Source organism: Carex rostrata, chromosome 12 (assembly GCF_964058835.1).
Source record: "Carex rostrata chromosome 12, lpCarRost1.2, whole genome shotgun sequence".
In the NCBI taxonomy this organism is placed as follows: Eukaryota; Viridiplantae; Streptophyta; class Magnoliopsida; order Poales; family Cyperaceae; genus Carex; species Carex rostrata.
The window spans coordinates 2345006-2404942 of NC_135929.1; the positions used below are offsets into that span (position 1 = coordinate 2345006).

General features: G+C 32.3%; 7 protein-coding genes across 14 annotated transcripts; 6 read left to right on the forward strand and 1 right to left on the reverse strand.

The window, feature by feature from the left end:
* The first annotated feature begins 9743 nt into the window (after positions 1–9743).
* LOC144562597 (calcineurin B-like protein 9) lies at positions 9744–14070 on the forward strand. Of its 5 annotated transcripts, none has more exons than XM_078311790.1 (9): positions 9747–9867; positions 9951–10158; positions 10538–10620; positions 12117–12176; positions 12319–12427; positions 12509–12561; positions 12705–12785; positions 12878–12990; positions 13449–14070. In XM_078311790.1, exons 1-9 carry the CDS (start codon positions 9841–9843, stop codon positions 13501–13503), a joined length of 789 nt encoding a protein of 262 aa, XP_078167916.1. In that variant the 5' UTR covers positions 9747–9840; the 3' UTR covers positions 13504–14070. The 5 variants fall into 5 exon arrangements, with proteins under 5 accessions (XP_078167920.1, XP_078167918.1, XP_078167916.1 ...); XM_078311791.1 differs by having other exon boundaries at positions 9817–9867; positions 9966–10158; XM_078311794.1 differs by lacking the exon at positions 12705–12785 and having other exon boundaries at positions 9744–9867.
* Positions 14071–15520: 1450 nt separating this feature from the next.
* On the forward strand, positions 15521–19778 carry LOC144562599 (calcineurin B-like protein 9). 3 transcript variants are annotated; one of them, XM_078311795.1, is made up of 9 exons: positions 15521–15677; positions 15760–15967; positions 16347–16429; positions 17913–17972; positions 18116–18224; positions 18306–18358; positions 18502–18582; positions 18675–18787; positions 19235–19778. In XM_078311795.1, the coding sequence occupies exons 1-9, from the start codon at positions 15651–15653 to the stop codon at positions 19287–19289; spliced, it is 789 nt and encodes a 262-aa protein (XP_078167921.1). In that variant the 5' UTR covers positions 15521–15650; the 3' UTR covers positions 19290–19778. The 3 variants fall into 3 exon arrangements, with proteins under 3 accessions (XP_078167921.1, XP_078167923.1, XP_078167922.1); XM_078311796.1 differs by having other exon boundaries at positions 15621–15677; positions 15772–15967; XM_078311797.1 differs by lacking the exon at positions 17913–17972.
* A 1081-nt stretch (positions 19779–20859) lies between these two features.
* LOC144562607 (uncharacterized) lies at positions 20860–24794 on the forward strand. The gene is made up of 2 exons (XM_078311809.1): positions 20860–21078; positions 24169–24794. Exons 1-2 carry the CDS (start codon positions 20934–20936, stop codon positions 24453–24455), a joined length of 432 nt encoding a protein of 143 aa, XP_078167935.1. The 5' UTR covers positions 20860–20933; the 3' UTR covers positions 24456–24794.
* A 1134-nt stretch (positions 24795–25928) lies between these two features.
* On the forward strand, positions 25929–27247 carry LOC144563722 (GATA transcription factor 15-like). Its single transcript, XM_078313214.1, has 3 exons — positions 25929–26176; positions 26269–26445; positions 26723–27247. The coding sequence occupies exons 1-3, from the start codon at positions 26066–26068 to the stop codon at positions 27020–27022; spliced, it is 588 nt and encodes a 195-aa protein (XP_078169340.1). The 5' UTR covers positions 25929–26065; the 3' UTR covers positions 27023–27247.
* A 2483-nt stretch (positions 27248–29730) lies between these two features.
* Positions 29731–32985, forward strand: LOC144562602 (uncharacterized). 2 transcript variants are annotated; one of them, XM_078311802.1, is made up of 11 exons: positions 29731–29895; positions 29991–30050; positions 30150–30201; positions 30293–30366; positions 30458–30588; positions 30682–30748; positions 30903–30971; positions 31053–31168; positions 31270–31938; positions 32034–32156; positions 32774–32985. In XM_078311802.1, the coding sequence occupies exons 1-11, from the start codon at positions 29871–29873 to the stop codon at positions 32831–32833; spliced, it is 1446 nt and encodes a 481-aa protein (XP_078167928.1). In that variant the 5' UTR covers positions 29731–29870; the 3' UTR covers positions 32834–32985. The 2 variants fall into 2 exon arrangements, with proteins under 2 accessions (XP_078167928.1, XP_078167927.1); XM_078311801.1 differs by having other exon boundaries at positions 29732–29895; positions 30903–31168.
* A 6004-nt stretch (positions 32986–38989) lies between these two features.
* On the reverse strand, positions 38990–41694 carry LOC144562606 (uncharacterized). Its single transcript, XM_078311808.1, has 8 exons — positions 41565–41694; positions 41164–41282; positions 40625–40707; positions 40406–40527; positions 40159–40323; positions 39772–39859; positions 39414–39588; positions 38990–39189 (listed from the first exon to the last, which is right to left on the reverse strand). The coding sequence occupies exons 1-7, from the start codon at positions 41575–41577 to the stop codon at positions 39414–39416; spliced, it is 765 nt and encodes a 254-aa protein (XP_078167934.1). The 5' UTR covers positions 41578–41694; the 3' UTR covers positions 38990–39189.
* Positions 41695–48135: 6441 nt separating this feature from the next.
* LOC144562601 (beta-galactosidase 2-like) lies at positions 48136–53059 on the forward strand. The gene is made up of 18 exons (XM_078311800.1): positions 48136–48484; positions 48581–48676; positions 48759–48871; positions 49005–49071; positions 49175–49267; positions 49517–49660; positions 49771–49859; positions 49948–50053; positions 50164–50251; positions 50338–50459; positions 50555–50716; positions 50999–51168; positions 51272–51381; positions 51501–51610; positions 51692–51802; positions 51900–52207; positions 52453–52735; positions 52945–53059. The coding sequence occupies exons 1-18, from the start codon at positions 48263–48265 to the stop codon at positions 53053–53055; spliced, it is 2505 nt and encodes an 834-aa protein (XP_078167926.1). The 5' UTR covers positions 48136–48262; the 3' UTR covers positions 53056–53059.
* Positions 53060–59937: the final 6878 nt, after the last annotated feature.

Genomic DNA, 59937 nt, shown 5'->3' on the forward strand with positions numbered 1-59937 from the left:
ATGAAGAGAGATGGAGGCATGATGGAGACACAAAAACATGGAGGCATTTGAACCCTCCTCTTTATAATTAACCAATGGATTTTAGTGAATGTTCCAAGGAGGGGCTAGAACCTAGAGACCCCATTACACCGTAGCTATTATTATCTGGAATGATTATGTACTCCACGTGGACTTAATCCAATAATATGGGTCCAATAACAAACAAAAAAAATCTGTTCCTATGGGTACTATTTCAATTTTTTTTTTCTTTAAATGGGAAATAGAATAGTATGAGGAACATACATTATTGCGCATGTACGGATGTACCAATGATTTTTTTTTTCTTTTTTTAAAATCTAACTGTGAAGATAAATCAAATTCTCAGTTTTAGGATATTTTTCTTAGCCAACTGTGTTATCTCTTCTTTCTCGTATTAATAATTTTCAAGAAGAATTTTGGAGATTAAAACTGCACAAATCTCATCGCGATAGAAAATCATGCTAAAACTTTTCAGCGCAGCAACAAATTTGAAGTCTTGCGCATGAGTTTCTTTAGTTTTATTTCCATCTCATTGTTTAAATGGGTAGCATTCTGAATGTTTAATTAATAAGATTTTTAAAACTTTAACCTCTTTTAATTTTTTTTTCCTGCGTGAAATGAAATGGTCTGAACATATTTTCATAAAAAATAGACCAATAAAAAAATTAATTATTCAATAATATTTATGAATGATATTAAAATATTTTGGACTGGGGACATATTATAAGAGAGAAAATATGTACAAAATTCATTATTTTATAGAAAATAAGTTGGACTTTTAATTCATAAGTACGTTGATTTTGTGTGGTATTTTAAAATGAATTTCCATTTTTTTTTCATCATGCCTTTTCTGTTATATATCTCATTATCTGAATGTTGGTTATTTATGTACATATAACATAATATTTATTACCAGGTATAAAATTTTCACTCATTAAAATTTTAAGGTATTTTATTACGAAGTTTTGATTGTTCTTTATGTAATGATTAATTACGAGGTCTTAAGTTTTAATTTTTTTAAAAACTTATTGTGCATATAATAATAATATGAAAATCAAATAAATTACGGAATTAATTTCTTAATGATAATGTGTGTCTTTTTCTTACATCACAAGAAAGAATTAAATCGATACACAATTTTATTTTGTTTTGATTGTTTGTTCAGAAATCAACAAAATTCTTGCTAAAACTGGCATTCCAACTCGCCAATTAAGATCACCTAATAATCATAAATTAAATTTTGATTGAATTGTTTCCATAGATGCTCAAATTAATCTTTAACCTCCTAGATTTACGACTTAATATTAGTAGTTATTTTTTGCTGAAATTTTTATAAATGCCCAAAAAAAATAACAAATTACGAAATCTACTCCAGTTTTGATTGAATTTCAAAATCTACCTAATCCGGTTACCAAATAACCGGATTTTGCTTCTTTCTTTCTTTTCTTTTTTTTTTGGAAAACATAATTTTTTTTATATTTTTTTGTATTAAAATATTATAAATGTTGAATATATTTCTTTGAAAATAGATGAAATACAATATAATTTGATTTATTAGAAAGACTGCAACAAATAACCCGGATCAATATTTTTCAGGTCGAGTTTTTCGCGGCTGTAAGAAAAATTAATATATTTCCTTATGTGCTATAGGAAAATAAATAAAAATGCTTAGATTCTGAGTTATTGATCCGATTCAAAAGTCACTTCTAGGTAATTCAGAAAATATTGTGATCCTTCTAGGACATTTAATTTATAAAAAGTTGTATCTATTTTGAGAATTTTTTTTGAATAACAATCATTAAATAACTTAAATTTTTTGTTTTTTTTCAAAAATAGATACAACTTTTCATAAATTAAATGTACTAGAAGGATCACAATATTTTCTAGATTACCTAGAAGTGACTTTTGAACCGGGATCAGTAACTCAGAATCTAAGCATTTTTATTTTTTTTCCAATAACACATAAAGAAATATATTAATTTTTCTTACAGCCGCGAAAAAACCCGACCTGAAAAATATTGATCCAGGCTATTTGTTGCAGTTTTTCTAATAAATCAAATTATATTGTATTTCATCTATTTTCAAAGAAATATATTCAACATTTCTAATATTTCAATACAAAAAATAATTTTTTTAAAAAAATTTCTGTTTTATAAAAAAAAAAAGGCAAAATCTCCAACTTACGGTAATCCAATAACCGGACCTATAACCAGTTATTCAATAACCGGACCATTTCTCGAAGTCCGGTCACCCAGTCAGCGGAAAAAAGGGCCAAATCCGGTTATTTGGTAACCGGATTGGGTAGATTTCGAAATTCAATCGAAACTGGGGTAGATTTCGTAATTTGTTATTTTTTTTGGGCATTTATAAAAATTTCGGTATTTTTTGAATCAACTACTAAGAATTGATTGCATCTACCAATAAGATTCATTAATTACGATTCACATCCAGTTTTGGATTTAATAAAGATACTAAATATAGATAATTGGTTAGAATATCAAGTATTGTGATTCAAATTAGATACAATGAATGGTTGTAATTTATATATTATTGTTGACAGTTAGTTATAATCGTCAAATTTGCATATTTAGGAAAGTTTTTGGTAAAACAAATGAAGTAATTATTGCATCTATATGTGGCGACTACGTGTGGCGAGTACATATCTAAATAAATTTAGACTTCTACACATAAAAAAATATCAAAAAGATGCATAGAATAAAAAAACATGCCATATTTGATTGAAGGGCTGAAATTCAATATGAAATTCCATCGTTTAATCACAACCTTTGGCGGATCAGGACATCTACGTGCTTAATATAAGAGTAGAGATAAAATTTTCTAGAGGTCGCTGCTAATGTTAAACTGCTAGCAGGAGCGGAACTTGAAATTTTAGATAGGGGTGGCTGAAAAATAAAATATTAATATATATATATAATGTGGGGAGGTGGAATTTGAATGCGAGATGTCGTACAACCCAATGAGCAACTTTACTCACTAGATTATAAGTCAACATATATTAATTTATGAGAAAGTCTAAGCTATATAAAAACATTAAAAATATATATATATATATATATAATTAAAAAAAAATAGAATCATGGAATGGTTTAACCACATTTCAAATGCACTAAGATCTGCCTGCTAGTGCTTAATGCTTATCAAACCGACATTTTTATTAATATCCAACATTAATTATAAATTATCAATTATGCCCATGAAATCTAGTCTTTATTAAAAATGCCCAAACCAACCTCCTAGTTCCCGGTTTGGGAATTTTATTTCAAATCTAGTGGCCGGTTTGGAAATTTTTTATTTTGACACTATAAATATGATATTTATCTGATAACCTATCAAAAGTAAGAAAAAAACTACCTTTAAATGAGTCAAAATTATTCTAAGTTCAAAATAATGCATGTATTATTAATATATTATAATGCAATAAGTACATCAATTTAATATATTATGTTTCTAATTAACTTATAATATAACAAAGTCTGCAAGTATTACAAATAGGAAACTCTCTTGAACTTTTCAATGTTTTCATTCAACTTTGTTTGTTCCAATAAATAATAATAATAAACAATTCATTTTTCATAATTTTCTTTGCTGTGACCCAAAAAAAAATCCTTAAAATATTTATACAGATTTTTTCCAGGTAAGATGCATTGAATTTAAATAATGTACTATTTGACATCCCCTTACAATTAACATATTAATTCTAGAATCGATTATCCACATGCACCTCTATTTAGGTATACTTAATTAAATTAACTTATTTAATTCTGATTTTTTTATATATATCCAAAACTTCAATCAAATTACAAAAAATAACCGAAGCACCGTTGAAATTCAATTTTTACCCAATCCGGTTATCCAATAACCGGAATTTATAGAAATGTCCGGTTAACCACTCCCCGGACTCAAAATGCACAAATCCGGTTAATGGTTAACCGGATTTGTGCATTTTGCCTTCTTTTTTTTTTTCTTTTTTTTTTTTGAAAACAGAAATTTTTTATTTTTTGTATTAAAATATTACAAATATTGAATATATTTCTTTGAAAACAGATATAATACAATATAATTTGATTTATTAGAAAGACTGCAACAAATAACCCGGATCAATATTTTTCAGACCCGATTTTTCGCGGCTGTAAGAAAAATTAATATATTTCTTTATGTATTATTGGAAAAAAATAAAAATAATTAGATTCCGAGTTATTGATCCCGGTTCAAAAGTCACTTCTAGGTAATCCAGAAAATATTGTGACCTTTCTAGTACATTTAATTAATAAAAAGTTGTATCTATTTTGATAATTCTTTTTGAAAAACAATAATTAAATAAATTAAAGTTTTTGATTTTTTTCAAAAATAGATACAACTTTTTATTAATTAAATGTACTAGAAAGGTCACAATATTTTCTGAATTACTTAGAAGTGACTTTTGAACCGGGATCAATAACTCGGAATCTAATTATTTTTATTTTTTTCCAATAACACATAAAGAAATATATTAATTTTTCTTACAGCCGCGAAAAATCGGATCTGAAAAATATTGATCCGGGTTATTTGTTGCAGTCTTTCTAATAAATCAAATTATATTGTATTATATCTGTTTTCAAAGAAATATATTCAATATTTCTAATATTTTAATACAAAAAATAAAAAATAAAAATTTCTGTTTTCAAAAAAAAAAAAAAAAAAAAAAATGCAAAATGCACAAATCCGGTTAACCATTAACCGGATTTGTGCATTTTGAGTCCGGGGAGTGGTTAACCGGACATTTCTATAAAATCTGGTTATTGGATAACCGGATTGGGTAAAAATCGAATTTCAACGGTGCATCGGTTATTTTTTGTAATTTGATTGAAGTTTTGGATATATATAAAAAAATCGGTATTTAATTGCATATATTTTCTTCTGGATTTCACATCTTGTCTCTTTGCGATAAAAATAAGAAACTAAATAAATTATATCTATTTCTTTTAAGGTACATTGAATTCAAAATAGACTATATCAAATGCAGTAATTAAATAGACAGCATTAAATTCCCAAATCAAATATTTCCAACATAGACTATTGACCAAAGAGATTCTTCCAAATTCATTACATGATTACATCAGCAAAATACCCTTTTGTAGTTATCAAAGCATACTAGGAATCTAATAAAAGAAAATTACTAATACAAAATAAGCATTTAATTATGTGTTCAATCCTACTTTTTTTTTTTTAATGACAATTTGCCGACCGGTGGATCCGAGGAAGGTTGGTTGTCCTATTTTTTTCATTACATCAGATAGGGACTTCTTTACTCTTAAATTCTTTCCGGAATTTGATTGCTTCAACAAAACTTCATTTACATCCACGTTATCTCAAAATGGCGTGTCGCAGGGGCCCAATAAGTTTGTCTGCTGGTATACTCACATGTAGCGGGTCACTGAGAGTTGGAGTTTGCTGTAGAAAAAGAAAAAAGAAAAAAGAAAAAAGAAAAAAGAAAAAAGAAAAAAGAAAAAAGGAAAATTTGGAAGTTCATTTCTAGTTTGTTCCAACTCAATTGGACGAAATGGAATGTACTAATTTTAAGACCGATAGAAATAATCAATTTTACAAGACCTCAGCACACATTCGGATGTCAAAAACTGTTACAGAAAACCCATATTAACCTGTGATCTAGAAAAAACCTCTCATCAGCTGTCGTTCTCGGCAATACTTCGTCTCTGGAAATTTTTTATCTATATAAATGATTAAAGATGAGGGTTCAAATATCTCCATCATGCCTCCATCTCTCTCCATTATGTTCAAAGTTCAAACAGTTGATTCGAACCGCTTAATCTAACCTCCATACTAAAATATGTTTGGAGACCAAATTTTATATTTTTAGGAATTTTTTTACTATTTTTTTAGATAGGTACAAAAATACTGTTTTTAGATGGTTCAGATTTATTGATTTTGTACCTATCTAAAAAATAGTAAAAAAATTCCTAAAAATATAAAATTTGGTCTCCAAACATATTTTAGTATGGAGGTTAGGTTGAGCAGTTCGGATCGACTGTTTGAACTTTGAAAATGATAGAGAGATGGAGGCATGATGGAGGCACAAAAACATGGAGGCATTTGAACCCTCCTCATTATTAAATTCGTATGTAAAAAAACAGAAAAAATATTTGAATTGTAACAAATCTAGAAAGATCTGATTTAATGAGTCCGATTCAAATATATAGATCGGACTCAATGGTCCAGATTCATGAGTATATTTTATTTTAATAAAAAGATAGACGTTGAAGGAAAAATTCGAAATGTTGAAGTCACAAAAAATCAGATAAAAGATGGGTCGTTCTTAAACTCTTAATGATGAAGATCCAAATTTTTTTAAAAAAAATAAATAGAAGAATTGACCTCTACCGAATTTAAAAATAAATGAGTCAGATCCACTTAGTATCAGATTAAATGTGGCAAACAAATTTTTTCTTTTTCACCGTTAAAATTAGAGGTGCTATTGGGTCGGGTCGGGTCCGGGTACTATTATATTTGGACCCGGACCCTAAAAGTGTTTGGGTCCAAATTTCGATCCATATACTTATTTGTTTCAAATCGGGTCGGGTCCAGATCCGGATACCTATCTACCCGTAGATATTTCGGGTCCAGTCTTTCGGTTCCGGGTAGATAGATACCCGTAACTTGTTTGTGTATTATCGGGTCCGGTTCGGATACGGGGCGGTTCCGGATCCAGAGCGGGTATAGGTCACAACTCCAAAGTATTTGAGAAATTATTTACATTTAAATATAATTATAATTTCTTAAACATCTCATATAATAAATCATTACAATATAAATTAAAAACTACTGCAAAATAAAAATTATACTATTAATCATGTTTATAAATAATAAAATATATCATGCTATATAGCAAAATAAAAATAATAACTCTAAATTATTAGTTGGTTGTTGGTTGTTGGTTGTTTGGAGTACTCATGGTGTAACAAAAAATATTGAATTCAGTTTTTTGTTAATAGCTTTTGAGTTCAGGAGGATGGAGGAGATATAATTTTTAGAAAGTAAAATATTAAAGATGATGATTTCCTTTTCTATAATTCAAAAAAATCTATGAATTGAATGTAATAAAAGAAAAAAAGGTATAAAATAAGCTGGTTATGGAAGAATAAATTTGACAATCATGTGTCATGTGTCACATGTGTATAATATAGAACAAAAATTAAAGAGCGTAATTAAATGGCTAGTTAATGATGTAATTAAAGGGTAGTGTAAAACAGTAGTATAAATTTGGTTAAGTTTTATCAAATTATAGCTCAGGTGAAATATATTATCTAACACAAAAACTTGATGCAGAGTTATTAATATATATTTTATCGGGTATTTATACGGGTATCGGGTCGGGTCCGGTTATGGATCGGATAATTAAATGATACCCATATCCTACCCATTACAATATCGGTTCCGGTTCAGATCTGGGTCGGATATTAAATTATTAATTTTGTACCCATACCCATAATTTAATCGGTTATATTTTTTAAACCATACCCTATCCAAATTAATCGGATCCGGGTCGGATCCGGTTCGGTTCCGGATCGGATCCGGTTCGGTTCCGGATCGGATCCGGGTAATCGGGTAAAAGTAGCATCTCTAGTTAAAAATATATATATATATAAAGAGAGAGAGAGGCTAATATCAAAACGTTTGCACCACGCCTCCCGTGTAACCAAGTAATTTTCCAATTTTTAAAGTTCAAATGATCGATCCGAACCGTTAGATGTGTTCTCCATATTAAAATGTGCTTGGAGACAAAATTTTACATTTTTTGAAATTTTTTTACTATTTATTAAGCCACTTTGAAAATCGCTGATCCAACGGTGGCTTAACCAAATAGTAAAATCAGAAACAACCGTTGGATTAGTGATTTTCAAAGTGGTTTAATAAATAGTAAAAAAATTCCAAAATATATAAAATTTGGTCTCCAAGCACATTTTAATATGGAGAACACATCTAACGGTTCGGATCGATCATTTGGACTTTAAAAATCAAAAAATGACTTGATTGAACGGGAGGCGTGGTGCAAACGTTTTGATATTAGCCCCCCTCTCTCTCTATGTATATATTTATAAATGTAAACTATTAAAACCGATTTATATATTTGAATCGGATTCATTAATATTATTTATTACAATAAGAAATTTAGATAAAAAATTTTCCTCGTCTCTCAACAGCTGTCGTTCTCGGCAATGCCTCCACTAAACGACAAAGGATAGTACTGCAAACAAACAAAATGCTTTTGCAATACTACCCCACGGGCCCACGTAGTTTCATTTGTTATCCGCGCAATAATTAACTTTTTTAAGGACTTCTCATTTTATTGTATTGAATAATTGTAACTTGTAAGTAGGAGTGCCAAAAAAAAAATCGTAGTTCGAGATTCAATTTGAGTTTGATTTGAGTTTAATTTGATTCAAAATTAGTTTGTTCTAAAACAAATCAAATTAGTTCGATTCAAATATTAGTCAAATCAAACTCAAACTTGATATAATTCATTCGAAATTGATTCGCAAAATATTTAGGTTCCAATCTTAAAAAATACAACTAATGGATTCAACAATTAATCTTTAATAATGCAGGAACCAAACTTATATAACAGCTCAAAATTGTTAATATAATAATATATTTTAATAGAAAATGTTTCAGCAGCGTAACAAATTTAACAATGGAATAAGTTTCATTTGATTAGGTCCATGCCGTGATTTTAATCAATCTATTAGCGTAAAAGGTAATTAAATCTTAAACTGGCCCATAATCTATTAGTGTGAATTCGGGAAAGGTAAAAGGAAATCGTGTGAATTTTGTTCTGCGAGAATAAAACTAATGCATAAACTACCGGTATAACTAGGGCTGCCAAAAAAATTTGTAGTTTGTAATTTGATTGACTTCGATTCAAAAAATTTGTAATTTTTATAAGTTTTACTAAATGTATCATAAAAGTTAAGTGTACAACACAGCCACATGTATCACATAAAAGTTAATTGCAGAACTGCGTACATAGTTATCGCATAAAAGTTAATTGTTACAACCTCCTCTTTTTCGGATATTGAACTCAACTATTAGAAATTTAGAACAAAACTCTCTCAAATTAATTTTTACTTTATTTAATATTTTGAAATTAATCAATAGAGTTAAAAGAGTAGTATTTCTCAATATTTCTTTGGAATCGATATCTCAACTACTACAAAGATTAAGTTGTACGCTTGCAATCGACTGTTTTTTGAGTATTAAATTTAAAAATTTAAAGAGTATAAAAGTCAACTCAAAACCCTATTCACGAAGATATTAAAATTTACATTCTTCATATGCTTGGTTCTCTAATCTATCCTATCTAGGAGACTAGGAAGCACGAATAATTAAATGATCGTGAATTTTATATTTTCTAATGGCATTCGCAACCAAACAGTTATAAAACTAGAAGCAAAGCAAAGGACGGGAAGACGGAAGCATATCCTCTGCGGAGTTGTATGGAGCTTTTAATCTTGTCCGTTGGTTTTGAATCGAGCGGGTAAAAAAAAAGTAAGGCAAATTTTGAGAATTTTTTCAATTCGCACAAGATCTAATCTGGTCCGCTCGATTCAAAACGAACAGATCAGATTTTAATCTGTGCACAGCTCCGCAGAGGATACGATTCTCGGGCAGACGGGGGATGGAACTTGGAAGGGGAAAGCGAGTTCGGGTCGAACTCGGCGGCGAACAAAAACCCGTATCCAGAATTCCAGATATAAGAGAGCACGGAGCGCGGAGAGAGAGGGAACCGAGGTTTGAAATAAAAACATGGACCAGGGCTCCTCCAGTCGCATCGTAAGTTCTCTCTCGAATTGCCCGCCTAATCTACTAATAACCCAATCAAGATATAAATCCTTTTCCACTTCTTTCTGATTTAGATTCGATATGAGGAGAGATCGGAATCGAGCTCTCTCTCCGCTGGAGAAAGGCTCTGTGCGTGTTTTTTACCATGCATACTAATATTGGAGGCCATTGTTTTCGCCGTGGCTGAATGCTTCGACCACCACCCGTCGCCTCTCGTCGGAGGGTCCAGTGGCAAGATGTCGTACCGCGATTTTGTGCGCCTCTCAGATGAATCTGGCTGCTGTAGTTTTTATATACTTTATTTTAGACATTATTATTTCTGCATGTGTTTTGGTCTGGAATTTAAATCAGTATAATGAGAACCAGGGCATATAACCTATTAATTATAACTGTTTTTAATTGGAAAATGATAAAATGAAGAGAAGATCGGAAATGCGAGGTCTAGAATCAACCAACTCTACAACCGTTACCTCTGTCTTGTGGTTTGTTTCTAATAGGATCTGCATGTTTTGGCCCAATTTATTTTTAGTGAAAGTTTGAATCACGAAATGAAAATCAGTCAGTTCTATTATTCTCTCCAATTTTTCCCTATAACTCAAAGATTCACACTGGTATTGATTGTTGCCAACTCATTTCATTTCTGGGGTTGCCCTTTGAGAAGTTTCGGTAAATGAGGTGGAGGCATTGTATGAGCTATACAAGAGGATTAGCTGTTCCATAATTGATGACGGGCTTATTCACAAGGTACCCAAGATTTCCTTTCTTATTTGTTAATAAGCTTTATCTTTTCTATTTCTACCATGAGTATGGTCAAAATATACCATGTTTTGTGTTGCAATCATGTTCCACATTCTTATCTCCATTTTGAAAGTCCAAACAGTCCGAACCGCTCAACATGATCTTCATATTAAAATGTGCTTGGAGAACGAATTTTATATTTTTTTTGAATTCTTTTACTATTTTTTTAGATAGGAACAAAATCATTGTCTTCAGATTCTGGACCAGCCAAAACAATGATTTTGTACCTATCTAAACAAATAGTAAAAAAATTTCAAAAAATATAAAATTTGGTCTCCAAGCACACTTTAATATGGAGATCATGTTGAGCGGTTTGGATCAATTGTTCGGACTTCGAAAACAGAGATAAGGATGTGGAGCATGATTGGAGCACAAAACCAAGGGTGCATTTTAACCCTACTCTTCTTCAATTTTTGTATAATTATGCAGTGGTGTAGATTTTTTAGCTTTTTTCAATTGTGACTTACAAACAATTATGGGGTTCATTCTTCATATTGAGTGCATATCTTGGAAAGATAGTACTAAGTAGTAAGAAGTATATGACTTAGTTGACCATAAGGTAGAACATATTAATGTTAAATAATAATTAGTAAATCATTTTAGGGTGCTTGTATAAATCATGGGCAAGCAAGGTTTGATGTAAAGATACAGGAAGGTACAGAGGGATTTATGGAAAGTACATTAATTTGTTGCACTTCAATTTAAAGCACAGTGATATTTAATATTTACAAGCATTCTGTTACAAAAAAAAATGGTTAAGATAATGGAGATTGTTTCTTCGAAGCTACTCTTAAAAAAATCATGTTCCTAGCCTGTTGCGCCAATAAAGTAAATAATATTTTGGTTTTAAGATGGATCTAGATTTGATCAATGTGCATAATGAAGTCAACCTAGATGTCAATTCCTCTGTATCAATAAACTATGACCAATAATTGTTTTGCTTGGTTGTTTGTTGTATTAGGTTTTGATGGATTTGTTTTAGACCAATCATCCTTATCAACATCAAAAACATTAGCATAATACAATAATAGTAATAATGGTACTCTGCAGCAGGTGCAGTAATAATACTATATTAATAGTAGTAATAATAGTAATAACAATAGTAATAATAGTAACAACAATAATTGTAATAGTAATAGCAATATTAATAGTTAATTGTAATTAATAATATTTTTTTGAGGAAAGATTGTAAGTAATAATATTACTCATAGTCCCAATTAGTTAACAATAATACTATAATAGCAATAATCTATTATAATTATCAGAACAGCAACAACAATGATAATTATTGTTGTTAATGTTGTTGTCATTGTTGTTGTTGTTCTTGGTAGTTAATACATTGTTCTGGTTAATATTACGATTTCCATCATTATAATCAGTGAGCATCTTGTTGTTGTTATTGTTATTGGTGTTATTCTAATAAAATCATTATTTTTTGCTAGGAAGAGCTTCAAAAGGCATTGTTTCTGACACCTAGTGGAGAGAACCTTTTTCTTGACAGAGTATGTAAAAGTTGCACTGTTTTTGTGCTCTAAGAAAATTGTTGATTACATGTTAAAGCATTGACTCTAACGTATTCATGGAATTTCTCTTCTAAATTATGTCTAGTTTTGCTATTTTAATTCAAACCTGTCACTTATGCAGGTGTTTGATCTTTTCGATGAGAAGAGAAATGGGGTCATAGAGTTTGACGATTTTATCCATGCACTCACTGTGTTCCATCCTTTTGCACCATTGGATGATAAAATCAACTGTAAGCAAAATGTCCTTGACTCCAAATTTGAATTCAGAATTATAGAGGAGCTAACCATTGATGTACTATTTTCTTTCACAGTTGCATTTAGACTATATGATTTGAGGCAGACCGGGTTCATTGAACGCGAGGAGGTCAGTTCTTATTATTTGTTATACTTACTATTGTAGTTGCATGAGGTTTAGACCATTAGATCAGTGGTTTGAGAATTGGTCCATAATATATCCGCTTTATTTTATTTTCAATTTTCCTTTTGCAATGTGTTTTATATTGTAAGGTTGAGCAAATGGTGGTTGCTATCCTGTCCGAATCAGACATGAGACTGACTGACGACCTTGTAGGCGCTATAATAGACAAGGCAAGCATTATGAATTTATGCACCACTTATATTCTTCTATTGTAATGATATTTTGTTTGAAATGATGGAACTTCTTTTTGAACTTTATACAGACATTTGAAGATGCTGATGCTGATAGAGATGGCAAAATAAACAGAGAAGATTGGAAGGAGTTTGTGTTTCGGCACCCAACTCTATTAAAAAATATGACTTTACCATACCTCAGGTATGATTTTATTCTTTTTCCTAAGGGCGTGCTCCAATTGAAGGTACGCGGAGGGAAGGGAGGAGGAAAACACTGTGCGGAGGGGAAGAGATTGCCAGACCGTATCTGACCGACGGTCCTCCCCTGCTCCAGAAAGAGAGAATTGAAGAGGTAGCGGAGGGTAGGTGGTACTATGCGGAGGGGAAGAGAGGAGACTGCTGTGCTTTCTTTTGGCCAGATCTGTACCCCCGATTTGGGTTGTAAAAAACACTGTTCGGAGGGTAGGTTACCTCCGTCTCCCCTTCCTTCCCTTCCCTTTAATGAGGTGTTACCCTCCGCGTTCTGGAGCACAGCCTAATTCTCATGTTACTTTACCTTTTTTGTATTAGTATTTCTGGTACGATGCAACTGATACCGAAAAAAACTTGTTTGTGTTCCAACAATAAAAAAGAATCTGACATATTGCCGTGACATTGCAGGAACATTACAACTGCATTTCCTAGCTTTGTTTTTAACACAGTGGTCGAAGACTGAAAGTACTGGAGAGCTGAAGTACAAGTCGGTGCTTTAAAACAGTTCACCTCTTTATGTATTAAACAGATAGATCAATGGTCAGCGGTGAAGTGGGTACTGGGACTTTGTTTCGCCCACATAGAGCTTCATTTGTGTTGAAGGGGAGAACAAAGCATTGTTATTCAAAGAACAGAAAATCTGATAATCAGGCACTGAGTTCTTTCCATGATCTCCGACAAAAGGCAACTAGTGCTGGTGTTGCAGAAATCTCTAGCTTTTTTTCCTCGTCTCTCATCAGCTGTCGTTCTCGGCAATGCCTCCACTAAACGACAAAAGATAGTACTGCAAACAAACAAAATGCTTTTGCAATACTACCCCACGGGCCCACGTAGTTTCATTTGTTATCCGCGCAATAATTAACTTTTTTAAGGACGACTCATTTTATTGTATTGAATAATTGTAACTTGTAAGTAGGAGTGGCAAAAAAAAATTAAAAAAAATTGTAGTTCGAGATTCAATTTGAATTTAATTTGAGTTTAATTCTATTCAAAATTAGTTCGTTTTAAAACAAATTAAATCAGTTCGATTCGAATATTAGTCAAATCAAACTCAAACTTGATATAATTCATTCGAAATTAATTCGCGAAATATTTAGGTTCGAATCTTAAATAATACAACTAATAAATTCAACAATTCATCTTTAATAATGCAGGAATCAAACTTATATAATAGCTCAAAATTGTTAATATAATGATATCTTTTAATAGAAAATGTTTCAGCAGCGTAACAAATTTAACAATGGAATAAGTTTCATTTGATTAGGTCCATGCCGTGATTTTAATCAATCTATTAGCGTAAAAGGTAATTAAATCTTAAACTGGCTCATAATCTATTAGTGTGAATTCGTGAAAGGTAAAAGGAAATCGTGTGAATTTTGTTCTGCGAGAATAAAACTAATGCATAAACTACCGGTATAACTAGGGCTGCCAAAAAAATTTGTAGTTTGTAATTCGATTGACTTCGATTCAAAAAAATTGCAGTTAGCAATTAATTCGATTCGAAATTAGTTCAATTCGAAACAAATTAAACCAATTCGATTCGAATCTTATTCAAACTCAAACTCAAACTTAGATAAGTTCAATTCGGTTTAATTCGTTTACAGCCCTACTTGTAAGTGCATCCAATTCTCATAGTCGTATATAAGATATGTTTGTTATTAATTTTGAGACAATTTAGAATTTAATTTGTCATTCCTCATAAAATTATTAACACTACATTTTTATAAGTTCTACTAAATGTATCATAAAAGTTAAGTGTACAACACAGCCACATGTATCACATAAAAGTTAATTGCAGAGCTACGTACATAGTTATCGCATAAAAGTTAATTGTTACAGCCTCTTCTTTTTTGAATATTGAACTCAATTATTAGAAATTTAGAACAAAACTCTTTCAAATCAACTTTTACTTTCTTTAATATTCTGAAATTAATCAATAGAGTTAAAAGAGTAGTATTTCTCAATATTTCTTTGGGATCGATACCTCAAGTACTACAAAGATTAAGTTGTGCGCTTGCAATCAACTGTTCTTTGAGTATTAAATTTAAAAATTTAAAAATTTTAAATTAAAAAATTTAAAGAGTATAAAAGTCAACTCAAAACCTATTCACGAAGATATTAAAATTTACATTCTTCATATTTTTAGTTCTCTAATCTATCCTATCTAGGAGACTAGGAAGCACGAATAATTAAATGATCGTGAATTTTATATTTTCTAATGGCATTCGCAACCAAACAGTTATAAAACTAGAAGCAAAGCAAAGGACGGGAAGACGGAAGCGTATACTATGTGGAGCTGTGTGGAGCTTTCAATCTGGTCCGTTCGTTTTGAATCGAGCGGACAATAAAAAAGTAAGGCAAATTTTGAGAATTTTTTTAATTCGGATAAGATCTAATCTGGTTCGATCGATTCAAAACGAACAGATCAGATTAAAATATGTGCACAGCTCCGCAGAGGATACGATTCTCGGGCAGACGGGGGATGGAACTTGGAAGGGGAAAGCGAGTTCGGGTCGAACTCGGCGGCGAACAAAAACCCGTATCCAGAATTCCAGATATAAGAGAGAACGGAGCGCGGAGAGAGAGGGGACCGAGGTTTGAAATAAAAAAATGGACCAGGGCTCCTCCGGTCGCATCGTAAGTTCTCTCTCGAATTGCCCGCCTAATCTACTAATAACCCAATCAAGATATAAATCCTTCTCCACTTTTTCTGATTTAGATTCGATATGAGCAGAGATCGGAATCGAGCTCTCTCTCCGCTGGAGAAAGGCTCTGTGCGGTTTTTTTACCATGCATACTAATATTGGAGGCGATTGTTTTCGCCGTGGCTGAATGCTTCGACCACCGCCCGTGGCCTCTCGTCGGAGGGTCCAGTGGCAAGATGTCGTACCGCGATTTTGTGCGCCTCTCAGATGAATCTAGCTGCTGTAGTTTTTATATACTTTATTTTAGACATTATTATTTCTGCATGTGTTTTGGTCTGGAATTTAAATCAGTATAATGAGAACCAGGGCATATAACCTATTAATTAGAACCGTTTTTAATTGGAAAATGATAAAATGAAGAGAAGATCGGAAATGTGAGGTCTAGATTCAACCAACTCTACAACCGTTACCTCTGTCTTGTGGTTTGTTTCTAATCGGATCTGCATGTTTTGGCCCAATTTATTTTTAGTGAAAGTTTGAATCACGAAATGAAAATCAGTCAGTTCTATTATTCTCTCCAATTTTTCCCTATAACTCAAAGATTCACACTGGTATTGATTGTTGCCAACTCATTTCATTTCTGGGGTTGCCCTTTGAGAAGTTTCAGTAAATGAGGTGGAGGCATTGTATGAGCTATACAAGAAGATTAGCTGTTCCATAATTGATGACGGGTTTATTCACAAGGTACACAAGATTTCCTTTCTTATTTGTTAATAAGCTTTATCTTTTCTATTTCTACCATGAGTATGGTCAAAATACACCATGTTTTGTGTTGCAATCATGTTCCACATTCTTATCTCCATTTTGAAAGTCCAAACAGTCAATCCGACCCGCCCAACATGATCTTCATATTAAAATGTGCTTGGAGAACGAATTTTATATTTTTTTGAATTCTTTTACTATTTTTTTAGATAGGAACAAAATCATTGTCTTCAGATTCTGGACCAGCCAAAACAGTGATTTTGTACCTATCTAAACAAATAGTAAAAAAATTTCAAAAAATATAAAATTTGGTCTCCAAGCACACTTTAATATGGAGATCATGTTGAGCGGTTTGGATCAATTGTTCGGACTTCGAAAACAGTGATAAGGATGTGGAGCATGATTGGAGGACAAAACCAAGGGTGCATTTTAACCCTACTCTTCTTCAATTTTTGTATAATTATGCAGTGGTATAGATTTTTTTAGCTTTTTTCAATTGTGACTTACAAACAATTATGGGGTTCATTCTTCATATTGAGTGCATATCTTGGAAAGATAGTACTAAGTAGTAAGAAGTATACGACTTAGTTGACCATAAGGTAGAATATATTAATGTTAAATAATAATTAGTAAATCATTTTAGGGTGCTTGTATAAATCACGGGCAAGCAAGGTTTGATGTAAAGATACAGGAAGGAACAGAGGGATTTATGGAAAGTACATTAATTTGTTGCACTTCAATTTAAAGCACAGTGATATTTAATATTTACAAGCATTCTGTTACAAAAAAAAAATGGTTAAGATAATGGAGATTATTTCTTCGAAGCTACTCTTAAAAAAAATCATGTTCCTAGCCTGTTGTGCCAATAAAGTAATAATATTTTGGTTTTAAGATGGATCTAGACTTGATCAATGTGCATAATGAAGTCAAACCTAGATGTCAATTCCTCTGCATCAATAAACTATGTGACCAATAATTGTTTTGCTTGGTTGTTTGTTGTATTAGGTTTTGATGCATTTGTTTTAGACCAATCATCCTTATCAACATCAAAAACATTGGCATCATACAATAATAGTAATAATGGTACTCTGCAGCAGGTGCAGTAATAATACTATATTAATAGTAGTAATAATAGTAATAACAATAATTGTAATAGTAATAGCAATATTAATAGTTAATTGTAATTAATAATATTTTTTTGAGGAAAGATTGTAAATAATAATATTACTCATAGTCCCAATTAGTTAACAATAATACTATAATAGCAATAATCTATTATAATTATCAGAACAACAGCAACAATGATAATTATTGTTGTTAATGTTTTTGTCATTGTTGTTGTTGTTCTTGGTAGTTAATACATTGTTCTGGTTAATATTACAATTTCCATCATTATAATCAGTGAGCATCTTGGTGTTGTTATTGTTATTGGTGTTATTCTAATAAAATCATTATTTTTTGCTAGGAAGAGCTTCAAAAGGCATTGTTTCTGACACCTAGTGGAGAAAACCTTTTTCTTGACAGAGTATGTAAAAGTTGCACTGTTTTTGTGCTCTTAAGAAAATTGTTGATTACATGTTAAAGCATTGACTCTAACGTATTCATGGAATTTCTCTTCTAAATTATGTATAGTTTTGCTATTTTAATTCAAACCTGTCACTTATGCAGGTGTTTGATCTTTTCGATGAGAAGAGAAATGGGGTCATAGAGTTTGACGAATTTATCCATGCACTCACTGTGTTCCATCCTTTGGCACCATTGGATGATAAAATCAACTGTAAGCACAATGTCCTTGACTCCAAATTTGAATTCAGAATTATAGAGGAGCTAACCATTGATGTACTATTTTCTTTCACAGTTGCATTTAGACTATATGATTTGAGGCAGACTGGGTTCATTGAACGCGAGGAGGTCGGTTCTTATTGTTTGTTATACTTTCTATTGTAGTTGCATGAGGTTTAGACCATTAGATCAGTGGTTTGAGAATTGGTCCATAATATATCCGCTTTATTTTATTTTCAATTTTCCTTTTGCAATGTGTTTTATGTTGTAAGGTTGAGCAAATGGTGGTTGCTATCCTGTCCGAATCAGACATGAAACTGACTGACGACCTTGTAGGCGCTATAATAGACAAGGCAAGCATTATGAATTTATGCACCATTTATATTCTACTATTATAATGATATTTTGTTTGAAATGATGGAACTTCTTTTTGAACTTTATACAGACATTTGAAGATGCTGATGCTGATAGAGATGGCAAAATAAACAGAGAAGATTGGAAGGAGTTTGTGTTTCGGCACCCAACTCTATTAAAAAATATGACTTTACCATACCTCAGGTATGATTTTATTCTTTTTCCTAAGGGCGTGCTCCAATTGAAGGTACGCGGAGGGAAGGGAGGAGGAAAGCACTGTGCGGAGGGGAAGAGATTGCCAGACCGTATCTGACTGACGATCCTCCCCTGCTCCAGAAAGAGAGAATTGAAGAGGTAGCAGAGGGCAGGCGGTATATCCGGAGGGGAAGAGAGGAGACTGCTGTGCTTTCTTTTGGCCAGATCTGTACCCCGATTTGGGGTGTAAAAAACACTGTTCGGAGACCTCCGTCTCCCTTCCTTCCCTTCCCTTTAATGAGGTGTTACCCTCCGCGTTCTGGAGCACAGCCTAATTCTCATGTTACTTTACCTTTTTTGTATCAGTATTTCTGGTACGATGCAACTGGTACCGAAAAAAACTTGTTTGTGTTCCAACAATAAAAAAGAATCTGACATATTGCCGTGACATTGCAGGGACATTACAACTGTATTTCCTAGCTTTGTTTTTAACACAGTGGTCGAAGACTGAAAGTAGTGGAGAGCTGAAGTACAAGTCGGTGCTTTAAAACAGTTCACCTCTTTATCTATTAAACAGATAGATCAATGGTCAGCGGTGAAGTGGGTACTGGGACTTTGTTTTGCCCACATAGAGCTTCATTTGTGTTGAAGGGGAGAACAAAGCATTGTTATTCAGAGAACAGAAAAATCTGACAATCAGGCACTGAGTTCTTTCCATGATCTCCGACAAAAGGCAACTAGTGCTGGTGTTGCAGAAATCTCTAGCTTTTTTTCCTTTATATTTATTTGACTACTGACGGGATCCAGAGAAACAGCGGAAGTCTACTTTGTCCAATTAGTATTTTTATTTTTATTTTTGTGGAGGCCTATTCAAAATGTACATAGTTGGGGCCCATTTTTCTATTAATTTATCATTCCGAATTTAGTTTGTATTTTTTAATGTAAATATATCATGCCATGATTGTCATCTGATTATAGACCGGGCTTAATTTGTTTTTCTTTTTAAATTTCCCTTCTTTTAGAGAATAATTTTCTATGTTTATGGTTTCATTACTGCAATGAACAGATAGCTTAGAGATCTATTTGCAAAAATAATTTCAAGTAATTGAATCTCATTGTTATTGATATCTCTATATGAGTGCATTTGGTCTGGATCGCCAATATATTGTTTCTATTTAAGTGCTGCATATATTTCTGGAACCAATGGCCTCAGGTACAATAGAGGTACTCAAATGTAAGAGCAATCTTTGAACTTCTGGATCGAATCAACAGATCGAACATAGGTAGTCTACTGACATTAATATTTGTGGTTTGCTTACTACTTGAACTTGTTGAAGAGGTGGAAGAACACCTGAAGAATTCACTCATAGATGAAGCATTAAGCATGCTGCTTTTGGGATAAGTAATTACTCGCAATCAAGGCAATGTGAACTATGTCAATGTTTAAATGAGTTATTTTCAACCGTGGTATACCGTTCAAGTCGAGAATGTAATTTCATGCATTATCCACTAGGAACGTGCATTGCCACTTTGCCACTTTGCCACTTTGCCACGACAGTTTTCTTCAATAGTTGCTCTACCTGTTTGGTTGGCTGAGTTCAATATAAATATTATAATTTTTTAATAAATTTTGTATTACTTATAACTTTAGATAATGTTGATAATTAATAGAAATATCAAATATAATTTGTTAAAAAAAAAACGTAATGTGGAATAGTTTTTGTTATAGTTATCTATTTGCAATATTTTTTATTTTTTTTTAGCTTTTTCGCAATGATCGATAATCACTGTTTAGAATCTTAGCTTAGCTGTGATTGAACAGAATAGAATAAAACTTTAATTCGGTTTAAACCTAATTGGACACCCCAGTCGATCTGGTACATTTCCATACTAAAATAAAGAAACAAATTTCTGTCCAAGCCATGGTTCTCAGGCTGGGTTCTATTGTTACAGATTTCCTGATACATTTATGTGAAAAACCGAATACCTTGCCCCGTAACTTACACCAGATAGAGAACTCACGGGACCGCCTGTCAGTGACTTGTTACAAAATGGTAACAGAAAACATGTAACAGAGGATTTGGTTAGATTCCTAAAATGTAAACCCCCTTCTCAGGAAGTAAACAAAACACTCCCCGCTCTCCTCTCCCAAAAAATGGCCTCTCAACCCACCGTCGCGCCTCCGACTCCAACTCCGCAGCCGCCACCTCCACCTCCACCTCAACCTCCGTCATCGGCCAAACAAGGGTTCCTCCGCCGGATCTTTCCTCTTCTTATCCTCACCAATTTGGCTGTCGGAGGTGCTCACCTTTTTTTTTTTTTTCAATTTGAATTTCTTTTTAGTTATGTACCGTCCCGTGATCTTTCTGAGATTTATAATTGAAATGCTCTAGATTTTTTTTTTAATCCTCTTTATGTTTGTTTGCGTCTCTATTTTATCGGATCAAAGCTTACCACAGAAGTACAGCATAACCCTGCAAAACCTCAAAGTGTAATATGTACCCCAAAGAAAGGTTGGTTTAGGCACTTTTAGGGGAACTTGTTTCTCTTTAGTGTTGCAATATATTGATACGGATTCTTTTTTTCATTTTTCTAGGTTAGTGCGATGTTTTGAGGTTTTAAGGGTTATTTAAAATTATTTCGAGAAAAAAGGAACAAGCTAATATTACAGCTACCGTTAATCTGCAAGGGTGCATTGTTTGGTAGAATGCTATATATGTCTAGGGCATGTGACAAGCAAATTTAGCTTGCTTAGATGCTCAAGGAAAGGGATGTGACAAGCAAATATAGCTTAGTTAGATGCTTAAGGAAAGGGATGTGGCATCCATATTTATTTGACAACCACAACAACCAGCAATACAGTTATCAAAATGAAAATTGTAAAGTTGTAGATATGTTCTCTGCAGTTTTAATAGGCTGTGTGTTAAACTTGATACAAGTTGGAAGTCATTTATCCATTGATCAAGTGCCTATTCGACTTAACCGTTAAAATTTTAAACCACTCGATGTATTATCAACTTGTTTTCAAATTGCATCAAATTTACCACACAATTTATCTTTAAACTATAGATAAGATGTTTGTAATTTTTTGTTGTTGGGATAATTGTTTGATTAGTTTTTCATGGTTGTCAAATAAGTATGTTGTCAGTATAACATATCACGATGCCTTAAATAGGTTGGAATGTTGTTTAGTGAGGTGGATGATAAATTGATAACCATGATTTATACATTTGTTTGATATTTTCACCTGATGCCTAGTACCCTTCTTTGAGTTGCATAGTTTATAAGTTAATTAGCATTCAAAACGTCTTTAGATGGTATGTCTAATGGGATTAGGGATCTGTTCTGCTTTGGAACTTGAAAAGAGTACTTCTATTATATGTTTGACCTGTCATGTTAACTTCATATCTGAAAATATTTCAGAAGGTAGTACTAGACATGTATGTGCTTAATTATTAGGAAATATGCTTATAAATATATAGAATTTGAAAGGATACCTAATCTTTAACGTGCATCATGTCAAAGTGGTGTTATTCTATATATAAACTTATTATTACAAGAGTTGATTTCACCTGAAGGAATTTTGATTTTTTACTTGATGAAGAACAACACTAACTGAAAAGCAGAACGCTCTTTTTTTTTTTTAGAAGAAGAATTATTTTCTTTAAAAAAAATGCTGACACCTTCAAGAATTGCAAATTTTACAAAATTGGAACAGCCTAGGCTTGTGATGAACTGGGATGTAAACCAACCTATTTGGGTAGGTTTTACTAAAAAATAAGCCCACCCTAAATATATTGGGTTGACAATTTTTGAAGCCAACTCAATCCAGGGTATATTGGAAGCATTGTAAATTTGTAACAAAGCTGCTACAATTTTTGTATACCAATTACCACTTGAGTTCGAATTAGATTAATATTAATTAAACAATTTTTTTTTTTTGTAAATAAGAATAGAGTCCACGAGAATCAGTTGTTTTGGTTGAAGCAATCCATCTACTAAGCAAGCAAACCACTAATTCATAATGTACAGTGATGCAAATAGAATGAAATACAATCCAACAAAACAAAAGGTTAGTTGAGAAATTATCTCATAATGATAGTTCCTAAGATCAAAATTTAAAAGCAAACATCTCATAAAAACCAGAGTTCCTTATTGAAAAGAATCACATTACAAAGGTACATTGTTTCCCGTTACCATTTTATTATGAAATAAGTGAGACAAGTATGCAAAATGAGCTTATGGTATATAGTGTTAAATGCTGCTTGAGTTGGGTTAAGACAAGTTTTATGTTTAGTGAGGCAGAGTAAATTTGAGTCTTTTTGGACCATATTCAATCCAAAAGAATTCTAGCCCAGTCTTGGACATCATTCCGAAGTATTTCTGGCTTTTACTCTGTTGGAACTCGAGCCTGTTTAATATAATTTTCTGTTGTTTCTCTTCTCTCTTTTCAAGCTTGGAAGTTTAAAGAGTTTTATTTGTTGCCTCCCCTTTCCCTTCCTCTTCCACACCTTGGAGCCTGAAACCATTAACTAATATCTCCGATTCAAGGGTAGGATCAGACATTGCCTATTATTTTTTTTATCGAGTTCATTAAGGTTTACATGATTTCTGTTATGCAATGAAATAGTTTAATAAGATAGAGAACATGATGTGTCTTACAGTCTTACCAAATTCTAATTCCACTTTCAAGGACATAGAACTATAGTAATATAATATTGAGATTTCTCCATTAAGCAAATAGAAAGTTGGAGAATACAAAAATTAATAGTGTAATTTCTTTTGACTCTTGTCTGGTCATATATTTTTGGAACAGATGTTTTGTCAACTAGACAAAGGGTGATTTAGAGATCTTGAAGCAGATAGCATAAATATTGTATGAAAAGTAATAAGGAAGTGATCTCTCTCACTTCTCCCCTCTTGGATTTGCTTTTACGGGTTAATGGAGAAATTAAGCAGAAAGTGACATGAGAATCTTGAAGATGAATAGGAGAAAGTCAAGTTATTTTAGATCTAAAAGCTAAAAATAATTTAAAAAAAGCAGATAACAAGCTTTTAATAAATGGGATATTGGGTTATCTCGAGCGTTTGTATCTAGAACTGCAAAAGAAAGATAGAGTATTGGGTTTAAAGTAAGGTTTAATAAATGGAATAATTCAGTTGTTTTTTGAGTGTATATATTTTTTATTGGCTGAAGCTGTGTTAAAGGATTATGTTCCTTTATAGTTAATTATATAAACTTCAGTTGTTTTTCTGTCAAAATAATATTCTTAATTTTTAAAGGATTAACCTTTTAGCCTACAAGTCACCTATGATTAAGCCAACTCTTTGTAATATTTGGAATCTGTTTGTCTGATACTCTTGTTTATATAATCTTGGTTATTTTGCAGTTTATGTTCTTACAAGAACCAGTCAGAAAGATAAGAAAAAAGAAGAGTCCACCACTGAAATCAAAGCACCTGAAAAGAAGCCACCTGAAATTGCTCCTGCTCCTGCTCCACTTCCTGTGAAGGAACTTCCACCAATCCCACCAGAGGAGCAGCTCCAGCTCTTTAAGTGGATCTTACAAGAGAAGAGAAAGGTCAAGACCCGTGACCCGGTAGAGAAAAAGAAAATTGATGAAGAGAAGGCCCTTCTCAAGGAGATCATCCGGTCAGGATCTCTTCCTTCCTTGTGAGGGCAATTTGGGAAATTGGTCATACTTCTTGTGATCTTTGTTCTCTTTTGATTTAATAATCATTGTATTGATGCAGTATATTATATTCAGTAGGAACCTTTATGTTTAAGCTGGTAAAGCCTGTCATTTGTTTCTGATTTCTGTAACTTTCATGCTGTTGGAAGGGTACAGCTCCAGCGAGTGTTAGATTTGGTACTGGTGTATGGTATGTTACACTTTGGGGGCTATTGCTGTATCATGAAGTTGGTAAGACTTGACTCATTACTCCAGTTTTCAAAGGGAGTTAAGTGCTATGGATTTGTACAACTTCTGAAATTCATTTGAAGTTTTTTTTTTTGGGGTTAAATTGCTGCTGTTAATCTGTTAAAGAAAATTATACTTCAATATGATTTTGCATTACTATTGGCAACGGTTTTGTCTATAAGAGAGTGTCAACGTTGCGTGTTGTTTTTCCACAATTTTGAGATTAAATCTGCATACATAAATTTTTAGCTAGTCATGCACACTTGCCTACATGGAAACAAAAACATTTAAAGTCCTCAGCGAGCATAAAATGCTTGGATGGCGCAGATAGATCTACAGTCACTGAATTGATATTCTATGTTGCAGATTTTATGGAACAGTTTCTATACAAATCACCAATGAATAGGTAGACCTGCACCTGCATGACTAACAGAAAATTGTGGGACCCATCCGGCAGTAACTTGTAACACCAAGTATGCTAGAGAATCTGAACTCGACAGTTACTGCATCTACACATGCATATACTATCAACAATTTTCAGATTAACAAAGATTTGGGATAAAACAATAGATAGTGAAATTTGACATATAGGAATAGGACTATCCATGTGGAGCTTTTCTGGCCTTTTGCTCTCTCTAAACTTTTGGATTTTCCCATGTCAGGTCCCTTTCGTATCTCCCCTCTCTACTTTTCCCTGAATTATGTTATTTCAATTCCCTTCATTTTGTTATCTTCAAGTTAGTAAAAACATTTGTTGAGTATACATTATCTAGAGCTATGAAAAATGTATTGCTTATCTGCTGAGATGATAAACAGTTGATTTAACAGAATATCGAGTTAGAAACACCAATAGAGACAAATTATCTTTCTGAAAAGAATTTCGTTCAGGGATTGTTGCAAAGACGAAAACGGTCTGGCCTGTGGAACAATAAAAAAGGGCATATGTACTGATTGAGTTGTTTTTTTGCGGAAGCTTTTATTTTATTTATTCTGATATAAATTCTATATACCAGCAAAACATGCAGTTCATTTTACCAAAATCACCTCACTGTTATTCACACATCTTATAGGTCTTTCTAATCATCTGAGTTTGTTTTCATGAAATGATATTACTTTTCTTCATAGGTACTTAATTTTAAAAATTAAGGGCAAAGTGGAAAGAAAACAAAATTGGTCATTTTCTCTGTAATTTGGCCTATAAATAAGCCAGTTGAGCTACCTTCTACCTTTTGTGGAGACCCATCAGTTGAATTCGTTGTACGACTTGCTATTCTATCCTCTAGTGTCTATATCCATTACTTTGTTTTTCCTTGCACTCTCTCTCTCTCTATGTTTTTTTGTATGCCCCTCTCTCTCTCCATCTCTCTATGAATCAAGCTTTGCAAGACCGGCATGTACCAGTTCCTCCACTTGACGATGACCAATACCGGCCATACCCCATGCCTCCTTACCTGCTTAATTCACTTAAAGATCAAAAGGTAGCACCACGCAGAGCTCTACTTGAATCAATTTGAAAGAACTTATTGATGTATCTGTTTCCTTCGATTTAACTGTTCTTTTATTCTGATAGCATGATATGATGCAATATTGCATGGAGAATACAACAGTTTCTGATCAGAGCACATCTGTCCAACAAAAACCAAACAAGGCAGTTAGTTCAAGATCTACTAGCAATGTCATAAGAGTGTGTTCAAATTGTAATACAACTACAACTCCCTTGTGGCGAAGCGGACCTTGCGGCCCGAAGGTATCATTCATTATTACAAGTTGTTTATTGCTTTTATTGATTTAATTATCTTATATATTTTAGTTGAAGTAATTCTTGTTAATTTCCTGTAATTCCTACATTGGGGGTTTAAAGGGACAATAAGCCAGCACATATTTCAGATCCGAAAGGTAGATACTAGATGCAAAGGAACGCTAGAAGATATATCAAAGGCACTTTGGTGGTCTTTTGAAACCAAAACCTCAACATTAGAGCAAAGAGAATTCTTTTTTAAAACATACTTTGAATTTCTGTGCAGTCATTGTGCAATGCATGTGGTATAAGGCAGAGGAAGGCAAGGCGAGCTGCACTAATGGCAATGGAGGCTGTGAAAGGTGGCACAATTCTACCAATTAAACCCAAAATTCAAGTGAAGAAAGAGAGAAAAAACAAGGATCATACACTCCCATACAAGAAACGCTACAAATTTCTTTCGCCTGTTGTAGCTCAGAGGAAATCTACAGCTAAGAGTTTGATCCTTTGTCAAGAATTTCCAAAGGAAGAGACAGATGCTGCGACACTGCTCATGGGTTTATCTTGCGGTGTTCTTCGTGGTTGAGAACCTAGCTACATTATCCTTGTTTTAGCTTTCCGTGTTACCTTTTCCTTCCCTTTTTTTTTTATGCGGTCACGGCACTTGAATAAAACTACGCCGCGATACTGGCTAGTGCCGAGTTTGCATGAGTGCCTTTTTCTGAAAGAGAGGAAGGAAAATAGATAATGTTTCTATCATTAGTCATTGCTAATTTTTGAATAAAAATGAGCTATATATCTTTGACCCGTATCTGTACTTAATTAATTACTTATTACCATAGTGAGTTTCTTCAGGTCATTTAAATGTTAAACTTGTTATAATCATTTTTTTAGAATTTGAGTGTCTAATATCAGGATGTGCGTTTCGACTATTCTTTTTAACAGTGATAGTTGTCAAATAAATGGAAAGTATAAACTGTTATAACCAAGGTTCTAAATAGCGATTATAGCGGCATAGCTGGGAGACCAAAAAAAAAAGCTATTGCGAATGGCGTAGCTATAGCGGAAGCTATCACACATAGCGATTTTCCCTTTTCAAACTTTATATTCTATATTTCTACTAATTATCAACATAATCAATATTAGAGAATTGATGTAACAACTAAATGACAACTAATCTAAGTCTATACTTTTTATCAATTACGCAAATAAGAATGAAAAAAATCTAAAAAATAACATTATTTAATAGTTTATACTTCATGGTATTACATATTATAATAGACAAAGAGCAATTAATTTTATAAGGTAAATGAAGTCAATATACATATTTAAACATTTTATAATTATAATAATAATCAAAATCAGCTTTTAATTAAAACGAACGATAATAATTTTACAAACGAATACTATAAAAAGAGTAATCAAAATGAATAATTAGTATTTGAATATTTTTCGATATAGAATGATAGAATAAATCACAAATAAAAATAGAAGCATATAGTTTGGTTTAGTATACTTATCGTAGAAGACCATGTAGCATTAGAAATAAGAATAGAAGTACAGAAGTCCATATAAATTGCAAAAAAAAAAACCATGTAGCATAGCGGTAGCTATAGCGGGTCTCATATAGCGGTAATAGCGGTCAGCTATTATAGCTATAGCGGTCGTAGCTGAGTTAGCGCAATTTTATCTCATAGCTTAGCGTTTATGGTCCGGAAAAGCTATAGCGCCGCTATAGCTAGCTATTTAGAAGCCTGGTTATAACTGAACGTAGTTGTGCATGCAAGAATTGAGATATCTGCTTCAAAATCAGAACAAATTAAGAATATAAACAGAAGTAAATAATAAGTGTTCCTAAAAAATTAACGCACACATATATAAATTAAAGAAAATTTTGAAACAATATATGAGCATAGTTGAGATGCATTAATGAGAGAACTGAAGTCATTATCCACTTGTTCGCAAATAAGCAAGCTTGCACCAATTCCTTAGCCGTAATCCTATTGTGTGGCTGGAGTTGAAGATAACATTTCCATTAATCTAGAAATATATAGATGAGATCTGTATATCACAGCTTGACAAAGAGAGAAGGATTTCCCCTATCGGAAATTTAGGGCTATTTTTCTTTGAGATGTCCTTTTCTTGTTTTCTCTGTATGAGACATGTGGTGCACTGTTATATAATAATATAAGAAAATGGATTCATGCCTAGAGAACAAACTGAATTTAATGAAGAGATTGGTTGAATTTGGATGGACGTGATAAAAAAAGGAATTCTTGTTTTTTAACTTTAGTTTGGATTTTCTGGGATTGACCATATTTAATTCTATACCGAGTGGGGCAAATTTGTGTGTTTTACAATTAATGGGTCATGTTAATAATTGCTAATATATGGCCCAATTTCAACTAAAATTTCATTTTCTATAATTAATGGGCTATGTAACCAATCCTGTGAATAAGTTGAATTTAAGAGAAACATACTTAAATGGCACTTTGAATATTCAATATCTAAATATTTTGTGGATAAAAATATTGTATGGTTTTACATTTTAATAATCTTTATCTGAATAGTAAATATATACTATATATTTTAATATATATTATAAAAAAATATATTATTTACTATTATAATTAAATAAATATTATGAACTTCAATGTTTTGTAATATTTTTTTATATTATTTTATATTATTTTAATAAATATGTAATATGATTCGAATCTGTATCCATATGTAATAGATATAGATATGATTTTACCTTTCACCCAGTGGTATGGGTCCGGATCCCCTAAAGTAACTCAACTTTTGGGTTTTGAATCGAAACCGTTCGATTTGAATCCGTCGCTCGAGATCACATCGGAATTCGGATTTTTGGCTCGAGATGCGTGCACTCCACTTCAGATAGATTATACGGATTCGAATCGGACGGTGCAAATCTAAAATCCAACTTTTGAGTTATTTTACTGGATCCGAACTCCAGTGACACTTTATGGAATTCGTATCCTCTGAGATATCTTAAACTTTGCGTGACTTTATGGAAAATCACAACCGTTTAAATACGTTCTGCACGAATCTCAAAGCACACATAATATTGACCCCTGCATCACCCCCGAATAGACACCGGACACGTCGGTCACGCAAAAGTTGAGATATCTCAGAGGATACGCACTCCACTTCATGTGACGAGGCGGTATTTCACCTGAAAATTCATTTACCAAAAGGGACGCAGTCAGACCTGTTTTGTCGTTTGGCGCTATAGTCTCTAGTCTCCTCGCACATGGCACACAGCCACAAATCCATAACTCAATACCCACCTCTCTCTCTCTCTCTAGATTTGCGAAAATCTTGGCATTGGCTGTCAGGAGCCAATACCCTCTCTCTCGCTTGCTCGCTCTCTGACTCGACTATCTCATAATCTTTCTTGTTCAGAAGCTCAAATGCCAGGAAGCATCCATTTATCAGGTACTTCTCTCTTTCTTAATTGTACCCTTATGCACTGAGCCCAGCTGAATCGATTTAGATAAAAATTAATTAACCTCCCCATGTCAAATTTACAGTAACGGAGTGGATGGAGACCATACCCCGAGGACCAGTCAGCACTCCCCATTCCATAAAAGGTGTGAAAATCATCAGTTTATCACTAATTCGTTTTCATACTTTTTGAGTTTTGCATTTAATTATGATTTGAAGGGTTAAATCATAAATGTTCTGTGCAGTTTCTGTGGGGAAAACTGAGTATCAAAGTGTAGGAAGAGAAGACTTTTCTTTGTGAGTTTTGTGACTCTCCTTAAATTTTGCTAATATGTGAGAAGCAACATGTAAACAAGATAATAGATTAATTGTGATTTATAATTTGCAGCCCAGTAACATCAATTCGTGAAAATCTTGTGATTATGATTTGCGATTCTGAAGGGAATTTGGTGACAAAGCAAGGTAAGTTATGTAAGTTATGGTTTACAAAAAGAAATGTGATTCGAACTTTGTTAACTGATGGAAACATTCTCAATATATTTTTTACTGACAGAAGTAAAGACTATATCAGTTGCTGAAAAAGGAGATGCAGAGGTTGATTTCTCTCTTGAATTTCGAGGGAATATCAAGTTGAGATTGACTTTCGTACTCAATGAAAAAGAGAAGGAGAAAATTCGTGAATTGGTCAGTAATTTTTAATTGTTTTCCATCCATGTTTTTTTTTTCCCCACATTTTTCAAAGGATGATTTGTAATTTGATAAAAGTTTCCATTTCAGAGGAGCTCTGTATTGAAAAGGAAGCATGGAGAGTTAATTAAAGGCACTAATGACATATGTTCTCATGGTATCATAATTTTTGCTTGTCGTTATCACAGATACTAATTTATTTATATTGAGGTTAACTCATTTTAAAGGCACCAATGACATATGTTCAAAAAATTCAGGTTAACTCACTTTACTAATTTTACTTTGTTTCTATTGAATCTGAAATTTCTCAGGGACTTCATTACAACTTGCAAGCAAAGATTATCCCAATCTCAGTAACCAAAAGATGCCAAAAATTTCAAGTGAGTCAAATCCAAATAAAATCGAAAAATATAGACCCTCGAGTATTACTAAAGCAAAAAAAGAAATTTCCTTTTTAATAGTATCTCAGCCGGTGGATGATCTAACTGGGGCTGACAATAATAGAAGCGTACCAAATAGAACCCGAAGTGATAACATAAAAAAAATGATTAGTGCCTTTGAGAGCAATGCCAAGCAGGTCTGAGTTTTCTTTCAGTTCATTAAATTTTGTTAAATGCATGATTATTTCTTATAGTTCTTGATTCTTTTTATTATAATTGTGAGCCAATCTGAGTGCAGAATTCGGGATCACAAATCAGCCCAAGAATAAGGACCCGAGTAAATAAAATTGACTCTCATACTTCAATAGAAAGCATGTCATATGAGAACGAAGATATCAAACAGAGAAGGATTTCTCAAACTCTTATTAGGAGATCATTTTCAGCTGGAGACTTAACAGAGGTTATTTTGCAAAATGACCCCAATTTTGCACAAAAACCTCGCTTTAATGAAACTCTTACATCTGCATCCGATGTGGGTGTTGGAGAGAACACGGAAAATAGGGAAACCAATTTGTTGCAAAGATCTTTAATTAGGAATCAACACAAAGAAGGTGGTTTGTCAAATGAAGTGTTCGATGGTACTCTTATATCTGCATCCCATGAGAGAGTCGGAGTAAACATAAAAAGAATGGAAACAATTTTTTTGCAAAAATCTGTAACCAGGCATCAACGCAAAGACAGTTTGTCAAATGAAGTCTTTGATGGATATATTTTTCGTGCGACAAGTCATTATCGAGACTATGAAGTTTCAAGATGCATAAATGAGTTGTCATGTATAGATAGAGCAAGTTACTTTTTTGAAATTTCTGATACTTTGATGCCACACCGTCTGTGCCTTACTTCTTCACCAAAGAGAGTATGGAACTTCCTTGAGAATTTTATTATAAGATCACCGCACAATGAAAAGGTATCTTGTGTATAATTAAGTTTCATCACAACTAAGGAACGTAAATAATTTGTATGAACAAATTCAAGTATCTCACATGACTATTTTTCAAGCAGATAAAATTGCATGGTGTTGCATTTGATGAGGTACAAGAAGAAATTGGAAGTAGAAGTCAGACTGAGGATCTGCATCGTCAGAAAGTTGGAAGTTCAATTCTGAATGGGTGGTTAATTGAACAGGTTTCTTTTATTTTATTATTGTTGATATATTGTTATTTATAGGATTATCGTATCAGATGACTTGTACAGTACAAAGAGTTCATATTGGTGATGATTCTGATAGGTGACACTATTGGTATTTGGTGCACAATCTTTCTATATGCAAACTATATATAGTTCAGAGAATGAGGTCTTGATGACATAATTCATATATATCCAGCACAATACCTGACTAATCACTAAACAGAATGAGATATGAGTCGTCAGTTTTAATCTGGCACGAACCTCAAAACGGACCTCGATCCTTATTAAAATAGGCACCATATTTACTTTTCGGTTGGCTGGGAGTATTGTACTTAGTCCAGTACCTGAGGGGATACAGACTCATGATAACATGTATATACCAGTTTTTGGTATTGCAGGTGTTGATTCATCATTCTGTGCCAAACTTGCTACGTACTAATTGAAATGCATAACTTTTTGGAGCTGAATTATTTAAAGTGCGTAGCAATCTGTGAATTTTGATTTTTTTTTTTAATTGTATTGGTGACTGGAAAAAGTTTCATCATCAATTTTTCAATATATAATGATTCTCTCTTATTTTCTTTTAATATTATCTTTTATTCTTGTTTTTGCAGGGTGCACGTATTTTTATAGTGATAGTAGCTTGCGGAACCATTATCCTTAATACGAGATAGAGAAATCTATGGAGAAAGATATTGACATTGTTTTGGCTTAATGTAACGCACATACAATTAATAGAGTCAAAACAACACTGCGTATTGCATGAAATCAAAATCAAAACTGTGTTGTCAATATCTTTGCCCGAAATTTACGATTATCTTTGATCGATCCATGAGTTGAAGACTTCTGAACTTTGAAGCTATCCATATGTATACTATATTTGCGGCCATTTTTATTAATATCCCTAAAAAAAAAATCAAAATTTTAAAAATGCCCCTGTCTCCCATTTTTTTTTAAACATGCCCTGACCGCCAGAATTACGGGCGGCCCATTCCTCTAGTGAGGCGCCAGCCCCTGGGGCGCCCCACTAGGCCTGTGAGGCGCCACCCCCCAGGCGCTCCATGGTATTTTTTTTTTATTTTTTTATTTTTTATAGAGATCTTAGTATTTTGATTTGAATAATTTTGTGAAAAAAAAAGTTTTCTTATTTAGAGTGTAGGACAAAAAATAAAATATTTGATATATTTACGAAGTGATGTCGTAAATTTTTATAACTTTAATTTTTTTTTTTTTTTGTGAACTTTGATTTTATTTGTCAGTTGGATATCACAAGTCTAAATATAACACTAATAAGGACTTGGCCTTTATTATGGTTTTTATAATATATGTATAATATACACATATACATATACTAGTATTTTGATTTAAATAATTTTGTGAAGAAAAAGTTTTCTTGTTTAGAGTGTATGCCAAAAAATAAAGCATTTGATATATTTATGAAGTGATGTCGTAACTCTTTATAACTATGATTTTTTATTTTTTATTTTTTCAGTGAACTTTGATTTTATTTGATAGTTGGATATCACAAGTCTAAATATAACACTAATTAAGATTTTTATAATATATGTATAATATACACATATACACATATACATACACACACACACACACACAAACACACACACACATACACACACATACACACATACATATACATATATACATATACATATACAAAGCTACATATATACACATACTATTTTAGTAGCTCTAAACTACTATTTTGAATAAAGACCAAGGCCTTAATTAGTGTTATATTTAGACTTGTGATATCCAACTAACAAATAATATTAGTATACACATACACATACACTTTTGCTTTGGTCCATAATACAATTATAATTTAATATTAGTTAGTAACAAAAAAAGGTAGAAGATTACAATTCATGCAACATATATACATATTGTCTTTTGTACACATGCAATCTCATGTGATAAAACATAACATATACTCCTCTGGATCCAATACAATGTTTGTATAAAAGTTATGTCCTTACCACTTAGTAACCATGCGATCAAGGTTGAGCTCAAATTGCCAAAATGCTTGGTTATGATCTAGTTTGGACCGAAATTTCATACAAACTAAGGCGTATTAGATCCAACATATCAAAAAAAGAGTATGCATGTGATCCATGACATGATGTCTCTTGGTTAAAGATCTCCAACATATTGCATCTCCAAATGACATTCATCAACATATACATGCATACATAATAAAAAATAAAAATTCTCAGTTAAAATTTTCGTTCAAAATTATAAGAAAATATTTATACATAAAATTAATTGAATCTGTATAACTTTTATACGAACCACTGAAAATCAATTTCGTAAAAAAAAATTATTGCATATTATATGAATTTACGACATCACTTCATAAATATATCCAAATGTTTTATTTTTTGGCATACACTCTAATCTTGTTTAGATCAAAATTATTTAAATCAAAATACTAGTATATGTATATGTATATGTGTATGTGTATATGTGTGTGTGTGTGTGTGTGTGTGTGTATGTGTATGTATATGTATATGTATATATTATACATATATTATAAAAACCATAATAAAGCCCAAGTCCTTAATTAGTGTTATATTTAGACTTGTGATATCCAAATGACAAATAAAATCAAAGTTCACTAAAAAAATAAAAATTAAAAAATTAAAGTTATAAAAATTTACGACATCACTTTGTAAATATATTAAATATTTTATTTTTTGGCATACACTATAAATAATAAAACTTTTTTTTCACAAAATTATTCAAATCAAAATACTAAGATCTCAAAAAATAAAAAAAATAAAAGAACCATGGGGCGCCTGGGGGGGTGGCGCCTCACAGGCCTAGTGGGGAGCCTCACTAGAGGAATGGGCCGCCCGTAATTCTGGCGGTCAGGGCATGTTTAAAAAAAAATGGGAGACAGGGGCATTTTTAAAATTTTGATTTTTTTTTAGGGATATTAATAAAAATGGCCGCTATATTTGGAAAGCTTTCTTTAACAAAAGTATAGTTTAAGCTAGAGTATGGTTGTCAAATCACATATTAAAAAGAATAATATATTCATCTCCACACTCTAGTCTTCTCTCTATCTCCGTAACTACAATAGAGGAAGGTTGTACTATGGTCTTCCCTTTTCTAGTTCCGCCGTACTTGTCCTCATGTCAACCTTAATAGGTTTAAATACTTGAGAAATAAGAAATTAATATTTGCAATACTTGCATGCGCAACTTGATATGATGATCTCCCTTTTCTAGTCCTCCAATGGTCTCCGCGTCACTCTTCCTCTAATGAAGTAGTGGGGACCTTGCATTTCTGCATCAACATTCTTATAACAAAAATAGTTGACCTTTGAATGTGTAACTTGATAGATCAAACGCTTGAAGATTAAACTTTGTACAATATATATACATATAAATACTTCAGTGCATAGATGTAAATACTTTTAATGCTTGATATTAATATTTTCAGACGTCATCCAACGTCATATGTAAAAAAATATTAAGTATTGCAGCTCCCCAAATAGTTATGGCAATATTTATATTTTTAGAAACGTGTATGCCCCCCCCCCACACACACACACCCACTGGCGGATCCCTGGATTTGAATTTTTTATTTCGATTCAATACCAATTGTTCAATGTGCCTAATCCTGGTTGGAGTTAATCCGGTTCTTGAACCAATTCCTTGTGAGTTTTGGTCGATTATGTGTATTTTATTTTTTTAGATATATGACACTCTATTCGTAAATAGAATAAAAAAGAATAAGAGAACAAGAAAGATCTGATAGTGGGACCTATTATTACAATTCTAAGGAAATGGACTGGCCGAACTTTTTGTACATTTTATTATTCAATGCTTATATTTCTATTAAATTTTTATTTAAATTTTAACTTCAATTTTCCAATTGCCTAAGAACAGTTCCATTTTGAATTGTGCCAAATGAATTTTTAATTGCATACTAAAAATATTTCAATGTTGTGTTAATCGATTTTATGATTATAACAAATTTTATAATAAACATAGTTATAGGGATTGAGTTGTAATTATGTACTCGACAAATTAATGGGTTTGAACCAAATTACTTATTTGAATCCGATTAGTATCCTACCCTGACATAAATCCTAAATCTACCCCCTGGTCCCCCCCCCCCCCCCCCCCCCATTTAGTTTGAGTGATCCCCAATAGGCATTTATGGTGCAGGAACAGTTTGAGAGATTTGATTGAGAAAATAATTATTTACGTTAAAATACTTTCGTGCATAGGTATAAATACTTTCGTTCATAGGTATTAATATTTTAGAAATTGTGCGGAGACAATACATATCATATAAGGAAATTGTGTGAAAACGGTCCCCCAGGTTAGTTATGAAAATTATGTGTGTGGGAGAAAGGGGAGGTAACACAATTGGTTAGGAAAAAATCATAGAATTGTTGTACTCAAAGGTCGAGAGTTTGATTCCCCTCACGACTCCGCAACTTCTGCGAAGGTTCTCAAAAGAGAAAATTATGCGTGGAGACAGTGCGGAAACTAAAGTACATGAACAATTATTAGCATCCTATTAAAAAGAGTTAATTTTTCATGTAATTTGTTCTTCAATTTATCATTTATCTTTTTATCCTTTATTATATTCAATATACCCGTTAACCTTTTCTTTTCTTTTTTCCTTATTTGCCTACAAAATGAATTATTCATAGTTAATAAGTCATTTAAATCTAGAATAATTATACTAATCCCCCCACCCCTGTCCCCCCATTTATCTCCGCACTCTCTCTCTTCCTTAACTGCCATATATCCCCTCACTTATTTCGCTAAAAATTTCCATTTATCCCCGCATTAAATTAGACTGTCATTTAATACCAATCCCTGCATTAATTATGCTTTCCTCTAATAACAATTTTCGCATTAATTATTCATTTAAAAATAATTCCCGCATTAATTATACTATTATCTAATAACAATCCCCGTTAATAAATGTTTATTTGTTATTTCTGAGAAATATTTATCCATGTAACATAAAGTATTTATCATTATGTCTGAGAGTATTTATCATTGATGTTTACTGTAAGTTGCAATTATGTTTGAGAAATATTTATCTATGTAACATAAAGTATTTATCCATGTAACATAAAGTATTTGTCATTATGCATGAGAGTATTTATCATTATGTCTAAGAATATTTATCATTGATGTTTTACTGTAAGTGCAATTATGTTTGAGAATTATTTATCTATGTAACATAAAATATTTATCCTTGTAACATAGAGTATTTATCCATATAATATAGAGTATTTATCATTATGTCTTAGAGTATTTATCATTGATGTTTTACTGAAAATTGCAATTATGTCTGAGAAGTATTTATCTATGTAACATAAAATATTTATCCATGTAACATAAAGTATTTATCATTATGTGTGAGAAGTATTTATCATTGGGTGAGGGGATTGTTTATTTAATGGTCCCCAGTTATGCGGGGACAATCCAAAAAAAAGGAAATTTTGTGCGGGGATAACTGACAAATATTTATGAGGGGATTGTTTATTTAATGGTCCCCAGTTGTGCGGGGACAATTCAAAAAAAAAGAAATTCTGTGCGGGGACAATTAATGGATTGATTTATTCAGTCATAAATAGAGATCATTGCATAGAGATTAATACTTTGCAAATCCACGATAAATACTTTGATGCTTCAAGTTAAATACTAACAGTTTCTGCGGAGTATTAATGATTTGAGCGGTTCCCCCATGACTTTATTAACAGTTTGTACAGGGTTTTTTACGGAATTGGAACTGCGGGGATTGTTATCAGGATCCTTAAATCTATTATTGTCAAATAATATCCTCATTTTCATCTCGGCCGCCTCCAACTTTTTCCGCCCTATCTGTAGCACTTAGCACATCTAGTCATTTAGTTTTAGTATGAAAACAAGATGGATTTGCTTCACGTTCTTACTAGTTATTGCCTCTCCCTGACAAGTAATTAACATACTAAATTACTAATCTTACTGTTGTTGACGGAACATAATTTGATACTAAATTACTAATCTTACTAATATTAAGATCACCTCCTTTAACTTTTTTTTTTGCTCATATCTTAATTCTCTGCCTGAGTCTATAACCTCAATCCCTTCCTTTAGCTTCCTTAGCTATCACTCAACGGATTAGGATTAAGACAACCAGACATCGGTTTCTTAAACCACCTTAAGACTTAATCCTAGTGTGAATTAAGAGGTGTTGCTGAACCATTTGAGCAATGTTTTTACTCATGGATCTAACTACTGCTTCAGTGTTTCCGTCTAGTAGATCTGGCAACTAATCTTCGATTTGTCTTGACTGCGGGTTCGACTGAGGGTGCTATGAATTCGTTCAACTCATGTAGTATCTACTATAGCTATACACGAATAAGGTATGTGTTTTTATAGTTGTTGCCGATGACAATGATACTAAGATGTTGTCTCCTTCCTATCTCCTTCTTCTCTTGCTTCCAAGCTTCTTTTTTGGCTTCCACACTGACGGCTCTCTCTCTGAGAACTAATCTGGTTGATTTAGTTTCCGATCCAATTTGATTCAGTGCCTTCTCGACTGCTCATTCCTCTGAGCGATGACTAACTAGTTCGATTGATTCAGTTCCCAGTTAGATTTGATTAAGTTTTGTGATACGACGTAGTCAGCTAGAAGAAACAAGACAAATATACGCACAGAGGAAACAATCACTAGACTCTTATCATTACAATCAAGCAATGATATTTTTTATTTGTTTTATAGATGAATGTTTTCACAGACACTCATTGTCTAATATCCTAGCTTGTAACTCTTTAAATCAATATTTTAACCAAAAAAAAAAAAAAAGATTTTTATTACTTGTTTGAATCTCGTCCCAAATTCTGTTACACATACATAAACTATTGAGCTACATTAACCACAATAGGTACAATAGAGCACATATGGTATTAATACAAGCAGAGACACTACAATGGCTCTCAAATACAAACCTTATTAGGCAACATATATTTTGTAAAGCAGTCTCATCTTCCACCTGCAACCAGAGTAAGAATTGTCTAATTGTTATAATTTACTTTTCTTCTTTTTAATTATCTCCTAATGCTATATAATGTTACATTAATATTCATATTGGCCTTGTTCTAGCTTCTAAGCACCGACTTTAACTATGTTCCATTGAATCATATAAAAAACTTTGGCATTTCAATTTTTATTTTGTGGTCATAAAGGAATCCATAATACTGTCCGCTTCAATAGTACCTAGAAAGAGGTTATGAAATCAACGACAGCTGAAGCCAGCTCGGCTTGGTGGGAAGTATAGCAATGGTTGGCTCCATTTATAATATGCAGCTTGTGATTAGCAATAATTTTTGCGAATTCATAAGCATCCTGTACAGGTATAGTTTCATCTTCTGTTCCATGAACCGTTAGAACCCTAGCTCATTTATACAAAAGAAACAGAAGACATAAAATAATGAGATGAAGCGGAATTTGAGGCAATTGAGAGGGTCTTTAGTAAACAGCAAGAATACAATACGACAGAAAATATTGCATGTAATCTGTTTGTAATATGATGCTCTTTTTAGATAAAAGAAAAGGTTTAGATAATATGACAGACCTGCATTCTTCTTGAATTTTTTTAACTTCCTCTAGCATATTGATATTTAGCCTATCCATTAAGCTATCTCTAGTTATTCGGTATGTTCCTGTATTTGAGAAAAATTAAAAGAAAAGAAGAATATGTAACACTAAAATGCAAACTTTTGGATCAGCATGGAAGGTTTTATTTGTCATATCAAAGAAAAAATTCGAGTACAACCTACTGAATGTGAAATGTGATTTACTTAGTGCTGGTACTGGTAAGCATTACTGGTATGGTACAAATTCTGACGAGCAATATGTCATGTCTTCTTGTCAAAAATATAATGTTTAATGCTCAAGAAATAACATTCAAATACTTATTTGTATGCACCCGTACAATACATGACCAACATTATATTATTACCTTTTGTGTCCTCCACATCAATAAATCCATCCTTCTCAATTTTTTGCAGTAACTCCTCTCCAAATCTTTCTTTGATACCAACTCTCAAGTCAAACCTACCTGACAAATTGAGAACCATTTTGACATCATCATACGTGGATGCATAAAGAAGCACAACATCTCCACCTAGAAAGCAAAGCTTGATCCAATCAAAATCATAATAAAATGATGAATCAAGAACAAACTTATTCAAATACTAAATATAAACCTTTGCTGTGACCAACAATTGCAATTACATCATGATTTTTCTGAGAAATATCTGACACAACAGAATGCAAATCATCAGCTTCTCTCCTGTAGTTGCCAAACTCAAATTGTCCCTCGCTTTCTCTAAAAAGCATAAATAATGAAAGAAAGTTATTTTTGAAAACACCCTCGTTTTATGGTAAGCATAAGTGTGATTACTTTATAAAAAATTGAAATTTACCCATTTCCAGCAAAGTCAAAACGAAAGGTACTAATTCCTTTCTTAGTAATTGCTGCTGCAAGGTTGAGCATTATAACATCATCCTAAAAGTAGAAAAACAAAAAAATTATACAAAACAAAATAAGAGAGAGAGAGAGAGGTACAGCATTTCTAAGAATAGAAGAGCCATAAATGCAAATGTAATCCCTGCAACTAGAAGTACTATTTGAGATTTATATTTGAAAAATGCAGTTCCTGCAACTAGTCTTAAAATTTGTGGCATTAAAACCCTCCTCATTGAACAATTTCAAAAATAGTTATTTGAGATTTAATTTTATTAGCACTGATTTGGCACCACGACCATGGGCAATGGATTCCTCTTCATGGTCTACAAGTAAATACAATATTTTCCATATTTATTAGTGGGGTAAATGGGAAATTTTGTTCGTCAAGACCAAGTATTATAACAAGCACTATAATGACGATGCCACCAAAAATGCATATAAACCAAAAAAAATTAACCCTAGTTTAAGCAAATTCCATTAGTCAGTACTCAGTACCTTATTAGACCTGAAACCATGAGAAAGGATCACAACCCCCTTAGAACCAGTATTGTGCAACACGCCAACAAGCTTCTCTCCATGTTTGTTTGTTATTTCAAGCCTTTCTTCTGATATGTCTGTTTCATTTCACAGGGAAGAACAAAATAACTCGTTGGTATTGAGAAAGGATGCATCCGTGACAATTTCAATAGCAAAATTTGTTCAGATCTTCTCAGTTAAAATGCTAAATTGGTGATTACAATTTCAGTATTCCAGTTTAATTATATTAGCAGGAATCAGTACCCTTAAGCCGAGCTAAGTTCCAGTTCAGAAAAACGAAAGCAAACGACAATCGATTGGTTCATAGAACAAATATGAAGATCTAGCGATTAACTGGCTATTAAGAGGTGAAAACTCACTCGAGGAATCCATTTTTAGATGATAAACACTCGATGCTTCCACTTTCGGGCGAGAGCAAAAGATCTCAGCTTTTCTCCAATAACTTTAAAATGTGGAAAAGAGGAAGAAAGAGATGTTTTCGAATAGGATAAAAATCGAGGAGGAATTTAACATATATTCCTACAAATTTCGAAATTACGTATTCCTCCTTCTAAACTTCATAATATTACAATCAATTATTGAGTGATGCTTCTATGGACATAAGGACCTATTTGTAAAATGAACATATTTTTATTTTCAAAGTTCAAAAAGTCGATCCGAACCGTTCATCTTCTTCTCCATATTAATATGTGCTTGGAAACCAAATTTTACATTTTTCTCAATTTTTTTACTATTTATTAAGATGGGTACAAAAAATATCAAATTCAGACCATTGAATTTTGTACCCATCTTAATAAATAGTAAAAAAATTCAGAAAAATATAAAATTTGGTCTCCAAGCACATATTAATATGGAGAACAAGATGAACGGTTCGGATCGACTTTTTGAACTTTGAAAATAAAAATATGTTCATTTTACAAATAGGTCCTTATGTCCACAGAAGCCTTTGCCTCAATTATTTATTTTTTAAAATTCTAAAACTTACAAATTTACTCAATTATTTTAACTAAAACATATTAGATTTATAATTTTTTATTTTATTCTTTATTAAAAAATAACAAATACATATAACCTGTGGAACTAGGGCTGCAAACAAATCAAACCAAATCGAACTTACTCTAGTTTGAATTTGAGTTTGAATAAATTCGAACCGAACTCGTTTGATTTGTTTCAAATTGAACTAATTTCGAATCAAATTAATTGTGAACTACAAATTCTTCGAAATGAAGTCAATCGAATTACGAACTACAATTCTTTTTGACAGCCCTAATTATACCAGTAGTTTATGCATTAGTTTTCTTCTCCCAGAACAAAATTCACACTGTTTCCTTTTACCTTTCACGAATTCACACTGATAGATTATGGGCTAACTCAAGATTCTCTTACCTTTTACGCTGCTGGATTGATTAAAATCACAGCATGAACCTGATAAAATGGAACTTATTCTATTGTTAATTTGTTATGCTGGTGAAACCTTTTTCTATTATAAGTTACCATTGTATGAATAATTTTGAGCTCTGATATAAGTTTGGTTCCTGTGTTATTAAAGATTGATAGTTGAATCCATTAGTTGCATTATTTGAGATTTGAACCTAAATAGTTCACAAATCAATTTCGAACGAATTATATTCAGTTTGAGTTTGATTTTAAATAAAATTCGAACCGAACTGGTTTGATTTGATTCAGATTGAACTAATTTCAAATTGAATTAATTGCAAATTTTTTCCGAATCAAACTCAAATCGAATCACGAACTACGAACTTTTTGTACCGCCTTATGTAGAACCACAGGTGACAATAGGAAAAGCAAGACAGTGCTGACAATCTATTCAGCTGGGCTGTTTTGTCCATTAAAAGACCTAATTAATGGCCCAACCAGCGAAGCATCATAGGCTGTGAAGAGAAGTCAAATGAACACAAAAAGACCCAATAAAAGAAAACAGCAACGAATTTGGATCTGAGGTTCTTAATGGGCTTATCTATTTTTGCAATGTTTGTAAATGTCACTAGAAATCAAAATTGTGAAGAGCTAAGAATGTAGATAAAATAAACCCATGTGATCAATGAAATAGCACTATGTATCAGTGTTGTAAAAAAAAGTTCGTTTAGGCTGATTAATTGATCGATTAGTTGTTAGTGGTGATCAAACCGTCATAGATTTTTCTAATTAGTCAGCCGATTATTTCCAATTATGACCGATTATTTCTGATTATTCTCGATTAATCGCTTGGCAGTATCCTGTCCGTCCGACTACCGCATACAGTTATTTACAACACTGCCATGTATCGCATACAGTTATTTACAACACTGCCATGTATAGACGCCGTATTCTCCACATCCATATATGTGGCTAAACGCTAACTAACCTCTATCTTATATTAAACAACAACAAAAAAAGAATCTTTATGTTATTTTAAAAAAGGAGAAGGTCGCCTACTCAATTTTAAGGATTGATTGTCAGATAAATAATTTCGTTCACACGGAGAGTCAATGTCGAGATTATGCAAATTTGACAACCATTTCACGCTTTCGATCATATACCCATAGGCCATATCAGTAGAGGGGCCCAATTGCCCATCTCCTTGTGTTAATTAATGGATAGAACTTACAAATTATTCCATTAATCTTCGTGCGGAAACGGATCTTGCAAGTGTAGCAGTATCACTGGTTCTGCAAGGAATCACAAGCCAAAGCCAGAAGCCCTGCATTTTTCACGACCTAAGACCTTCAAGTATTAACAGAGTGCTTCTTGGTGCTCTCTATCTTTTCTCTCTATTTTTGGCAGTCATTATTCATACGTTTTTCTTCTGATTAAATGAGAGAGATATATATGGATGGTTTATATAAAATCAATGAATTCATTCATAAAGGGTCTGCACCTCTTCATAAAGGTTCAGCACCTCTTCATAACGGGTCACAGTTTTGGATTCAGGTTTTCCATAACGGGCATACCATTCAATAAATCCAACACCTTGCAACAACTTGTATAATATGTTGGTTATACACTTGTCCTCTCCTGCAACACGAGTGACATGATTTGCGCACTGCGCTTTGATGCTATATTATTATGTACTGCTAGGGCTGTATCCATAACTCGAGCTAACTCGGCTCGTTATCTCCATTCTTATATTATACATGTAGTTGTTCTAATTTGTTAACGGCTAAGATTGAAAGATGGATTTTAGAATTGAATATCAGCCCTCCAATCACATAATATGTTTTCTTTTGATTAAATACATCTATTTTATGTGCAGAAGTCTAAATTTAGTTAAAAACATACTCGCCACAGATACTGCTACATGATTTGTCACAATTAAAATTAAATGAATCCTTAGCTATCCGTTTCATTTTTTCTTCTTACAGCTATCTATAATTCTTGCAATTAAATTATTTCCTTATTTTTCTGTTTTCTCTATTTCATTTTTCTTCTTCCTCTATAGTTTTGACAATGAAAATAAAAACAATAATATCTTTCTGAATTTTATTTAGGACTACTATATCTTTGTGAATAGATGAATATCAGATCTTGTGCTGATGGAAACAATAATATATTTTCGAGCTAGAGAGAAAATGAAGAATATCTAAAACTTTCATGTAGAGAAATAATCTGTAAAGAAATTTTCATTGTTAAAATAATTTTCTTCAAGAATATATATGTAGATAAAATTCTTATTTGAATTATTTAATCATGTCTTTCCCAATTTTGTTTCTTTACATATTATTTCTTCTCTAAATCGTTTAATGATCTGTCTTGCTTTGTAGAGAAAATTATATATTAAATCGCAATGGTACTTCAAAAAGAAAATTCTTATTATATTTGTTTTTTTTTCATTTGTTGTTATTTCTTTTATTGTTATTTATTATTTGAATTTTTATTTTTTTCATTTGTATCTTTTATTTTTATTTAAATATTTTTTTTTTAATTTTGTGTGAATGTCAAACAAAAAGATCTATTTATATTCTATTCAATCTTATAATATATAACTGTTGCAACGCAGAGACATGATACTGGTATTTTGTAATCTATCTTGTAAGCTAAACGTTTTGTTTTAATGAAATGCCACCAGGTTTCTTGCCAAAAAAAAAAAAAAACTTCATGCCTAACATTATTTGGTAATAATAAAATTTGAAAAGGTGGGCTGTTCTTTGGAGTCATAATTAATTATAGAGAAAGGTGTAGGTCCGATATCCATCGGACCTAGTTTGGTTCTGATGGGCAGATATACCGTCTAATTTACTTTAGAATTTGTGCGCACGAATATTAAAGCAAACACGAAAGTTTTGGCATGAATCCTAAAGCCAATCCGACAGTAAGTGAACCCGTTGGAACCAAAATAGGTCCAATGCCCATCGGACCTACTCCGTTTCCTTAATTATAACCTTCGCTGCATCCGCACAAAGTTGTTAGACCTTATGTGGACAAAAGGTACATATATTTAGTTTACATGCATATTTGGTGCATGTACAACATGGCTTCGTTACTAATTACCAAACTATGATGTTGATAGGGAATTAGTTAATCAATAAGTTGAAGTTTGCACAAAAGTCGAACTTCAAGTCCATATCAAATAAAATTAACGAACCATGACCTACTCTGAGGAAATTGAAACCAAAGCTGGGCTACTTTAGTTGTTAACTCTTTAGTCTTCACCGAACCTAAGATATGAAATAAAACACTACCAAAAACCAACAAAGTAATTAAAGGGGTCAAAGCTCATGCTGTCATGCACCTAAAATCAATTTCTAGTACTTTTTTTCCCCCTCTCTCTCTCTTTTTCTCATCGTGATAAGCAAAATTGTGATATTAAATTAGTTGTTACTATTTGCAATATTAAATCATTGATAACATCAATTAATTGATACTGTTTGCGATATAAAATTAATTGATACTATTAGCGATACTAAATTAATTGTGCTATAATTGCTTGATGTCCGTTTCGTTACAGAGTGAGATATTAATAGGGGTGATTAATGAGCGAGCATGAGCGAGTTAGGGTATGCTCATGCTCGCTCATTAAGTAAATGAGCGAGTTGTTAATGAGCGAGTTTAAATGAGCGGATAAATGAGCGAGTTGTAAATGAGCGAGCTTTTAATGAGCGAGTTATGAGCGGCTCACGAGTTATGACTTATGACTCATAACAAAATTATATAGTGTGCCCACGCATAACAAAATTTGTTAAAAGTCATCGTAATAAAATCCAACAAATTGTTATAATTCATTTAAATGAGTGAGTTGTTATGACTATTACTTGTTTTGGGCTTTTGGCGGAGGTTTTGATTCTGCCGATTTACAAAAAAAAAAAATATGAAACTATGAATATTAGTATATTATACAGGATTAAATGTTACATTGTACTCATTATATTACACATAATTAAATATGAAACTATGCTCACTATCTATCAATTTTAATGAGGCAAGGTTGATGTTATACAGAATTACATAGGATTAAATGTGGCAGGGATTAGGTGTGGCAAATTCTTAATGAGCGAGTTATGAGCGAGTTGGGTCATGCTCATGCTCGCTCATTAAATAAATGAGCGAGTTGTTAATGAGCGAGTTTAAATGAGCGGATAAATGAGCGAGTTTAGATGAGCTTTTAATGAGCGAGTTATGAGCGGCTCACGAGTTATGAGCGATTTACTCACCCCTAGATATTAATGCTCATTAATTCAACCGTATGTAGATGATGAGTGTTACTTGTGTAGAAATATTTGTCTCATATGTTGTATTAAACTCACATTGATTTTTTTTAAACCCATCGAAAGTTCAGATAACTTTATCATTAACTTTAAAACATGCACCAAATTTTATCGTTTATATTAACATAAATTTTGTGCTATATAGAATTCAATTTTAGCTTTATTAATTTTTATGATTTTCATAATAATCAATATAAATAATTGTCAAATTAAATGTGTCCCTTTTCTTTACAACAATAGCTCAAAAAGTATATAAGTAAGAAATATTCACAACTTGAAAAAGCTAAATCATATTTTAATTTGCAACAATAGCTCTGAAAATAAGAAAACTTTTTTTTAGAGACAAACCATCTTCAGGCCAATCTTGATTTTTTCGTTGAGGTCCATGTCGTGATTTTAATCAATCTAACAGCATAAAAGGTAAGAAAATCTTGAACTGATCGATTATCCAAGTGTGAATTCGTAAAAGGTAAAAAGAAACCGTTTGGATTTTGTTCCGCGAGAAGAAAACTAATGCATAAACTACCGATATAACTAGGACTGCACAAAAAAAAAATTGTAGTTCATAATTCGATTGACTTTGATTCGAAAAATGTGTAGTTCATAATTAATTTGATTCGAAATTAGTTCGATTCAAAACAAATCAAACTCAGTTCGATTCGAATCTTATTCAAACTCAAATTAGAATAAGTTCGATTCGGTTTGATTCGTTGCCACCCTTGCTTGAATTGCTTACACCGCTGACAGAGGTGGGCCCACAAAAAGGACCTTCCAAATTTATATTAAAAAAAAACATTTTAGACCAATTAGGAATTCATTGTCAGGGGCATCACTCCACATAAACATACATCTGAGAAAAGTCCATAAAGAATCTCAGATCCTCTCTCTAAAATCGCCCCTTCACATTTCCCCGCCGTGTATTTTATTGGAATTCCTATCCATATTCCGCGTTATAAATCCGTACAGCACAAATTGAACGTCTGAGATTTTTGCAAACTTTTCATCAAAACGCCACCTTTAAATCCCCCGAGTACAACGCGCGATCGGATAACTCAAGCAGTCAAGCACTCTATATATTGACTATTGAACCTTCCCTTCTCCCTTCTCCCCTCTCCCTCTCTCTCTCTCTCTCTCTCTATATATATATCTGTTTACCTATCTCTATATCCATAAATAAAAGGAAAAAAAAAAAAAAAAAACTAACGGTTTGTTTGTCATTTACTACTAAAAAGAGGAACACAGCAACGCAAAAAAGAAAAAAAAAATCTGTATTTACGAATAAAAATATTGAGTGTAGGTAATTAGAAGCGAGGAAAAACAGAAAAAGTTGTTGTTCTTTTTTCATTAATATTTTTATGAGCTCAAGGAAAGATGCACGCGTTGCAAATGGTTGTGATGGAAGAGGAAGGAGGAGGCTCCCGGCAATGGTGATCAGTTTGTTGGTGGCCTTATTAGTGGCCTTGCAGCTTGGCACGGTTGCATCAAAAGTGACGTATGACCACAAAGCAATAGTGATAAATGGACAACGAAGAATTTTGTTCTCTGGATCAATTCACTACCCCAGAAGTACACCCGAGGTATCGATGTGGATTCATTGGTCTGATTTTTATTTGCCTTTTTTCTGTTGATGTTTTACTGATTTCATTTTGTTTGATGCATGTGTTATTGTAAAGATGTGGCCAGATTTGATACAAAAGGCGAAAGATGGCGGCTTGGATGTGATTCAGACTTATGTCTTTTGGAATATGCATGAGCCATCTCCTGGCCAGGTACTAAAATTAATTTCTGAGCCGTTTTCAAAGTATAGGATTGGCGCTTCTTTTAATTATCATCTTTTGGCTGTTGTTGCAGTATTATTTCCAGGACAGGTTTGATCTGGTAGGCTTTATAAAGCTGGTAAAACAAGCCGGATTGTATGTGCACCTCCGCATTGGGCCTTATATCTGTGCTGAATGGAATTTCGGGTAAATTTCGCTATTCTTCTAATTTTGTTGTATTAAAAAATTATATATGCCATTATGATTAGTTATTGTAAAATTTCAAGTTGTTAATTAATGTGATTCTGTAAGAAAGATTAAAATTAAATTTTGATTGCAGGGGGTTTCCTGTTTGGCTAAAGTATGTACCTGGTATCGCGTTCAGAACTGATAACAAGCCTTTCAAGGCAAGCATTTTACAATCTGACCTATTGAATATTCTTAACATATAATCTAATATTTGCATTTCTAATATTTCTGAATTCATGAACTTTTTTTTTTTAATAAAAGGATGCAATGGAATCCTTCACCACAAAAATCGTTGACATGATGAAGGCTGAAAATTTGTTCGAGTCTCAAGGTGGCCCGATAATTATGTCCCAGGTCACATTCATTGCTTAATCCACTAATTATATTTGCTTAAAATCACACACAACATACACAAAGATAATAACATATAGAAATAAGGAATCCAACGGACAAAAGCACAAGGAAGCAATTTGTCTTAGGTATATCTTGGCAAAGATTTTCATTTTGAAAGTAATCGAAACAACATATTCAAATTGACCAAATTGCCCTATGAAGTCTCAGTAATTAAAATTGTAGTTCTAAGAAATTTTGTGTATTGTACAGATAGAGAATGAATTTGGGCCGCTGGAATGGGATCAGGGTGCACCAGCCAAGGCATATGCCTCTTGGGCCGCTAGCATGGCGGTTGGTCTCAATACCGGTGTACCATGGATTATGTGCAAAGAAGATGATGCCCCAGACCCGGTGGTACGTAAATTTCCATTTCCTGTAGTTTATTATTATTTGAATTCATGTAAAATTTAGTTATCCAGGGATATTTTGTTAACTAATTCTTTTGTTGTAATTTTTGGAAACAGATCAACACTTGTAATGGTTTCTACTGTGATTGGTTCTCTCCCAATAAGCCTAACAAGCCTACTATGTGGACTGAGGCCTGGACTGCTTGGTAATTTTTATTTTATTTTAATTTGTATATAGAATTTTATCTTCTATATGGAAAATGTATATTAATCTTCAATTTTGTTAAATTTTAGGTATACTGCATTTGGCTTACCAGTACCGCACAGGCCACCACAGGACATGGCATTTGCAGTTGCCGCTTTTATTCAAAAAGGAGGATCCTTTGTTAACTACTACATGGTTTAAAAAAAAAAAATTGATAAATAAATCATCTAGACCTTGAAACTTAAAAGGCTCAACATTACTTTGTTCAAGTACTAAATGGTTATTTTCCTCATTGGTTTAATTAGTACCATGGAGGAACAAACTTTGGCAGGACATCTGGCGGTCCATTTATAGCAACTAGCTATGACTATGATGCCCCCATTGATGAATATGGTACAGAACATCTATTAATATATATATTTTACATAATTTAGGTTCTTTTATATACTCATTTGATACTTCTTTTTTCACTTTAATAGGTTTGTTAAGACAGCCAAAATATGGTCATTTGAAAGATTTGCACCATGCTGTAAAACAATGCGAACCTGCTATTGTAGCAGCTGGTGACCCTGTAGTGACATCACTTGGCCATAATTTACAGGTACCACTATTAATATCTCAATTTTTTTATTGTATGACGGTAATAAAGTTTTTGTTGCCATTGGCTAATGTATGATTATTTCATCTTTTATACAGTCCTCTGTATTTAAATCAACTTCAGGTTGTGCAGCTTTTCTTGGGAACTTTGACTGGACAGCTCATTTAAATGTGACATTTAATGGAATCCAATATGATCTACCCCCTTGGTCTATTAGCATACTTCCTGATTGCAAAACAGTTGTTTATAACACTGCCAGGGTCAGTTGTATTTTTTCCATTTAAATTTGCTATTATTTCCTTTTGTATGTTCTAATTTCTTCATTTATTCAATATAAAATCCTGTCTCTATTCTGCAATTTACATGTGTGATCCCCGACAAATTGAATTTGCATTTGCCTCAAAATCTCTATTATCCATATGTTCTGTGGAAATTTCTCAAATACTCCATTTTTGTCAAGGTTATAGTCAAGTTCACTTTCAGTTTCTCTTAGGCTTGCAAGACCTTTTAAACTAAACATTAAACCCAATTAATTTAATCAGGTGGCAGCCCAGACATCGCAAATAACGATGAATCCAGTTGAAAGTTTCACATGGCAATCTCACACCGAAGATATAAATGCCAAAGATAAAGGAGCATTCACAAGCAATATGTTGATGGAGCAGCTTAATGTGACCAGAGATAAGACTGATTATCTTTGGTACACCACATAGTAAGTGTACCGTACCAGTATCTCATTAAATGGTCCTTTTTTCACCTCTATTCTTATCTGACCATTTTCTTGTCTTATATATTTTTTTTATTTGTTGTTATAGTGTAAATATTGACCAGAATGAGAAATTTCTATCAAATGGGCAGAATCCTTCTTTGAGTGTAATGTCAGCTGGCCATGCAATGGATGTCTTTGTTAATGGACAATTAGCTGGTTTGTTTTCTGTTTTGTCAGTTAAAACTTTCTTGGGGTTTAATTAGCACAGAATATTTGTCTGTTATTATCTTAAAAATCATTTAGAAGTGAGATATCATATGAATATGTTCTTTTAGGGACAGCATATGGTAGTATCGACAATCCGAAAGTGACATTCAAGGGACAAGTGAAGATGTGGGCGGGTAGTAATACCATTTCCATTCTAAATGCTGCAGTTGGACTTCCGGTAAGTGATTTTACTATCAAGTCTTGCATCTCTACACAATTACAGGTTAGAAGTCTCTAATCCTATTCAACTAATTTATAGAATGTTGGAGAGCATTTTGAGACATGGAATGCCGGCATTCTTGGTCCAGTTACACTTGACGGCCTTAATGAAGGATCACGTGATCTAACATTTCAGAAGTGGACGTTACAGGTTTGTGCCAGATTTAGCCTAGTTTCCGAATTAATCCCCATTTTACTACGTTAGACTCTGAGATTTAACAAACAAAATTTTGTTGTAATAAATGCAGATTGGTCTGAAAGGAGAAGCATTAAGTCTCTATACTCTTGCCGGGAGCTCATCAGTGCAATGGGGAAAAGCATCTCTGAAGCAACCACTGACATGGTACAAGGCACTCTTCAATGCACCAGGTGGCAATGAACCATTGGCTTTGGACATGAGTTCCATGGGAAAAGGTCAGATGTGGATTAATGGACAAAGCATCGGCCGCTACTGGCCTGCTTATAAGGCTGTTGGCGACTGCACAGCTTGTAATTATAAAGGAAATTATAGTGAAAAGGTGTGTCAATCTCAATGTGGTGATTCGTCTCAGAAATGGTATGTCAAAATTTGTTTTCCCTTTCTGGTGATGTTCTGACAATTTTCCTCACTTGCCAAATTTAATTGAAATTTAGCCCTGTTTATCTCTGCAACTAAGCCTTTAAAACATCCACAGGAATAAAATTGAATCTCATCGTACTCAGGGCAATTAATTTCAATGGTTAAAAACCAGGTATTTCAGACATAACCTTAAAGTTTGCTGTTAGTGACACTAGTGTTACAAGAACAAAAATCTATATCAGGTACCATGTGCCTCGATCCTGGTTAAAGCCGACTGGAAACCTTATTGTTGTATTTGAAGAATGGGGAGGCGATCCGACCAGCATTTCTCTGGTCAAGAGAAGTGTTGGAAGTGTTTGTGCTTATGTTGATCACACCCCCCAAGCCAGTGTGCAGTTATCCTGTGATCTGGGAAAGAAAGTTACCGAAATTAAATTCGCAAGCTATGGCACACCAAGCGGCATGTGCGGTAGCTATTCTGAAGGAGCATGTCATGCCCATAAATCTTATGATCCTTTCCAACAGGTAACATTACATAGAAATTGTAAGAATTTTTTTTGTAATTAAGAATAAAACCCATAAATAATTTCTTGCTTATCTGTTGCAGAATGTAGCAACAATTAAACCTTGTCATCGTTTAATTTTAAAAATAAATAATGTTCTAGTGATGGACTCAATTAATAATTTGAAGGAAGCTAACATATTTTAAAAACTCGAAATGCTTACTGTTACAGAGTTGTGTGGGCAAACAATCTTGTGCTGTGAATGTAACCGCAGCGGCCTTTCGTGGAGACCCTTGTCCCGGTACTCTAAAAAGCGTAGCAGTCCAAGTGACTTGCAGCTGAAAAAGCAACTGGAAATTCTACATATTCTATACTGTTGTTCTTTTATGCCTAGAATTTTATACAGCGAGTAAAAATGAAGGTCCATTTTTTCGACCTTTGGAAGAAATGAAGTTTCAGGGACTGTGGCACACTCTGACAGAAGCCGGGAATTAACATTAGTCTATTTTATTTTTCAGTTTATGCAACATTTATTGGCCGTGTGTATATTTTGATTGCAAGGAATCAGCAATTGCACAAGGAATTTTCTTTTTTGATGAATGAGGAAATTAATATTTGCACACCTGTCTGTTTAGTGAATAGTTTACAGCATATTCTATTTGCTTACCATGATTGTATACATTCAAGATGCATGTCAATAGGATGAATCATTAGTGTAAATTTTGCTCAAATTAAAAAAGGTATCCGTTTCCACAAAGATCAATGTGGAAGATAGTGATCTCTTCATTTGTCAATGCTGCCGCAAGGTTAAGCATTGTATTATCATCCTAAAAATAAACTATTTGAATAGTAGAAGAAACTAAATGTAAATGAAGTCACGGCAACAATAATTATAATTTGATGTAATATATATGAATCATGAGGTTTTCATTGAGAACAATCCTATATGAAACCTCCAAATCCACACTGTGGACTAGTGTGGATAAAGTGAAAAGAAATTGCACACCGAAATTGGCTCTGTCACAGAATAGCACGACACACATGTCAATTATTTATCGTGATTGTTTGTGTGCTGTAATCAGTCCTCGGCAAAGAGGGCACGACACAACACAGCAATTTGAGAAAAAAAGAAAAAGTTCGACACGGAACATGGCACATAAAGGTTACAGAACACCAGTCACGATTCGGAACAGACCGTTAAATCTTGATCGGACAATCTAGATTGAAAGAATCTAGAGAAAAAAAATAAAAATAAAACAAAATCGCAGCATGTGTGTTGGGTGGGGTCAACATGTGAATGTTGATACTGGAAGATGCAGATTGAAAAAGTGAAAATTTACAGGGGCAGTTATGAATCTCCGAATATGACATACATATATTTCATATTTTGACTGTACTCAATAATCAGATATCTACGTATGCTGATAAAAAAGTGATCAAACGTGACTAACATTATTCAATCATGACAGGTTTGATCACAACGTGATTTACGTGGTATGACTATTCACGTGCTGTGACTACTAACCATTTTAGTCACAACACGACATGTGACTAAAATCACGTGTAGTTACATCACGTTATGAATTTACAAGTCTCTAGATACCTAATACAATTATACAAGTCACAACGTAATTCATGTGGTATGATTATTTGTGTACTGTAATTACTCATTATTTTAGTCACAACACAACTAAAATCACAACGTAATAATCACATCACATCTATTAAAGACGAATTTACCTCCATTGCATCATTGCATGTGTATGAAATTTAACTGTGAGCGTTTGTTTAACAATATTCTTTATATTTTTCTTTCCATTTTTTTTTATTAATAGCATTTTTTAAAAAAAGTTATGTAGCACCAATTTTGTGAAAAGTTCAATTATAACAATCAGAATAGTCTATTCCAACCCTCAATTCCAAGACAAGAGGCGCAATAGTCTATCACGGCCCAAAACCATTTTTATTATTTGCACTGAAGTTTTTACTTTATAAAATAAACAGTCTTAAAATAAATAAACCGAACGATTCAAAGATAAATAAAATACCCAAGTTATAAAAGTCATAAAATAGCAAACATAACATAAGAAAATAATGCATTTTTGAGTAAAAGTTTCAAAGTCAAGCTACTTAACTATATAGTTAATATTCACAAGAGATTTTTTTTTCATTTGAATTTTATATCTGCAAGTTTTTATAAATAGATCATTATTTTTTATCACTATACTCAGGATTGATTATTGTCGCAGTAATACAAATCAGTATTGTAAATAACGGTATGTGGTCGTCGGACGGATGAGATACTGCCAAGCAATTAATCGGTACGACTGATTAATCTGAATTATGCGGATAAATAATCATTTTCATTAAAATCCAGGGTTCTAAATAGCTAGCTATAGCTCTTCCAGACCATAAACGCTAAGCTATGAGATAAAATTGCGCTAACTCAGCTACGACCGCTATAGCTATAATAGCTGACCGCTATTACCGCTATATGAGACCCGCTATAGCTATCGCTATGCTACATGATTTTTTTTTGCAATTTATATGGACTTCTGTACTTCTATTATTATTTCTAATGCTACATGGTATTCTACGATAAGTATACTAAACCAAACTATATGCTTCTATTTGTATTTGTGATTTATTTTATCATTCTATATCGAGAAATATTCAAATACTAATTCTTCATTTTGATTACTCTTTTTATAGTATTCATTTGTAAAATTATTATCGTTCGTTTCAATTGAAAGCTGATTTTGATTATTATTATAATTATAAAATGTTTAAATATGTATATTGACTTCATTTACCTTATAAAATTAATTGCTCTTTGTCTATTATAATATGTAATATCATTAAGTATAAACTATTAAGTAATGTTACTTTTTAGATTTTTTTTTCCTTCTTATTTGCGTAATTGATAAAAAGTATAAACTTAAATTAGTTGTCATTTAGTTGTTACATCAATTCTTTAATATTGATTATGTTGATAATTAGTAGAAATATAGAATATAAAGTTTGAAAAGGGAAAATCGCTATGTGTGATAGCTTCCGCTATAGCTACGCTATTCGCAATAGCTTTTTTTTTTGGTCTCCCCGCTATGCCGCTATAATCGCTATTTAGAACCTTGTTAAAATCATATGTATATATTCATAATTTATTAAACATAATTTATTTAACTCATCAAACTTACCAAATAAATTTAATTTAACTTAATTCTATTATTATAACATTACACTACCTTTATTTCTTCTTAACAACACATACACATTTTACATCTTTAAGTACACATTTATTTAATGAAAAAAAAACAAGAATTAAGTTTTTTCAAATATTAATAAAATATTATTTGAAAGAAATGAGGCATTTCAATATAAAATTACTAAATTTAATTTATGATAACAACTTAATTTCACATATGAATATAACGTACTAATTGAAAAAATTACATCAATAAGTAAGAAAAATGTTATATAAATAATAGAAGAATTAATCAATTTCAAAATAAATAATGAAAAAACATATATAAAAAATATTGAATGTATATCCAAGCACAAATAAAACTACAATATAGAATTTATGAAATTTATTGTCACACACTGTCACAGAAAAAAATATGAAAATAAAAATTCACTGGAATAAACGGGAATAAACAGAATAATCAGGAATAATCAGCCGATTAATTAGAAAATTCCGCAAACAGACCTCCGATTAGTGTATTCGTAACAGTTTGGCCACCGTTAATAATTAAACGGACGTTTAATTGGCCGTGAAGATCTTTTTTACAACACTGATGCAAACTTATGAAGATAATAACAGTACATTACATTAAAAAGAAAATAATACAATATTTTCAAAAAATATTCTAATGCATCTTAAAATAAAAATCAGAAGCGGACAATAAAAAATGTATATATTATTTTACAATAAAAGTTAATTATATTTAAAAATCACCAACTATGTTGTTGTCTGTGAATTTTTTTTAATGAGAATGTTGGAGATAAAGCCATTCAATATTTTTTTAAAATCTTTATTATTATAACAAATAATTTCTTCCATTCGAATTTTGAATCCATAACTTGTTTGATGAGTTGTTGCATAAGTTTAGTTGAAGGAATAATTATACTAATCTCCTCACCTCTGTCCTCCCTTTTTCCCCGCACTCTCTTTCCTCAATATTAGCTTCCTTAATAGCCTTTATCCCCCCATTTATTCCGCTAATAATTTTCATTTATCCCCGCATTAAACTAGATTGTCATTTAATAACAATCCCTGCATTAATTATGCTGTTCTCTAATAACAATCCCCGCATTAATTATATTGTCCTAAAATAACAATCCATGCATTAATTATACTTTCATTTAATAACAATTCTCACTAACATAAAGTATTTATGCATGTAACATAAAGTACTTATCCATATAACATAAAGTATTTATCATTATGCTTGAGAAGTATTTATCATTGATGTTTTACTAAAAGTTGCAGCTATGTCTGTGAAATATTTATCCATGTAACATAAAGTACTTATCCATGTAACATAAAATATTTATCATTATGCTTGAGAAGTATTTATCATTGATGTTTTACTAAAAGTTGCAGCTATGTCTGAGAAGTATTTATCCATGTAACATAAAGTATTTATCCATGTAGCATAAAATATTTATCATTATGTTTGAGAAGTATTTATCATTGATGTTTTACTAAAAGTTGCAGCTATGTCTGTGAAGTATTTATCCATGTAACATAAAATATTTGTCATTATGTATGAGAAGTGTTTATCATTGGGTGAGGGAATTGTTTATTTAATGGTCTCCAGTTGTGCGGGGACAATCCAAAAAAAAAAAATTGTGCGGGGATAACTGACAAGTATTTATGAGGGGATTGTTTATTTAATGGTCCCTAGTTGTGCGGGGACAATTAAAAAAAAAATTGTGCGGGGACAATTGATAGATTTATTTATTCAATCATAAATAGAGATCATTGCATAGGGATTAATACTTTGCAAATTCAAGATAAATACTTTGATGCTTCAAGTTAAATACTAACAGTTTCTGCAGAGTATTAATGATTGAGCGGTCCCCCCATGACTTTTTTGGCAGTTTGTGTGGAGTTTTTTCCAGAGTTGAGACTGTGGAGATTGTTATCAGAATCCTAGTTGAAGATATATAAATTTTGACAATATTGGATCATATCCAACCCAAGACATGAACAAAATAATAAAAAAAAGTTTCAATGTTTCATAAAAAATATAGATATAAATATAATAAAATATTTATTATAATAATTAGTTTTTAATCAAGTAACAAAAGGCAATATTTTACGTATAAAAGGACGTGAATTTGACATTCAAATAAAAAGGTTATTTATGGACACTAATTATACTATCTCTGCATTTCTATATAAAAAAAAAATATCATATATGAATAATATAAATTTAAAAGGTAACTTGGTTGAATTTTAGAAGAAAAGCGCATCTTGAGAATGCGTTCGTGCGATGTTTCGGAAAGTTTCCAATTTAACTCCATGAATTTAATTTAATTTATTGATTCTGCTACCCGGGCTTCTAATTTTTTTTTTCCAAAATGCCTCTCCCCCGTGTTGGAATTCATATCCCAAAGCATTTGGTGAGGGGAAGAGCGTGCATCCAATTTTCTTGGTTTGTAGGGAAAACGACATAATTGCCGCTTACACCATGTTTGGATGGAGAGTAGAGGAAAGAAAGAAAAGGTGAAGAATAGAAAGAAATAAAATAGAATAGAAAGGAAAATTAACATATTTAACTTCTTCGTGTTTAAATGATTAATGAAGGAAAATAAACTTTACTTTTCTTTCTATTTTATTTCTTGTTTAGTTGATTAAAATTTAGAAAGTTAATAAGAAATTTGGTATCTGTTGTAGGATTGTGACAAAAACTTGTATGAGAATTACATAAGCAAGATGTAAAGTTAGGTGTTTTTTTTTATAAAAATATTTGCAACAAAACTTCTTTACATCCGTTACACTCTAAATTGGGAGGCAAATCAATTCTATTGATTATAATGATACAAAGTTAAGCATTTCACCTCCGACATAATTTATCAACCAAACACAATTCGATAAAAAGTTTTATTTTCTTTTCATTCCCTCCCTTCCTGTACTCTCCATCCAAACAAAGTGTACGGAAACATATAGAGTAAATTACAATCAGAGCACTCTAATGTCAATTAGTTCCATGGTTTTTATTTATTTTAAACCTTTCTTGGAATATTTTTTGTTATTTATGAAAGAAAATTCAAAATGAAAAAAGTAAACTCTAAAAATTATAAAATGCATACAATCCAGATATTTTTATTCATAGTAATTATAAAATTCAAATGTACGGAAACATATAGAGTATCTCGTTTTTAACCAATATAGTAAGATTGTAAGCACGGATCACGATTCATATTTTATGGATTTAAGACAATGCTCACGATCCATCCTTTTATTTTAGAATAATTATATGAATCCCCCCACTCCCATCCCCCCATCATCCCCTCATCTTTTAAACCTCCATTTATGTGGAATTTTGCAAATGTCGTCCACATTTCTCACGATCTATGTGAAATTTTGCGAATCTAAAACCACGAACGTATTCTACGCAATTTTATCTTTCAAATGAGATCCATGATGACATACTTTCGGACTCATCGTCACACAAGTATTTATACATCATCGTGCAAGTATTTATATCTATACCTGTAAGTATTTATCCCCAATCGTGTTTAACTTCCATAAACTAACTTAATTAACTAGTTTAATTAAATTTATTCAAAACACTGTGGTCTTCCAAGTTTAATTAAATTCATAGGTATAAATACTTGGAAAATAATAAATTAATACTTGCAAACTAAGATATTAATACTTGCATATCTAACTTGATATGACTATATGAGGAAACCACTCAAACTACATGGAAAAAATAATCATACACGTTTTTAGTTTTTTTTTTCAATGTCGTCCACATTTCTCACGATCTATGAGGAATTTTGCGAATCTAAAACCACGAACGTATTATACGCAATTTTATCTTTCAAATGAGATCCATGATGATATACTTTCGGACTCATCGTCACACAAATATTTATACCTCACCGTGCAAGTATTTATACCTATACTTGTAAGTATTTATCCCCAATCGTGGACCCCACATCTCCGCATCAACTTTTCTCAATTGTCCCTGCGTCAACCTTTCTTTA

Coding starts and splice junctions, on each gene's coding strand:
- LOC144562607 (XM_078311809.1), top strand. CDS start 20,934: ATGGCCTCTCAACCCACCGTCGCGCCTCCGACTCCAACTCCGCAGCCG. Junction 21,079..24,168: donor CACCAATTTGGCTGTCGGAG/GTGCTCACCTTT, acceptor GTTATTTTGCAG/TTTATGTTCTTACAAGAACC.
- LOC144562597 (XM_078311790.1), top strand. CDS start 9,841: ATGGACCAGGGCTCCTCCAGTCGCATC. Junction 9,868..9,950: donor AGGGCTCCTCCAGTCGCATC/GTAAGTTCTCTC, acceptor TTTCTGATTTAG/ATTCGATATGAGGAGAGATC. Junction 12,786..12,877: donor TAGGCGCTATAATAGACAAG/GCAAGCATTATG, acceptor AACTTTATACAG/ACATTTGAAGATGCTGATGC.
- LOC144562602 (XM_078311801.1), top strand. CDS start 29,871: ATGCCAGGAAGCATCCATTTATCAG. Junction 30,202..30,292: donor GGAAGAGAAGACTTTTCTTT/GTGAGTTTTGTG, acceptor TATAATTTGCAG/CCCAGTAACATCAATTCGTG. Junction 32,157..32,773: donor ATGGGTGGTTAATTGAACAG/GTTTCTTTTATT, acceptor TTGTTTTTGCAG/GGTGCACGTATTTTTATAGT.
- LOC144562599 (XM_078311795.1), top strand. CDS start 15,651: ATGGACCAGGGCTCCTCCGGTCGCATC. Junction 18,225..18,305: donor ATTGGATGATAAAATCAACT/GTAAGCACAATG, acceptor TTTCTTTCACAG/TTGCATTTAGACTATATGAT. Junction 18,788..19,234: donor ATGACTTTACCATACCTCAG/GTATGATTTTAT, acceptor GTGACATTGCAG/GGACATTACAACTGTATTTC.
- LOC144563722 (XM_078313214.1), top strand. CDS start 26,066: ATGAATCAAGCTTTGCAAGACCGGCATGTACCAGTTCCTCCACTTGAC. Junction 26,177..26,268: donor ATTCACTTAAAGATCAAAAG/GTAGCACCACGC, acceptor TTATTCTGATAG/CATGATATGATGCAATATTG. Junction 26,446..26,722: donor GCGGACCTTGCGGCCCGAAG/GTATCATTCATT, acceptor ATTTCTGTGCAG/TCATTGTGCAATGCATGTGG.
- LOC144562601 (XM_078311800.1), top strand. CDS start 48,263: ATGAGCTCAAGGAAAGATGCACGCGTTGCAAATGGTTGTGATGGAAGA. Junction 48,677..48,758: donor ATGAGCCATCTCCTGGCCAG/GTACTAAAATTA, acceptor CTGTTGTTGCAG/TATTATTTCCAGGACAGGTT. Junction 50,252..50,337: donor TGCCCCCATTGATGAATATG/GTACAGAACATC, acceptor TCACTTTAATAG/GTTTGTTAAGACAGCCAAAA.
- LOC144562606 (XM_078311808.1), bottom strand. Junction 40,324..40,405: donor AATTGTTGGTCACAGCAAAG/GTTTATATTTAG, acceptor TTTGCTTTCTAG/GTGGAGATGTTGTGCTTCTT. Junction 39,589..39,771: donor AAAATTCAAGAAGAATGCAG/GTCTGTCATATT, acceptor TAAATGAGCTAG/GGTTCTAACGGTTCATGGAA.